Raw genomic sequence first — 60,948 nt, 5'->3', positions numbered from 1 at the left:
ATCAATCATAACAGGAACCATATGGGCCTGAGCAGATGCAACCGGCTGGGCTGGTAGTGCCCCTAGTGTCTAAAGTCCCTACATCACATGCTCTGGTGTATGGGTTGGGAGAGTTTGAGTACCCCCTTCCCCCGGCATGAGAAGTGGTTGTCGCAACCAGAACTGAGACCTCCTGAGCAAGACTGGTACACACGGTCAAAATCTGAGCCAAGGCCTCCTAAAGGCCTGGAATCACAATGGGCACAATTGGTGCCAGAGCTGGCCCTACTGGATCATCCATAATTAGAACCTGCTCTGGAACTGGGTAAATTGGAAGATCTGCAGGTGTTGTCCTAGCTGTTGTACGGGCAGCACCTCTACCCCTACCACGACCCATTTTGCGACCTTGGCCTCTCGTGGCCCTAGATGGTGGTACGAGTGGTTTTCCTCCTGACCAGTTGAACGTGTACTCACCATCTATAAGAGAATAAAATACCGAAGTTTAGTTACTGGAATCAAAAAATTCGCACGATAAGAATACAAGAATGTGAAGTTTCCTAAGGGTTCGACAACCTCTCAAAGATAGGTACATGCATCTCCATACCAATCCCCAAGACTCTACTAAACCTGCTCATGACTCGTGTGACCTATGTAACCTAGGCTCTGATACCAACTTGTCACGATCCAAATCCTAACCTATCGTGATGGCGCCTAACGTGGTACTAGGCAAGCCGATACTTACGAATTAACGCCTACACTTTTAAAAGAAAATGGATTTAAAGTAGTTTAAATAGTAAAACTTCACATAAACAGGATAGAAAATCCAAAACACAATGCAGAAACTCCCAACATCGAGGTGTCACTGAGTACATGAGCATCTAAATATCATAAGTCTTGAAAAATACTGTCTATCATAATCCAAAACTACATACAATAAGTGGAAGGATAGGGAAGGAGAAACAAGGTCTGCAAAAATACCGAGAAGCTACCTCAAAATCTCAAAAGGGTCAACTGCATAGTGAATCAATACCCACCGTATTCGGAAACACCTGGATCTGCAAATGAAGTGTAGGGTATAGCGTGAGTACAACCAACTCAGTAAGTAAAAAGACTAAATAAAGAACTGAAAGTAGTGACGAGCTTCACAGTTATAGTTCAATTACAATGATTTCAGCATAGGAAGGTTGGCATGCTTTAAAGTTCCATAAATTAGGTCAAACAGTTACTTCATGACAAGTTTAAGTGAAATAGAGTGTAATATCTTTCGAAAATTTCAAGACAGTGATATATGACAACTAACTACAACAATAATGAAATCAAATGCATCCTCCCAGTGCCATAGTCACTTAGCCCTCCCATTCACTCAGAACTCGGCACTCGGCACTTTATAGGTACCTGCGTTCACTAGGGATGTGTACAAACTCCGTAGGGGCTCCTTCAGCCCAAGCGCTATATCAAGCCAGTCATGGCATAATCAATGAAACATGTTATGACGTGCAGCCCGATCCCATAAACATATATAGCCATAACACTCGTTGAGGTGTGCAACCTGATCCACATACATACAGCTATAAGGCACGTTGTGGTGTGCTACCCGATCTACATATATACATGTATCACTCATAGCTCGACACTCAGGCCCCAACTCAGTCACTAACCTCTCCAGTATCTCGGGCTCTCAGAAATCATAAAAATTAGCCCAAACAAAAATGACGTAATGTATCAACAAGGAACAAAAGAGACTGAGATATGATATGCAAGTAAAACGGAGACTGAGTAGAACAACAATTTAGCAAACATATTAACATGTAACACGACCTATGTGGGTTCATACAGTACCAGCACATTGCCTCAACATTATTTCTAACATAACAAAATTTCGACTATACAGTTCAATAAAATTTGACCAAGTCACAATTCCTATCGTGCACGCCCACATGCCCGTCACCTAGCATGTGTGTCACTTCCAAACCAGTCACAAGACATATAATACAGGGTTTCATACCCTCAGATCCAGATTTAGAACTATTACTTACCTCAATCCGACCAAATCTCTACTCCAACACACATTTGCCTCATAAATCGGCCTCCAGATATCCCGAATCTAGCCACAAATAGTATAATATAATCAACATGGGCTAAAGGAAATGATTCCATAAGAAAATGCTAAGTTATAAATCAAAAGTCAAAAATCGACTCAAAGCTAGCCCCCGGCCCACGTCTCGAAATCCGACAAAAGTCCAAAACTCGAAAGTCCATTCGACCACGAGAACCATATCAAATTTATCAAAACCCAATACCAAATCATCACCCAAATCCCCAAATCAAACCCTCCAAATCACTAGCCTTAAACCTCATATTACACTTTAAATACACACCAACTAGGTGGAAAAATTAACGGGGAAACAAGATTATTGATAAAAAATGAGCAAAAGGGACTTACCTCAAGAATTCCCTCAAAAATCCTCTCAAAAATCGCCAAACTCGAGCTCAAAATGTTTGAAATGAAGCCAAAATAGCGAACATTTGTATTTAACTTTCTGTCCAGCACTTTCGCTTCTGCGGACACTTAACCGCATCTGCAGTGTCGCAGAAGCGACAAAAATTCCGCTTCTGCGGTGAACCACTGGAACTGAGCCTCCGCTTTTGCGTCCCTCTCCCCCGCATCTGCGCAACCGCAAGTGCTGAATTTATCCATCACACCTGCGCAAATACTTGCTTCTGCGCCTATCACTCTGCTCCTACGACCACTCAGGTACGGAAAAATCTCGCACATGTGACCACCTTCCTCCCCAAGCCTGGCCGCATCTGCGCTCCTCAGCTCGCACCTGTGAGCTCGCACCTGCGATCAAAGCTCCACATGTGTGATGATCGCTGCCAACTCCACACTACTAAAACGTAGGAAGAGAGGGTCGCAATAGCTTTTATCCGATATGAGGGTCAGGATCGATTTCCATAGGGAGTTAGGAATGGAGTCGAGTATCTATCTAGACTAAAGTTGTGTATTTGTTCCAAATGTCACTTTCATACATTTTTGGGTTTTTGATTATAAACTACTATTATCAAACTATTAATTGAAACTAGATTATGCTACGGGATAATTGCTAAGTTGTATCTAATAGGAAGAAGGGCACTAGGGTCGTGCCATTACCTAGGTGGATAATTGATAGGTAGATGTTACTAAGGTTCGATTGACATAATTGAGGCTTATGCTATAACCGTTGCACAATTTTACCCACTCTCACACCTCTCGGTAGAGAGTGATTTTGCCCAATTGTCTCTCTCGAGACCAAATGGGTAGGCAAATTAGCTCAAGCAACTAGGGTTCAAGTTGGATAATTACTCTCTCGAGGTTTAACCCTTTAATTTGGACTATCAATTCTCTTGAGTCCATCCCAATTCCTTGTTGGGTCAATTTTGGAGACTTAGGCTCTCTTTCTCAAGAAGAGCCAAGTCAACTTAGCATAAACCAGTGTTTGCAAGCACTAATTCATAAATTAAACCATAAAATTGACCCAAATAACAAACACCCATAGTCAATCTAACAATAGATGGCAACACCCATCAATTACCCACACTAGGGTTGAGCCACAACCCTAGCTAATGGGTTTAGCTACTCATGCTTGAAGGAGAAAATAGAGAAATAGATGAAGAACAAGGCATATTCATTAAATGCTAAATTAATATACAAGAATCTATCGTTAATTTGAAGCTAAGATGCCAAAAAAATGGCTATAAATGAAGTTCCCACGAGCGCAACTAAGTTCTGGATATAACTGATGACCTAAAAATGGTAAAATGTTCTATTTATACTAGGCTGAAAAAACTGGACAAAAAATACCCCTGCGGGGTCAGCGCAGGCCGCATAAAATGGATCGTGGCCGCGCTAGGCTCTTGGACTTCAATTCTGGGCTCTCTAACTTGGGCTCCGCGGACCACGTAGAATGGACCGCGACCGCGGAGGCAGCTGTCGCGGTCCGCACAACCATGACCGCGGACCGCATTGGCATTTTCCATCTCTCTGAATATCTCTTCCGCGGACCTCACAAAAAGGTAGTTCGGTCGCAGAACCTTCACCACGGACTGCACAATGTGTACGGCGGCCGCGTTGCCTGAAGCCTGGTTTTTGCCATCTCTCTGAATCTCTCTTTCGCGGACCACACAAAAAGGCAGTGCGGCCGCAAAACCTTCACCGCGGACCGCGCAATGTGGACTACGGCCGCGTTGCCTGAAGCCTGGTTTCGCCATCTCTCTGAATCACCTAGTGCGGCCGCATTCGACTTTGTGCGGTCCACACTAGGCTTGTTTTCCCTCTGTTTACTTTGTCTTTGATACTTGAGCAGGTTTCACTCCTTTTGAGCCGATCTTTGACATTTCGTCACTTTGTCGATCAAACATGCAATCAATCACAACTTATGAGCCTTTTGGGACTATTTTGTAACGATTTATAATCAAAGCATAGGCAAGAAGGAGCATGAAACTCGTTAAAATCCCTACTTATCATGCGATTACTAGTAGAGTTAACCTTTAGAAATCACTCAACTTCAGCTTTTGATCCGTTAACTATCCGTAATCAACCTGAGGCCCCCCCTATGCCTCAATCAAACATACCAACAAGTTTTAAAACCTCATACGAACTTAGTCGAGCCCTCAAATCACATCAAACAACATCAAAAACACGAATTACACCCCAATTCAAGCCTATTGAAAACTAAGGCATTCCAACTTCTACAAACGACACCGAAACCTATCAAATCACGGCCGATTGACCCCAAGTTTTGCACACAAATCACAAGTGACATTACAGACCTACTCCAACTTCCGGAATCGGAATCTGACCTCGATATCAAAAAGTCCACTCCCGGTCGAACTTTCCAAAAATCCAACTTTCGCTATTTCAAGCTTAATTCCACTAAGGACCTCCAATTCAAAATCCGGACACGCTCCTATGTCCGAAATCATTCAATGGAGCTAACGGAACCATTAAAACTCCAATCCGGAGTCATTTACACATAAATCAATATCCGGTCAACCTTTCAACTTAAGCTTCCAACTTTGAGACTAAGTGTCTCAATTCCTTCCGAAACCTCTCTGGACCCGAACCGACTAACCTGGCAAGTCACATAGTAGCTATAAAGTACAAAAGGAGCAGTAAATGGGGGAACAGGGTTACAACTCTCAAAACGACCGGCCGGGTCATTACAATAAAAAGGTAGGGTAAAGGATAAAATAGAATTATTTAATAATTAAAAAGGCCATGACGAGAGGAAAAAAAAAGAGAACGGCGCGACACACCAAATTGATTGTCCCATAAAGTGACACTTTTCGTCGTTACATAACGATGGATTTAACGATATAATACAATAAACGTTAAGTAACAATCAAAACAAATATTGAATTTAAAGTAACAATACGATACAATACAATATGTAACAAGCATCCAAACAAGCTGAAACACATTGGAAGAAAAAGATTATAGGAAATAACTGATTGAGAATATTTACAAATATCACCACATATCTATTCAGAGTTGATCTCCCTGCGGCAACATATCTATCCTTGCTTGCAAAGATGATCTTGTGCTTTGTAACTTAAAACATCTATCAAAGTACAAGCCAATATAAATAATGTCCTTAAATATTGGCAGCCTTTTAAACCTTTTCTCTTCAATGTTGTGAGCACGTGATTTTTGTTTCGCACGACAATCGCTCCAAAAAGAAATAAAAAAATAATAATTGGCCCTGCTGTACAATTTCCAGATTTCTGTGCGGCACTTTGTTGATTTATTTGTGACTTCGGCCCATTTTTATTTATTTACTTTATTAAAACAAAATTCAAAAAAAATGTGTACGTATCATGCATAATCTGAACCGTAACATGGTTTAAATGAAAAGCATAAACAGGCATCTTTGTCCGTGATTTTGTTTTGTTTAATTTTACTTGTTTTGAAATATTGTAGTGTGTGTGCAAATAATTGTATTGAGTGTGTATTTAATTTTAATTTGATTTTTTGTTTAGTTTTAAAATAAATAAGAAAAGAAATAAAAAAATATATATAAAGAAAGGACCCCTTCCCTTCCGGACTTGGGCCAATTTGTTAAAATTGGCCCAAAGCAAACAACGTCCAAACCAGGCCTGCCCGGTCCAAGTCCACCTGATGCCCAGGACGTCCAAACGACGACGTTTTAGTCCAGTGTGATCTGGGCCGTTGATCTCAGATTGATCAACGGCCAAGATCACTTCCCCACAACCCACTGAGGAACCCGACCCGTTTACACCCGGACCGAACCCAAACCCTCAACACTTGAAACGACACCGTTCCACTTAACCATCAGATCCAGACCGTAGATCTAAATCGATCTAACGGTCGAGATCCGTCCACCCACTAACTATATAAGCCCATAATCCTACCCTGCCCCCCTATCCGAACCCCAGCCTTCGTCTTCAACCTCATCCCCTTCAAACCCTAGAGCCGCCCCTGTATCCCCCACCATGAAAATCGGCGGCATGAACGCCGGTGACCTTCCCCTTAACACCCTAGAATCCCCTTGCCTTCCTGAACATGAATCTGTTAACCCTGTAGTTCGAATCCCTCCCCACCTTCTCGAATCTTCATTTGAAGATTCGAGTCAAAACTCGATCTACACAGTTTAACCCCAGCTTCACACCAGACACTCCCCAGACCCCCTCGTGACCAAACCATACTTGGTTTGGTCCGAATCTAACCAGGGAAGCATGAATCCCAGATCTGAGTTTTGGAACTTTGTAGTTCTTCATCACTGGCCCATGTCCGTCCGAGCCAAAGAGATTAAGGTCTAATGGACCTTAATCGATCTGAGAAACACTTCGATTAAAGTCCGTTCAGCCTTAAGAAAGTCTGTCCAAGTCCGAGTCAAAGTTTCTGATTTTTTCAAGATTTGAGGTGAGTCTGCTTTCTTCCCTTTATTTGTGTTGGTCCATGTGAGTGATTAAATGTCTGTTCATGTTTTGTTTCAATTTGTGCCTTTGAATTTTTACCAACTTCTGTTTGTCCACCTTGCCTGAACCACTATGTTTGTTTGAACCCCTCCTATTCTGATAAGACATGTGTATTGGTTGTATTCCAAATTTGTACTGACTAGTTGACTCCTCGAGGGCATTTCTGTTTAGTCAGTATAATTCGAACCATGTATCAATACTGTTTAAATGTCTGATTTTTGGCTACGATTGTGTATGTTAATGCTAATATAGTCGAGTCGACATGTGTCGTCAATTAGTTTCAGTTATCCGAGCAATAACAAGTCGACCTACTTCTGCTAAGCATTGTTTGGATCAATTAAGAACTCAGTTTGTTTACTTATAGTTGTCAATTTGAATCAGTAATGTAAAAGGAATGTTTTGTTTAAAGTTCTGAAATGGAGGGCATGTGCACTTAGCACAGCATGTGCATTGGTGCACCTCATGTGCCTTGTGCACAGCCTGTTTTCCTGCATAAAAGGGCTTTCAATTTTAAAATGGTTTGACAGCATATGCTGTCAGATATATTCTACTGCCCATACTTGCTTTTAGTTAATAAAATGGAAAAGTTGAATCTGCCAGGGAATGTGAATGGGGTCTAATACTTAATTAGCTAAAGTTGGGATGGAAAATGGGAGGCACATGGGAGGGGTATTGTGATATTCTGAAAACAGGCTGTTAAAAGAGATAGTTTTGAGGCTTATAAAGGATAGATATACAGAGACATAAGAGATAGACACTGAACTTTGAGAGCTATAAGGGAAAAATACACTGTGAGGAGTTTTGAAAGAGAAAGCTTGAAATACATACGTTGTGAGGATAGAAAATAAAAAGAAAGAGTTGGCAGGAATAGAAAGAGAGCAAGAAAGAGATAAAAAAAACAGATTAAGAAATCAGAAACTTGGTCTTGTTTGTCTGAAGTTCATCTATTGTCAATACGTTAGGCAGTGTTCCTTCTTCTAAATTTCAATCGAGATTATTGTTAGTGTTTTGTTACATTTGGTATATTCCGGAATTGGATTGTCTGGAGTATTGTTGCCATCACACTGTGTGCTGTTTCATTTGGCTGTTTCTTCTTCAACTCTAGTTCCATCTCGCAACAGAATCCTTTCTGTTGTGCTGTTCTGATTGCTGCTGCTATCTTTCTCACTATTGCTGCTGCATTTCTGTCCTGCTGCTACTGTTAATTCTGCTTTTTGCTGCTGCTGATTCCCCCATCTTCTTCTTCTTCTCCTTTGCATTTTCAGCATTTTCAGGTACACATTTCAAGTCCCATATTGATGTAATTGCAACAGTTTGAAAGCATGAAATGAAAAAGGTTGAAGAAGTTCAAGTATTTGTTGTAATACTCATAGTACATTAACAGGCCTGTGAAAATTGATTAGTTTATAATTCAACAGTTCGAAAGTATGTACTGATATTCGACTAAGTTTATCCTGTTGTGTTTTAGCTCGGTAGTTTGTTTGTTAATATGGGCATGTATACTTCGACCTTATACAAATACTGTTCCTGTTTCATTTAGTTTTTTTTTTAGTTAAGTTCAACTCAAGAAGTGTTCGGATTAAGTGTTGTATTTCGTTAGCTCGTACATGATTCTTTGTCAAATTAAAACATTTTACTTCGCCAGTTATCCTTTAATCTAGCCCAAATAAGTTTAGTTAAGTTCAACAAGAAATCTTTTCGTATGTAATGTTCGGATTAAGTATTGCATTTTATCAATCTCATATGTAATCTTTTGTCCGACCAAAGCATTTTCGTAAGGCATGATGTTTTTTTTACTTTATAAGTAATTAATCAGAAATTGATAGGAGTCTGATTTAGGCCAAAGCATATACTTCAATTAGCATACATTTTTCATTCTTCTATCTCTGGAGACAAAAATAATAGAAATATAGTCACTGTAGGATACCCTTCTAAAATAATGAGACGAGCCTCGCCAAATAAAAATGCAAATTGCGGGGCCCTCAATAATTGACCATGATAAATATTTAGAGTTTGGGACGGACTGTTTAGTGAATTCCACTGCCTTCCCCAAAGATAATAACGCGTTTAGATTCTTTAGGCGCGACTTTAAGCAAATTATATTCTTAAAATCGAGTGCACATTGATGTGACCCAAATCCAAGTCTCAACGGAGTCAAAATGTGTTAACAACTACGGGTGCATTGATTGTGACGTGGTTCGAGATGCATTTTCACGACGTTGCAATTCTACAAAAATAAATGATAATAATAAAAGCAGTTTAAACTTAATAAAAGCACATAAGTCACAACATGTATTTAAATCAGATATTTAGCCATTATAACAATTTAAGCGACCGTGCTAGAACCACGGGATTCGAGGGTGCCTAACACCTTCCCTCGGGTCAGCAGAATTCCTTACTTAGAATTTCTGGTTCGCAACTTCATTTGGAAAAGTCGAAAATTTCCTCGATTTGGGATTCAAGATAAACCGGTGACTTGGGACACCAAAAACCAAACCTTTCCCAAGTGGCGACTCTGAATTAAATAAATAATCCAGTTTCGATCGTCCTTTAATTGGAAAAACTCCCTTGTACCCTCACGGGTATGTAAAAAGGAGGTGTGACAGCTCTGGCGACTCCGCTGGGGAAAAAAGAACCCAGAACAACTGGTTCAGGGTTCAAGAATTCGAGCTTAGAATAATTGTTATACTTGGCTTTATTATCTGATCTTTATTACATGTTTTTGCATAACGTGCTAAATGTTGTCTTTTACCGCTTTGATATTATCTGAACTGTATATAAACTGTGCCGAAACCTTTCTCTTCTTACCTCCGGGGAGAAGCTCGCTGGTCGAGACTCCCTATTCTGTTAGTGTCAATACCTGAAATAAGAAAGAGGTCGGACAAGTTACAAAGCCGGACGATCTCGCGGGTCCCCGGTACGTAGCCCCCTCCTCGACTCGAGTTGTCCGCTCGGGTACACAGTCTAGAACAAATACCAAGGTTTAAACCTAGTATAACGAAACTTCATGCCGGATCCCTAGTAGGAACGTTTATTTGCATCATCTTGCATTTGACTTAGGGGACTCAACACAGGGGTTGGGTCCGTCTAGGACAGGCAACCTGAAATGAAAAAGACCATCATGCTGCATTCCTATCTGTGTTGTGCATTTATTTGCTTCGGTTCCGCATGTCGACCGGTTCCTAAAAAAAAGAAGGGAAAATAGTCGCGTGGGGGAGATAATTACTTATTTTTGGGAAATAAAACCAATGTCCAAGTAGTGTCAAAACCTCGCCGGAATTTTTTCTAAAAAAAGAATAAAAACAAAATTTGTCTTCTTAGTTTGAATTATTAAAAAAAAATAATGCAAATATTTTATAATAATGAAAAAAATAATAAAAAAAAATTTCTTTCATATCCAAAATCAAAAAAAAAAAGAAAGGTATTTATTTTAAAAGTAAAAAAAAAATCGAAAATTCATAATTCAAAAAAATGTGTTGTTTCTTTCGTAGTACCCCTTTTATGAATTCAGACTAATAGTCCAAATTTTTCCTAAAAAAAAATATAAAAAAAAAAATAGTTTCTTTAATCTTTATCTCTTTTCAAAAAATGTGAAAAAAAATACGCATTCCTGATTTCTAGGTTTATTCGATTTTTTTCCTATTTTACGATATGCCCGAACTACGCCGGTTTGATTCTCACCGGATGTGAGATACGTAGGCAACCCTCGTCGGGCTCAACCCCCATTTTTGCTAAAATAGCCAAAATTAATAAATAAATAAAAAAAAATGTGTCAAAAGTTTTTTTTTTTAAAAAAAGAGTCGTAAATAAATCGGGTGACGCTGTTTTGTCATAAATAGCCGAATGTTCCCGCAAGGGACGCCGGAAGGCTGACTTTGCATAAATAGCCACTTTTGGGTCTTGTTTAGCATTTTGTCCAGTAGACCCACACAGCCTTAAAATCTTCATCCCCGAAGTGTTTAAAGGCCGTGTTCAAAACTTGATCCCCTCTGTAAAATATTTTGAGTCAAAATCATTTTTGTTGAAATCACCTTAATAAATGTGCAGGACGAGCACGATGCAAAATGAACATTTTTCAATAATAACCAAAATCCCTGTCAAGTTACGGCTATGGTGGAATGATCTAGGCGTTGAAGGACAAAATGAGGTTAAGAAATATCTGAAAGGTCTTGTGGGTTTGTTGGAAATCCAGCCTCGGGGAGATATCATAAGAGCTTTGGTTACCTATTGGGACCCGGCGCACAATGTTTTCCATTTCTCTGATTTTGAACTCACCCCGACTTTGGAAGAAATGGCCGGATACATCGGGAATACTGAACTTCCCTTGAGGGAAAAATACTTGGTCGCCCCAAGAGTCGTCACGGTACATCGGTTCCTAGATTCATTGAAGATACCTAGAACAGTCCACAACCCGGATCTGGCAGCCGGATTTTGTACTCCATGCTTCATATATGATAGGTACGGTCATGAGGGGGATTCAATAATCCAATCAACAAACTGTGCAGCAAAGGAGTTCGTCAGAAGTGGGACGAGCATAGACGGGTAGCGTTCATGATAATGTTCTTGGGTCTTCTGGTATTTCCAAGGAAAGATGGAAACGTTGATTTAAAGATATCTGGGGTCGTCAGCACTTTACTCACGCAAAGTGACAGTACTCTCGCGCCAATGGTGGTATCCGACATCTTTCGAGCTCTCACAGCTTGTAAAGCTGGAGGAAATTTCTTCGAAGGTTGTAACTTGCTCCTACAGATATGGATGACCGAGCACCTCTGCCATCATTCCGAGATTTTTAGCCATGGTTCCTCGGAAAAGATATGCATAGAAGAATCTTACACGAGAACCAAAGAGATCAGTTGGCCCAAGGGAGTCCTGGCATGGACCTCGTTCTTTCAAGCTCTTACCGCCAGCCAAATACAATGGACGTTGGGGTGGTTGCCTGTTGATGAGATCCTATATATGTCTGCAGCTAAAACTCATTTCTTATTGATGGGGCTTAAGAGCATTCAACCTTACGCACCCTGCCGAGTCTTGAGACAGTTCGGAAGATGTCAGACAGTACATCATGAGGAAGATCTTAGCGTTCAAGCAGTTGAGATAAGTCCTAACGGACAGTTCCCAGAAGCAAAGATTCGCCAAATCTGGAATGAGGGTCAATATTTGAAATCAGATACTTGCGTGCGGGATCGAGCCAAAGGAGAAACGGCGCCAGGTTACCTTGCATGGTACAGAAGGGAACTTGAGCATGAAAGGCCAGCTAAGAGACCCCACATCCGGAATTTCACCGAGTCATCGCAAAGGCATTGGGATTGGTTAGCAAAGGAAAGAGGCTATTGTGCCGAAATCAGCAGGTTAAAGCAACAAGTAGAAGGCATGAAATACGAGCACAACGTGCAAATTGCTACCGATCTGGGAGAGCGGAACAGGTTAATTCAAGAAAATGAAATGCTCAGAGCCCAGATCAAACAGATAAGGTTGGATGCAGATAAACAGCCAAGGCGTCGATCAGACGAGCACCTGATAAAAAGGCTAAAAAGCGAGATCAGAGAATGGCAAGATGGTTTGGAGAAATCTGAAAACGTCATAGCAGAGCTCAAAGCACAGTGGGATACAAAAGCAGATAAGCATCGTCGATACCTGAATCAATTGGAAGACGACCACGAGAAAACTGTTGCTAAAACAAAGAGAGAGATGGCTGCACTTGAGATCAAAGCAGCTAATCAGGCCAAGGATTTCCAAATTGAGAGCAGATACTGGTATGACTCAATAGCCCAGATGAAGTTGGAAGTACAGCGACTGAAGCATCAGCATGTACAAGATGTTCAAGTTTTCAAGATATGCAGCGATCAGATAAAACGCCTGCTCATAGAGAAGAAGCGAACCAGAGATAGGATCAAGGCCATTGCCCATGCCATCACCAGACGATGCCTACGATGTGAGAACATGTCCAGCGTTACCGTCCTCTCGGCAGTAATGGGTTATGTCAAGCAGACTATGCACGAGCTGGAGCAACTTGAGAGGGATCTCACGCCTAGGACCGCGGTGAGGCCGAACGATGCCCCGCGGATACCAATTTTCAAAACCATAATGCGTTCATAGGTCAAATCTGTATTTTTGCATCTTCTGTTTGTTTTCCCATCAGGGTGATTTTTAGCCTATTTCGAATCTAGTTTTGTTTTCAAAGTTCGCTTTTTCTTTTGCAAATGTAGCTTGTAATAGAACATTTCAACAATAAAGAGGTTGTTTCTTTTACACTCATTTGTGTTATTCGAACTACGTAATGATCTGATTCACGTAGGCATCGTGATACGTAGGCAATCCTCATCGGATCCGGTCGCATTTCTTTTACTGCAAAATAAATAAAAGAAAAACAAAAGAGAAAAAGAAAAAAAAAGGGAAGAAACTAATAAGAATGCCGGAATGACGCATGCTCTCGTAGCAAACATATAGTAATCCACTTAACTGTATAGGTGCATCATGCCCAACGTGAGATTAACTATCTGTTATTTGCTACAAATTAACCGTGCGTTTGTCATTGAGCATTTCTTCAGGGTTTTTGAAAGGACGGTTGGTTTGGTGAAAGTCTGGCCTCACACTCATATTTCACGAGGTCAAGGAGAAGTGTTCAACTACCTGTTGTTAGGGCCAGAAGCAGTACTCACACTTACTTCACCAGGTCAAAAGGAAGTGTGGAAATGTCTTCAGAAATTCCATTGCAAACGATCCCTGTTTCTGAGGAGAGCTCAATCTCAGCCGTCCTCACACCTGAATCCGCAACTGCGGAGGAAAATAGAATCCTACGGCTCCGCATGTTGGAAATGCTGGACGACTGGAACAATGGTAAAGAGCCGCCAAGTGTCGTCCCCGGATTCCCGGAATTATTCTCCAGGTCAAGTGGAACGTCTAATGTCCCCATAAATTATCCTGCTACCCCATTTGGGTACCCAGCCACCTCAGCCTTCTCCGCTGGATCGCCTTCTGAGCCTCATCCCCGAATGTCATCCACTGATGCAAGCATGAACATCTTTACTGCATCGCCTTGTCCGGTTACGGCACAGCCTACCACGTACAAGCCAAGCTTTGACTCATCCTCTTTTACATTCCAAGCCCCATCGTTCTCAATGGAACCAACTAGGTTCGCTACCAGTACTAATCCTCTACCGCCTCAGTGCGAGCTTGCACCCGGGCAGGATCAGAACCCCAGAATTGCAGAACAAAATGAGATTGCCAAGAGAATGAGAAGCCTTGAACAAAGTTTGAAGAATATGCAAGGATTGAGCGGACAAAAGAGCGTCTCTTACGCCGACCTGTGCATGTTCCCTCACGTGCACCTGCCAACGGGTTTCAAGACCCCCAAGTTTGAGAAATACGATGGGCACGGTGACCCCATTGCACATCTTAAGAAATACTGCAACCAATTGCGGGGAGCCGGCGGAAAAGAAGAACTGCTAATGGCATATTTTGGGGAAAGTCTAGTAGGGATAGCTTCGGAATGGTATATGGATCAGGAAATGTCCCGATGGCATATATGGGATGATCTCGCCAGAGATTTTGTAAAACAATTCCAGTATAACATCGACATTGCGCCAGACCGAAACTCTCTGTCGAATTTGAAGAAGAAGCCTTCGGAAAGCTTTAGAGAGTATGCTATTAAGTGGCGTGAACAGGCGTCGAGAGTGAAGCCTCCCATGGATGAAGTGGAAATGGTCACTACCTTTCTCCAGGCTCAAGAGTCTGACTATTTCCAAAACATGATGTCGGCCATGGGTAAGCCATTCGCGGAAGCGATCAAGATTGGAGAGATGGTGGAAAATGGGTTGAAAACGGGAAGGATTTTGAGTCAAGCAGCCATAAGGGCAACCTCTCAGGCCGTCCAAAGCGGGTCTGGAGGAACGACAAGGGGGAAGAAGAAGGAAGAAGCGACTATGGCAGCCTCTGAAACAAGGGAGTATCGTCACCCCAGGCCCCATTTTCCGGAAAGAGCCCCACAACACTACTACCCCCACTCAAATGTGGCATATGCTCATCAACCTTATATGATCATAAATACCCAACCTTATAACCATCCACCACAACAAACCAACCGAGGCCCAGCTCCACCTCCCAGAAATCAGCCTCCTTACCGCAACCACTATAACCCACAACCCCCGTAGAATAACTTCCGCCCCCAGGAGCCACCTCGACGGCGGACTTTCACGCCCATCGGTGAACAATACTCTACTTTGTTCCCTAAGCTAGTCCAGTTGGGTTTCTTGCAACCAATTCCCCAAACGAGGCAAAACCCAACATCGCCTTCTTACAAAGCCGGAGTCAGATGCGCCTATCATTCAGGAGCCGAGGGACATGATACAAACGACTGCTGGTCATTGAAAAGAGTGGTCGAAAATTTGATAGAGCAGGGGAAAATAGTGCTAAGGGACGAAGAGATCCCAAATGTGACTAACAATCCATTGCCCGCTCACAATAATGGGCCGCTGATCGGCATGATTTGTGAAGACAAAGAGTTCGACCCTGCTTTGAAAGCCATAATTGCCATTGTCGACACAGGGAAGAGGCCTGAAATAGACCAGAAATCAGAAAAGGGGGAGGAGGCCAAGGCTGTAAAGAGCAAGCCTGAAAAGAAGGTGGAGAAGAAAGTGGTACCAGCAAAGGGGGGAGTTCTTTACATACCACGAAGTCAAGCTGAGAAGACGCAGAAATCCGGGATCAAAAAGACAAAACCTATGTACGTGCCAAAAGGGGCCTATGTGGTCCTGGGGACGATTCAACCACCTCGGCTGAATGAGCCAGTGGTTATCGGACGCGTGCCGCAAAAGCCAATGACCAGCCCGTCCACAGTGCCGTGGAATTATCAAAAGACTTTGGTGATGTACAAAGGTAAAGAGGTCATGGGAGAACTTCCAGAAAATACTTTCGTTGGAGGGTATTCAAATACCCAAGAACTGAACAACGCCACACAAAGGCGCTTCCAGCCAAAGAAGCCCGTGAGTGTTGAGGAAGCGGAATTGTTCTTCCAACAAATGAAAATGCCGGATTACGAAGTGATAGATCAGCTGCGCAAGTACCCCGAGCAAGTATCCATGCTGTTATTATTGATGAGGTCAATCGAGCATCAAAAGATCCTACTGAAAACCCTGAATGAAGCATATGTGCCAGTTGAAACCTCGGTGGAGCAACTAGAGCGGATGACAGAAAGACTCTTCGCCGTCGACCAAATCTCTTTCAGCAAGAATGATTTACCCCCGGAAGGAGCGGCACACAACAAGGCCTTGCACTTAACAGTTAAATGCGAGGACTACTATGTCAAGCGGGTAATGTTGGATGGGGGATCAGGTGTTGACATTTGCCCACTCTCCACACTACAAAGGATGGAAATTGAGACCGGAAGGATCCGACCCAACAATGTCTGCGTAAGAGCTTTCGACGGCATCAAGAGAGATACCATGGGAGAAATAGACTTGTTGTTGGTCATAGGACCAGTCGAGTTTCGAGTAACCTTCCAGGTGATCGACATGGACACATCCTACAATTTTCTCCTTGGCAGACCTTGGATCTATGCGGCAGGAGCCATTCCTTCCACTCTTCACCAGATGGTGAAGTTCGAGCACGAAGACCGAGAGATCGTGGTCCATGGGGAAGATGAGCATGCCATTTATCGAGACCCATCCATACCGTACCTTGAACCGAGAGAAGGAAGCGAATATACGGTCTATCAAGCTTTCGAAGTTGTAGTGGCAGAGCAACACGAAGAGGGAACACCCTGCCCCCAGCCCTTCTTGTCTAACGCCTCGTTTATGGTGGCCAAAGAGATGATCCGGCACGGATTTAGGCCAGGGAAGGGACTTGGACGAACACTTCAGGGAATAACAGAACCCATTACTTTGCCAATCATCAAGAAACCTTTTGGACTAGGTTTCAAACCTACTCCAGCAGACGAAGAGTGGGCAAAGAAAAGGAAAAATGAGGGTTGGAAGTTACCACAACCACTGCCAGATGTATATGCAACTTTCATCAGTCCGAGGTACATTGAAGAAGGAGATGATGAGGTCTTCACAGCTGAGGAAATCAAGGAGATATGTGGGGCAATGAGGGAAATGCTCTACGAGATCCACATGGTTCAGCCAGGTGAAGGAACAAGCACTGCTGAGATGCTATACATGGGGCCGAGCGCCCAACTCCAAAACTGGGAGGCTACGCCATTCCCGACTAGACGGAAGTCCGGGTAGACCTGTCCTGTCACCTTTCCTGTGTCACAAGTTATCTCCAGGACATAACTTGAACGTTTTCTTCTTTTCAATTGTTGCTTTGAATTCCCAGTTGTAAACATTGTTGTCTTCCAACTTTCCAAAGAAAATATATCAAAAAAAATCATCATTGCTTTTCTATTCTTTCTTTTGTTCTAATTTTTATCATTTTTCCTTTTATCTTCCTTTTCAGTCCTAATAATGCGGCTTTAAATATGACATGCTTGCGGACTTCACGCCCGGATCACAATGAGTTATTTAACTGCGAATTAATGAACCCAAAACCAGAATATGATGCGGAAGAGGCTTTTAGGGAGATAAACTGAGAGTTGGAATATTTCGAGAATAAACCTAAGCCAAATCTGAATGACACTGAACCGGTAAATTTAGGAACCCCGGAAGAAATCCGGGAGACCAAGATAAGCATTCACACGGACAAGAAAACGCGAGAGGCGATAATTCAACTTCTTTTTGAATTCAAAGACGTGTTTGCTTGGTCATATGATGACATGCCGGGACTAGGTGTTGATCTAGTGGTTCATAAATTGCCGATTCATCTTGATTGTCCTCCAGTTCAACAAAAGCAACGAAAGTTCAAAACGGAGGTCAGTGACAAGATTAAAGAGGAGATCACCAAACAACTGAAAACGGGAGTGATTCGGGTAGTCCAATATACAACATGGTTGGCGAATGTGGTTCCAGTACCAAAAAAGGACGGGAAAACTCGGGTATGTGTAGATTACCGAGATCTGAACAGAGCAAGTCCTAAAGATAATTTCCCGCTGCCCAACATCCACATCCTCGTTGATAATTGTGCCAAACACGAGATACAGTCTTTTGTAGATTGTTATGCTGGGTATCATCAGGTACTGATGGATGAAGAGGACGCCGAGAAAACTGCCTTCACCACGCCTTGGGGCACCTACTGTTACCGGGTCATGCCATTTGGTCTGAAGAATGCTGGGGCTACTTACATGAGGGCCATGACTGCCATTTTCCATGACATGATACATCAGGAAATAGAGGTGTACGTGGACGACGCGATAGTCAAGTCCAGGACGCAAGACAATCACATCCAAGACTTGAGGAAGTTCTTCGAGAGATTAAGGAAGTATGACTTGAAGCTAAACCCAGCCAAATGCGCTTTCGGAGTTCCGTCGGGCAAACTTTTGGGCTTCATCGTAAGCAGGAGAGGAATCGAGCTAGATCCAACTAAGATAAAATCCATCAGAGATTTACCTCCCCCAAGAACAAAGAAGGACGTGATGAGTTTGTTGGGCAGGTTGAATTACATCAGTCGGTTCATTGCCCAGCTGACGAGCACGTGCGAGCCCATTTTCAAGCTGTTAAGGAAAGACGCGGTGATCAAATGGACAGTCGAATGTCAAGAAGCCTTTGATAAAGTCAAAGAGTACCTTTCGAATCCCCCGGTCTTGGTCCCTCCAGAACCGGGAAGGCCACTTTTCTTGTATCTAACAGTCTTGGAGAACTCTTTCGGTTGCATCCTCGGGCAACACGACGTAACCGGAAAGAAGGAGCAAGCAATCTACTACTTGAGCAAGAAATTCACCGGCTACGAGGCCAAATACACTCTGCTGGAAAGGACATGCTGCGCTCTCACATGGGTTGCTCAAAAGCTGAGACATTATCTCCAAGCCCACACTACATTCCTCATAAGCAGGTTGGATCCCTTGAAGTATATATTTCAGAAACCAATGCCTACTGGGAGACTGGCTAAATGGAAAATCTTGCTTACGGAATTCGACATAGTTTATGTCACTCGCACGGCCATGAAAGCCCAGGCATTAGCTGATCATTTGGCCGAAAATCCGGTCGATGAGGAATACCAGCCATTGGATACTTACTTTCCAGATGAAGAGGTAAACACCGTAGAAGTGATCTCGGAGGGAGCTCATGTTTGGAAGATGTTCTTTGACGGAGCCGTGAACGCCAAGGGTGTAGGGATTGGGGCAATTTTGATCTCGCCTTCCGGTCAGCATTATCCCGCCACAGCTAGACTGCGTTTCTTTTGCACAAACAATACAGCTGAGTATGAAGCCTGCATTATGGGCATGCATATGGCAATCGATCAGGATGTCGAAGACTTGCTGATTATGGGAGATTCTGACCTGATCATCCGGCAGGCTCAAGGCGAATGGGAAACTCGGGATGTCAAACTTATCCCGTACCGACAACATGTGGAGGACCTCAGCAAGCGCTTTACATCAATAGAATTCAGGTACATTCCGAGGTGTCACAATGAACTGGCAGATGCACTTGCTACTTTGGCTTCAATGCTGCCCTACCCGGGCAACGCCCACGTCGATCCTTTGGAAATCCAAATCAAGGAAAGACACGGTTACTGCAGTGTAATCGAGGCAGGATCAAGTACGCAGCCTTGGTACCATGACATCAGGAAATTCCTGAAGACGCAAGAATACCCAGAGCATGCTACTGGAGATCAGAAGAGGACCATTAGGCGACATGCAAGTGGTTTCTTTCTAAGCGGTGAATTGTTATATAAGAGGACCCCGGACCTCAATCTCCTAAGATGTGTCGATATCGAGGAATCGAGAAAGATCATGCACGAAGTACACGCAGGTGTGTGCGGACCTCACATGAACGGGTATGTCTTAGCGAAGAAAATCCTTCGAGCAGGTTATTACTGGATGACCATGGAAAAGGATTGCTTTAGCTTCGTTCGGAAATGTCATCAGTGTCAGGTGCACGGTGATTTGATTCACGCACCTCCCACAGAACTGCATCCCATGTCTGCACCTTGGCCATTTGTCGCCTGGGGCATGGACGTCATTGGACCAATTGAACCAAAGGCTTCGAATGGACACAGGTTTATACTGGTTGCCATCGATTACTTCACAAAATGGGTAGAGGCTGTCACTCTCAAGTCGGTCACCAAGAAAGCTGTAGTGGATTTTGTACACTCAAATCTTATCTGTCGCTTCGGTATTCCTGCGACTATCATTACAGATAATGCAGCAAACTTGAACAGTCACTTGATGGGAGATGTGTGCGAGCAATTCAAGATAACACACAGGAATTCCACTCCTTATCGGCCAAAAGCCAATGGTGCTGTGGAAGCTGCAAATAAAAACATCAAGAAGATTTTGAGGAAAACAATACAAAGTTCCCGACAGTGGCATGAGCAGTTACCTTTTGCATTATTGGGGTACCGCACTACGGTACGCACATCGGTGGGAGCGACTCCTTATCTTTTGGTTTATGGGACCGAGGCCGTAATACCGGCAGAGGTAGAGATTCCTTCACTTCGAATCATTGTCGAAGCAGAAATCGAGGACAGCGAGTGGGTTAAGACTCGGTTAGAGCAATTGACGTTGATTGATGAAAAGCGGATGGCTGCAGTTTGTCACGGACAGTTATACCAACGAAGGATGGCCCGTGCTTACAACAAGAAAGTCCGACCCCGGAATTTCGAAGTAGGTCAGCTGGTACTGAGGCGTATTCTGCCGCATCATGAAGAAGCAAAAGGAAAGTTTGCCCCAAATTGGAAAGGCCCATACATCGTAAGGAAAATATTGCCAAGAGGAGCATTGTATTTAGGTGATATCGAAGGAAATGACCCCGACACAGCAGTAAATGCAGATGCAGTCAAGAGGTACTACGTCTAAATCATACTCCAGTGGTCTTGACACGTTCGAAAATGGCGAAGGTTTTATTCCCCACTACTTCCCAAACACTACCCAATTCTCTCTGCCAACTTTCAAGCCGTTTACAAAAAAAAAAAAAAAAGAAAACAAAAACAAAACAAAACATTGATTGAGGCCTGAACTACGTTTGACTTGATTCCGAAAGGATACGTAGGCAGCCTCTCCCTGAGGTTCAGTCACACCAACAATAAAATCCCATCCACCCTGAAATTGAAAACCGGGGCATGTCGGACACTTGAGAAGTTTAGTATCAGCTACCTCTCTTTACCAAGTACAAGCCTTCAAATCAATTACCAAAGATAGTGGGAAACCAATAAGCATCACAAATGGAAACCGGCACACCCTGAGTTGAGAGAAATAAAATGAGAGAGTCTCGGCGGTGAAAACCTTCGGGCACCACGAGGCGACGGGAGTAGAGAAACCAAAATGAGAGAGCTTGTTTAGTAAAAACTCGCAAAGAGTGCTATCAAGCGATGACAGGAAGAGAAATGAGAGAGGTCAGCCAGCGAAAACCCGCAAAGGGCGCTGTTGGCCGAAAAAGAATGACGCTACCCCAAGAAAGTTTCGGCAGAGTGCCACCAGTTTGGAATCACAGATCCGTTCTTTCAGCCAGCATTAGGGTTTTAAACCCTAAACTGAGCTTTTCCATGCAATCAGCATTAGGATTTTAAACCCTAAACTGAATTTTCCTTTTAGTCAGCATTAGGGTTTTAAACCCTAAACTGAACTTTTTCCTTTCAGCCAGCATTAGAGTTTTAAACTCTAAACTGAGCTTTTTCATGCAATCAGCATTAGGGTTTTAAACCCTAAAACTGAATTTTCCTTTTAATCAGCATTAGGGTTTTAAACTCTAAACTGAATTTTTCCTTTCAGCCAGCATTAGAGTTTTAAACTCTAAACTGAGCTTTTTCATGCAATCAGCATTAGGGTTTTAAACCCTAAACTGAATTTTCCTTTTAGTCAGCATTAGGGTTTTAAACCCTAAACTGAACTTTTTCCTTTCAGCCAGCATTAGAGTTTTAAACTCTAAACTGAGCTTTTTCATGCAATCAGCATTAGGGTTTTAAACCCTAAACTGAATTTTCCTTTTAGTCAGCATTAGGGTTTTAAACCCTAAACTGAACTTTTTCCTTTCAGCCAGCATTAGAGTTTTAAACTCTAAACTGAGCTTTTTCATGCAATCAGCATTAGGGTTTTAAACCCTAAACTGAATTTTCCTTTTAGTCAACATTAGGGTTTTAAACCCTAAACTGAACTTTTTCCTTTCAGCCAGCATTAGAGTTTTAAACTCTAAACTGAGCTTTTTCATGCAATCAGCATTAGGGTTTTAAACCCTAAACTGAATTTTCCTTTTAGTCAGCATTAGGGTTTTAAACCCTAAACTGAACTTTTTCCTTTCAGCCAGCATTAGAGTTTTAAACTCTAAACTGAGCTTTTTCATGCAATCAGCATTAGGGTTTTAAACCCTAAACTGAATTTTCCTTTTAGTCAGCATTAGGGTTTTAAACCCTAAACTGAACTTTTTCCTTTCAGCCAGCATTAGAGTTTTAAACTCTAAACTGAGCTTTTTCATGCAATCAGCATTAGGGTTTTAAACCCTAAACTGAATTTTCCTTTTTAGTCAGCATTAGGGTTTTAAACCCTAAACTGAACTTTTTCCTTTCAGCCAGCATTAGAGTTTTAAACTCTAAACTGAGCTTTTCATGCAATCAGCATTAGGGTTTTAAACCCTAAACTGAATTTTCCTTTTTAGTCAGCATTAGGGTTTTAAACCCTAAACTGAACTTTTCCTTCCAGCCAGTATTAGAGTTTTAAACTCTAAACTGAGCTTTTTCGTGCAATCAGCATTATGGTTTTAAACCCTAAACTGAATTTTCCTTTTAGTCAGCATTAGGGTTTTAAACCCTAAACTGAACTTTTTCCTTTCAGCAAGCATTAGAGTTTTAAACTCTAAACTGAGCTTTTCATGCAATAAGCATTAGGGTTTTAAACCCTAAACTGAATTTTCCTTTTAGTCAGCATTAGGGTTTTGAACCCTAAACTGAATTCTTCCTTTGTTCGGCATTAGGGTTTTAAACCCTGAACTGAACCTTTCCCCAGCTAGTCGGTAGTAGGGCTCCAACCCTGAACTAAGCATGCATATCCTCTTAGAAGGTCAGACGTCCAGTCCAAAGAGCATGTCATGTCATTTAAAGCCAGCGTTATCCTCCTCAGATAAGTCTTTCTCATCCCGAAAAGGGTATTCCTTTTCTGATTTGTTTTCCCCTTTCTTTGTTTCTTTTCGAATCCCTTTTGCATTTTAACCCCAAGTTCAGGACACACCGGAAAGGACAGGTAGCATGGTTTGTTTGCACGGAATCTCGTCTCATAAAGGAAAGCGCCTCGTCTCGTTGGTATGATTGCCCAAGCCTGATGAATCATGACGTTTGATGGCGTTTCAGAGTAAAGAGGAAAGAGAGAAATCTTGAAATCTTCCCCAGCAAGTCCGCCTTCGGACAAACCCCCACAGAGTCTCCCTCTGTACAAATCCCCACAGAGTCTCCCCTTTTGAAAAATCCCCCGCAGGGTCTCCCCCAATAATTAAAAAAAAAAAAAAATCCCCAGCACATCCCCAGCGAGTCCTTGTGTAAATATTCCCCAACAAGCTTACTCCAACGAACCCTAGAAAGCCCGCTTTGAAACAAATCCCCAGCACGTCCCCAGCAAGTCCATTTGTAAATATTCCCCCCACAGAGCTTCCTTTTATACAAATCCCCACAGAACACCTCCAATAAAATCCCCCTTGAGAACCTTCAATCAAAACGGGACAAAAGAAAAAAGAGGCCTTACGAAGCAAATCATCACAGAATCCGGAAATACAAGCCTGAGCAGTCTAATGGTTTCGCCATTCGAATCAAATCAATGGCGGGACTTCGCAACAGAAATAGAGACGTAACAAAGCAATTGGGAACGATCAAGGTCACCGAACCAACCGTCGTTTCCGAACTAACAATTGTTCTTTGTCTGAAAAGTTGAAACAGGAATAATCCAAGACAGCCATGCAAGAAGCGGGTGTCGCCCAAAGAAGAAGGTACACGGGTACAAGAAATATTTTGGCAATAAGGAATTCACTCAAAAGGTAAGTTCCCGCAAAACTCCCTTTTATCTTCTATTAAAACAAGAAAACTCAAAAAATAGATCGTGTAGCATTCTCGAGCTTTATCCCCAGCCAATCAGCATTAGGGATTTAAACCCTAAACTGAATTTTCCTTTTAATCAGCATTAGGGTTTTAAACCCTAAACTGAATTTTCCTTTTAGTCAGCATTAGGGTTTTAAACCCTAAACTGAACTTTTTCCTTTCAGCCAGCATTAGAGTTTTAAACTCTAAACTGAGCTTTTTCATGCAATCAGCATTAGGGTTTTAAACCCTAAACTGAATTTTCCTTTTAGTCAGCATTAGGGTTTTAAACCCTAAACTGAACTTTTTCCTTTCAGCCAGCATTAGAGTTTTAAACTCTAAACTGAGCTTTTCCATGCAATCAGCATTAGGGTTTTAAACCCTAAACTGAATTTTCCTTTTAGTCAGCATTAGGGTTTTAAACCCTAAACTGAACTTTTTCCTTTCAGCCAGCATTAGAGTTTTAAACTCTAAACTGAGCTTTTCCATGCAATCAGCATTAGGGTTTTAAACCCTAAACTGAATTTTCTTTTTAGTCAGCATTAGGGTTTTAAACCCTAAACTGAATTTTCCTTCCAGCCAGCATTAGAGTTTTAAACTCTAAACTGAGCTTTTTCATGCAATCAGCATTAGGGTTTTAAACCCTAAACTGAATTTTCCTTTTTAGTCAGCATTAGGGTTTTAAACCCTAAACTGAACTTTTCCTTTCAGCCAGCATTAGGGTTTTAAAACCCTAAACTGAGTTTTTTTTCCATGCAATCAGCATTAGGGTTTTAAACCCTAAACTGAATTTTCCTTTTAATCAGCATTAGGGTTTTAAACCCTAAACTGAATTTTTCCTTTCAGCCAGCATTAGAGTTTTAAACTCTAAACTGAGCTTTTTCATGCAATCAGCATTAGGGTTTTAAACCCTAAACTGAATTTTCCTTTTAGTCAGCATTAGGGTTTTAAACCCTAAACTGAACTTTTTCCTTTCAGCCAGCATTAGAGTTTTAAACTCTAAACTGAGCTTTTTCATGCAATCAGCATTAGGGTTTTAAACCCTAAACTGAATTTTCCTTTTAGTCAGCATTAGGGTTTTAAACCCTAAACTGAACTTTTTCCTTTCAGCCAGCATTAGAGTTTTAAACTCTAAACTGAGCTTTTTCATGCAATCAGCATTAGGGTTTTAAACCCTAAACTGAATTTTCCTTTTAGTCAGCATTAGGGTTTTAAACCCTAAACTGAACTTTTTCCTTTCAGCCAGCATTAGAGTTTTAAACTCTAAACTGAGCTTTTTCATGCAATCAGCATTAGGGTTTTAAACCCTAAAACTGAATTTTCCTTTTAATCAGCATTAGGGTTTTAAACTCTAAACTGAATTTTTCCTTTCAGCCAGCATTAGAGTTTTAAACTCTAAACTGAGCTTTTTCATGCAATCAGCATTAGGGTTTTAAACCCTAAACTGAATTTTCCTTTTAGTCAGCATTAGGGTTTTAAACCCTAAACTGAACTTTTTCCTTTCAGCCAGCATTAGAGTTTTAAACAATAAACTGAGCTTTTTCATGCAATCAGCATTAGGGTTTTAAACCCTAAACTGAATTTTCCTTTTAGTCAGCATTAGGGTTTTAAACCCTAAACTGAACTTTTTCCTTTCAGCCAGCATTAGAGTTTTAAACTCTAAACTGAGCTTTTTCATGCAATCAGCATTAGGGTTTTAAACCCTAAACTGAATTTTCCTTTTAGTCAGCATTAGGGTTTTAAACCCTAAACTGAACTTTTTCCTTTCAGCCAGCATTAGAGTTTTAAACTCTAAACTGAGCTTTTTCATGCAATCAGCATTAGGGTTTTAAACCCTAAACTGAATTTTCCTTTTAGTCAGCATTAGGGTTTTAAACCCTAAACTGAACTTTTTCCTTTCAGCCAGCATTAGAGTTTTAAACTCTAAACTGAGCTTTTTCATGCAATCAGCATTAGGGTTTTAAACCCTAAACTGAATTTTTCTTTTAGTCAGCATTAGGGTTTTAAACCCTAAACTGAACTTTTTCCTTTCAGCCAGCATTAGAGTTTTAAACTCTAAACTGAGCTTTTTCATGCAATCAGCATTAGGGTTTTAAACCCTAAACTGAATTTTCCTTTTTAGTCAGCATTAGGGTTTTAAATCCTAAACTGAACTTTTTCCTTTCAGCCAGCATTAGAGTTTTAAATCTAAACTGAGCTTTTCATGCAATCAGCATTAGGGTTTTAAACCCTAAATTGAATTTTCCTTTTTAGTCAGCATTAGGGTTTTAAACCCTAAACTGAACTTTTCCTTCCAGCCAGCATTAGAGTTTTAAACTCTAAACTGAGCTTTTTCGTGCAATCAGCATTATGGTTTTAAACCCTAAACTGAATTTTCCTTTTAGTCAGCATTAGGGTTTTAAACCCTAAACTGAACTTTTTCCTTTCAGCAAGCATTCGAGTTTTAAACTCTAAACTGAGCTTTTCATGCAATAAGCATTAGGGTTTTAAACCCTAAACTGAATTTTCCTTTTAGTCAGCATTAGGGTTTTGAACCCTAAACTGAATTCTTCCTTTGTTCGGCATTAGGGTTTTAAACCCTGAACTGAACCTTTCCCCAGCTAGTCGGTAGTAGGGCTCCAACCCTGAACTAAGCATGCATATCCTCTTAGAAGGTCAGACGTCCAGTCCAAAGAGCATGTCATGTCATTTAAAGCCAGCGTTATCCTCCTCAGATAAGTCTTTCTCATCCCGAAAAGGGTATTCCTTTTCTGATTTGTTTTCCCCTTTCTTTGTTTCTTTTCGAATCCCTTTTGCATTTTAACCCCAAGTTCAGGACACACCGGAAAGGACAGGTAGCATGGTTTGTTTGCACGGAATCCCGTCTCATAAAGGAAAGCGCCTCGTCTCGTTGGTATGATTGCCCAAGCCTGATGAATCATGACGTTTGATGGCGTTTCAGAGTAAAGAGGAAAGAGAGAAATCTTGAAATCTTCCCCAGCAAGTCCGCCTTCGGACAAACCCCCACAGAGTCTCCCTCTGTACAAATCCCCACAGAGTCTCCCCTTTTGAACAATCCCCCGCAGGGTCTACCACAATAATTAAAAAAAAAAAAAAAATCCCCAGCACATCCCCAGCGAGTCCTTGTGTAAATATTCCCCAACAAGCTTACTCCAACGAACCCTAGAAAGCCCGCTTTGAAACAAATCCCCAGCACGTCCCCAGCGAGTCCCTTTGTAAATATTCCCCCCACAGAGCTTCCTTTTATACAAATCCCCACAGAACACCTCCAATAAAATCCCCGTTGAGAACCTTCAATCAAAACGGGACAAAAGAAAAAAGAGGCCTTACGAAGCAAATCATCACAGAATCCGGAAATACAAGCCTGAGCAGTCTAATGGTTTCGCCATTCGAATCAAATCAATGGCGGGACTTCGCAACAGAAATAGAGACGTAACAAAGCAATTGGGAACGATCAAGGTCACCGAACCAACCGTCGTTTCCGAACTAACAATTGTTCTTTGTCTGAAAAGTTGAAACAGGAATAATCCAAGACAGCCATGCAAGAAGCGGGTGTCGCCCAAAGAAGAAGGTACACGGGTACAAGAAATATTTTGGCAATAAGGAATTCACTCAAAAGGTAAGTTCCCGCAAAACTCCCTTTTATCTTCTATTAAAACAAGAAAACTCAAAAAATAGATCGTGTAGCATTCTCGAGCTTTATCCCCAGCCAATCAGCATTAGGGATTTAAACCCTAAACTGAATTTTCCTTTTAATCAGCATTAGGGTTTTAAACCCTAAACTGAATTTTCCTTTTAGTCAGCATTAGAGTTTTAAACCCTAAACTGAACTTTTTCCTTTCAGCCAGCATTAGAGTTTTAAACTCTAAACTGAGCTTTTTCATGCAATCAGCATTAGGGTTTTAAACCCTAAACTGAATTTTCCTTTTTAGTCAGCATTAGGGTTTTAAACCCTAAACTGAACTTTTCCTTTCAGCCAACATTAGGGTTTTAAACCCTAAACTGAGCTTTTTCCATGCAATCAGCATTAGGGTTTAAACCCTAAACTGAATTTTCTTTTTAGTCAACATTAGGGTTTTAAACCCTAAACTGAATTTTCCTTTCAGCCAGCATTAGGGTTTTAAACCCTAAAGTGAGCTTTTTCCATGCAATCAGCATTAGGGTTTTAAACCCTAAACTGAATTTTCTTTTTAGTCAGCATTAGGGTTTTAAACCCTAAACTGAATTTTCCTTCCAGCCAGCATTAGAGTTTTAAACTCTAAACTGAGCTTTTTCATGCAATCAGCATTAGGGTTTTAAACCCTAAACTGAATTTTCCTTTTTAGTCAGCATTAGGGTTTTAAACCCTAAACTGAACTTTTCCTTTCAGCCAACATTAGGGTTTTAAAACCCTAAATTGAGTTTTTTTTCCATGCAATCAGCATTAGGGTTTTAAACCCTAAACTGAATTTTCCTTTTAATCAGCATTAGGGTTTTAAACCCTAAACTGAATTTTTCCTTTCAGCCAGCATTAGAGTTTTAAACTCTAAACTGAGCTTTTTCATGCAATCAGCATTAGGGTTTTAAACCCTAAACTGAATTTTCCTTTTAGTCAGCATTAGGGTTTTAAACCCTAAACTGAACTTTTTCCTTTCAGCCAGCATTAGAGTTTTAAACTCTAAACTGAGCTTTTTCATGCAATCAGCATTAGGGTTTTAAACCCTAAACTGAATTTTCCTTTTAGTCAGCATTAGGGTTTTAAACCCTAAACTGAACTTTTTCCTTTCAGCCAGCATTAGAGTTTTAAACTCTAAACTGAGCTTTTTCATGCAATCAGCATTAGGGTTTTAAACCCTAAACTGAATTTTCCTTTTAGTCAGCATTAGGGTTTTAAACCCTAAACTGAACTTTTTCCTTTCAGCCAGCATTAGAGTTTTAAACTCTAAACTGAGCTTTTTCATGCAATCAGCATTAGGGTTTTAAACCCTAAACTGAATTTTCCTTTTAGTCAGCATTAGGGTTTTAAACCCTAAACTGAACTTTTTCCTTTCAGCCAGCATTAGAGTTTTAAACTCTAAACTGAGCTTTTTCATGCAATCAGCATTAGGGTTTTAAACCCTAAACTGAATTTTCCTTTTAGTCAGCATTAGGGTTTTAAACCCTAAACTGAACTTTTTCCTTTCAGCCAGCATTAGAGTTTTAAACTCTAAACTGAGCTTTTTCATGCAATCAGCATTAGGGTTTTAAACCCTAAACTGAATTTTCCTTTTAGTCAGCATTAGGGTTTTAAACCCTAAACTGAACTTTTTCCTTTCAGCCAGCATTAGAGTTTTAAACTCTAAACTGAGCTTTTTCATGCAATCAGCATTAGGGTTTTAAACCCTAAACTGAATTTTCCTTTTAGTCAGCATTAGGGTTTTAAACCCTAAACTGAACTTTTTCCTTTCAGCCAGCATTAGAGTTTTAAACTCTAAACTGAGCTTTTTCATGCAATCAGCATTAGGGTTTTAAACCCTAAACTGAATTTTCCTTTTTAGTCAGCATTAGGGTTTTAAACCCTAAACTGAACTTTTTCCTTTCAGCCAGCATTAGAGTTTTAAACTCTAAACTGAGCTTTTCATGCAATCAGCATTAGGGTTTTAAACCCTAAACTGAATTTTCCTTTTAGTCAGCATTAGGGTTTTAAACCCTAAACTGAACTTTTCCTTCCAGCCAGCATTAGAGTTTTAAACTCTAAACTGAGCTTTTTCATGCAATCAGCATTAGGGTTTTAAACCCTAAACTGAATTTTCCTTTTAGTCAGCATTAGAGTTTTAAACCCTAAACTGAACTTTTTCCTTTCAGCAAGCATTAGAGTTTTAAACTCTAAACTGAGCTTTTCATGCAATCAGCATTAGGGTTTTAAACCCTAAACTGAATTTTCCTTTTAGTCAGCATTAGGGTTTTGAACCCTAAACTGAATTCTTCCTTTGTTCGGCATTAGGGTTTTAAACCCTGAACTGAACCTTTCCCCAGCTAGTCGGTAGTAGGGCTCCAACCCTGAACTAAGCATGCATATCCTCTTTCATCAATTTTATGAACTTCCTGGTGAATAATTAACGAAATTTTCCTAGTGAAACTGGGGCAGAAAATTTTGTTCGTTTGTTTGTTTTTTCCCGCAGGTTTAACCTCGAGCCACACGGATCGAAATGACTCACGAGATGAGTCTCAACTCAGAATCAAAGAAGAAAAAAAAAACAAAAGAAGACATCCCGAAATATCAGAGTGAATGGAGAGCAGATCGACTCCAACATTTGACTAAGGTCTTAAACCCTGCAAATTGCGTCTCACTCAGTATCCCAGAGATTAAACAGGTCACCACAACTCGCAAGCATCAAGATTCAGATCGGAGTCTACAAGCAGAATCAGCTAAGACCCAAGATCAAGTCGTAAAAGAATCATAGATAGGAATCTTGTAACTAGCAGTTGACATGCATATAAGTAGTTAGTTCATTTTCCAATTTTCGTTTGGTTGTAATAAGGCGGTCAGTGACGTAGCAGTGACAACATCAGCAGCAGTAGCAGCAAGCATTGCAGTCCCATGGTAGTCCCAACTACCAAAACTTCTCGAACTACATTGACCTGATTCCTGTTTAGCCCAGGATATGTAGGAAATCTTTGAAGCAAGATTCGGTCAGGTCTTTCAAAAAAAAATGCTTCATACGGAGTGGTCCATAGGCAAAAATCGCTCATACACGCTCACTTTATCTTTGCACGAAAACTCTTCGAGTTTCCGAACAAAGAGGGGCAGCTGTGAGCACGTGATTTTTGTTTCGCACGACAATCGCTCCAAAAAGAAATAAAAAAATAATAATTGGCCCTGCTGTACAATTTCCAGATTTCTGTGCGGCACTTTGTTGATTTATTTGTGACTTCGGCCCATTTTTATTTATTTACTTTATTAAAACAAAATTCAAAAAAAATGTGTACGTATCATGCATAATCTGAACCGTAACATGGTTTAAATGAAAAGCATAAACAGACATCTTTGTCCGTGATTTTGTTTTGTTTAATTTTACTTGTTTTGAAATATTGTAGTGTGTGTGCAAATAATTGTATTGAGTGTGTATTTAATTTTAATTTGATTTTTTGTTTAGTTTTAAAATAAATAAGAAAAGAAATAAAAATAAAAAAAATATATAAAGAAAGGACCCCTTCCCTTCCGGACTTGGGCCAATTTGTTAAAATTGGCCCAAAGCAAACAACGTCCAAACCAGGCCTGCCCGGTCCAAGTCCACCTGATGCCCAGGACGTCCAAACGACGACGTTTTAGTCCAGTGTGATCTGGGCCGTTGATCTCAGATTGATCAACGGCCAAGATCACTTCCCCACAACCCACTGAGGAACCCGACCCGTTTACACCCGGACCGAACCCAAACCCTCAACACTTGAAACGACACCGTTCCACTTAACCATCAGATCCAGACCGTAGATCTAAATTGATCTAACGGTCGAGATCCGTCCACCCACTAACTATATAAGCCCATAATCCTACCCTGCCCCCCTATCCGAACCCCAGCCTTCGTCTTCAACCTCATCCCCTTCAAACCCTAGAGCCGCCCCTGTATCCCCCACCATGAAAACCGGCGGCATGAACGCCGGTGACCTTCCCCTTAACACCCTAGAATCCCCTTGCCTTCCTGAACATGAATCTGTTAACCTTGTAGTTCGAATCCCTCCCCACCTTCTCGAATCTTCATTTGAAGATTCGAGTCAAAACTCGATCTACACAGTTTAACCCCAGCTTCACACCAGACACTCCCCAGACCCCCTCGTGACCAAACCATACTTGGTTTGGTCCGAATCTAACCAGGGAAGCATGAATCCCGGATCTGAGTTTTGGAACTTTGTAGTTCTTCATCACTGGCCCATGTCCGTCCGAGCCAAGGAGATTAAGGTCTAATGGACCTTAATCGAAGGGTTTCTCATCTGAGAAACACTTCGATTAAAGTCCGTTCAGCCTTAAGAAAGTTTGTCCAAGTCCGAGTCAAAATTTCTGATTTTTTCAAGATTTGAGGTGAGTCTGCTTTCTTCCCTTTATTTGTGTTGGTCCATGTGAGTGATTAAATGTCTGTTCATGTTTTGTTTCAATTTGTGCCTTTGAATTTTTACCAACTTCTGTTTGTCCACCTTTCCTGAACCACTATGTTTGTTTGAACCCCTCCTATTCTGATAAGACATGTGTATTGGTTGTATTCCAAATTTGTACTGACTAGTTGACTCCTCGAGGGCATTTCTGTTTAGTCAGTATAATTCGAACCATGTATCAATACTGTTTAAATGTCTGATTTTTGGCTACGATTGTGTATGTTAATGCTAATATAGTCGAGTCGACATGTGTCGTCAATTAGTTTCAGTTATCCGAGCAATAACAAGTCGACCTACTTCTGCTAAGCATTGTTTGGATCAATTAAGAACTCAGTTTGTTTACTTATAGTTGTCAATTTGAATCAGTAATGTAAAAGGAATGTTTTGTTTAAAGTTCTGAAATGGAGGGCATGTGCACTTAGCACAGCATGTGCATTGGTGCACCTCATGTGCCTTGTGCACAACCTGTTTTCCTGCATAAAAGGGCTTTCAATTTTAAAAAGGTTTGACAGCATATGCTGTCAGATATATTCTACTGCCCATACTTGCTTTTAATTAATAAAATGGAAAAGTTGAATCTGCCAGGGGATGTGAATGAGGTTTAATACTTAATTAGCTAAAGTTGGAATTGAAAATGGAAGGCACATGGGAGGGGTACTGTGATATTCTGAAAACAGGCTGTTAAAAGAGATAGTTTTGAGGCTTATAAAGGATAGATATACAGAGACAGAAGAGATAGACACTGAACTTTGAGAGTTGTAAGGGAAAAATACACTGTGAGGAGTTTTGAAAGAGAAAGCTTGAAATACATACGTTGTGAGGATAGAAAAGAAAAAGAAAGAGTTGGCAGGAATAGAAAGAGAGCAAGAAAGAGATAAAAAAACAGATTAAGAAATCAGAAACTTGGTCTTGTTTGTGTGAAGTTCATCTATTGTCAATACGTTAGGCAGTGTTCCTTCTTCTAAATTTCAATCGAGATTATTGTTAGTGTTTTGTTACATTTGGTATATTCCGGAATTGGATTGTCTGGAGTATTGTTGCCATCACACTGTGTGTTGTTTCATTTGGCTGTTTCTTCTTCAACTCTAGTTCCATCTCGCAACAGAATCCTTTCTGTTGTGCTGTTCTGATTGCTGCTGCTATCTTACTCACTATTGCTGCTGCATTTCTGTCCTGCTGCTACTGTTAATTCTGCTTTTTGCTGCTGCTGATTCCCCATCTTCTTCTTCTTCTCCTTTGCATTTTCAGCATTTTCAGGTACACATTTCAAGTCCCATATTGATGTAATTGAAACAGTTTGAAAGCATGAAATAAAAAAGGTTGAAGAAGTTCAAGTATTTGTTGTAATACTCATAGTACATTAACATGCCTGTGAAAATTGATTAGTTTATAATTCAACAGTTCGAAAGTATGTACTGATATTCGACTAAGTTTATCCTGTTGTGTTTTAGCTCGGTAGTTTGTTTGTTAATATGGGCATGTATACTTCGACCTTATACAAATACTGTTCCTGTTTCATTTAGGTTTTTTTTTAGTTAAGATTAGTCCACATAAGTTTAGTTAAGTTCAACTCGAGAAGTGTTCGGATTAAGTGTTGTATTTCGTTAGCTCGTACATGATTCTTTGTCAAATTAAAACATTTTACTTCGCCAGTTATCCTTTAATCTAGCCCAAATAAGTTTAGTTAAGTTCAACAAGAAATCTTTTCGTATGTAATGTTCGGATTAAGTATTGCATTTTATCAATCTCATATGTAATCTTTTGTCCGACCAAAGCATTTTCGTAAGGCATGATGTTTTTTTTACTTTATAAGTAATTAATCAGAAATTGATAGGAGTCTGATTTAGGCCAAAGCATATACTTCAATTAGCATACATTTTTCATTCTTCTATCTCTGGAGACAAAAATAATAGAAATATAGTCACTGTAGGATACCCTTCTAAAATAATGAGACGAGCCTCGCCAAATAAAAATGCAAATTGCGGGGCCCTCAATAATTGACCATGATAAATATTTAGAGTTTGGGACGGACTGTTTAGTGAATTCCACTGCCTTCCCCAAAGATAATAACGCGTTTAGATTCTTTAGGCGCGACTTTAAGCAAATTATATTCTTAAAATCGGGTGCACATTGATGTGACCCAAATCCAAGTCTCAACGGAGTCAAAATGTGTTAACAACTACGGGTGCATTGATTGTGACGTGGTTCGAGATGCATTTTCACGACGTTGCAATTCTATAAAAATAAATGATAATAATAAAAGCGGTTTAAACTTAATAAAAGCACATAAGTCACAACATGTATTTAAATCAGATATTTAGCCATTATAACAATTTAAGCGACCGTGCTAGAACCACGGGATTCGAGGGTGCCTAACACCTTCCCTCGGGTCAACAGAATTTCTTACTTAGAATTTCTGGTTCGCAGATTTCATTTGGAAAAGTCGAAAATTTCCTCGATTTGGGATTCAAGATAAACCGGTGACTTGGGACACCAAAAACCAAACCTTTCCCAAGTGGCGACTCTGAATTAAATAAATAATCCCGTTTCGATCGTTCTTTAATTGGAAAAACTCCCTTGTACCCTCACGGGTATGTAAAAAGGAGGTGTGACAAATGTTGTAGAGGAGAGACAACTTACAGCCGCCGTCAAGAATAATGTCACCTTGTAATGGTACATACCCCATAATTTTGAACCAATTCCCCATACCTGATAAATTGATAGTGTGTTCCTTGACCCATTCTTGCTTCTTATGATCCTTGAGAAAGTATAGTTCCATCCTTGACAATTCTTCTGAGTAGTAAGCTAAACATAATTTCCCATTCAAATCTGCTAATTGGGTATTCTCAGACAGTGATAGCTGTTCATCATATAGCTCTTTGGGGCAACTAATGGTACTCAAGAATTCTTCATTTTCAGTTTCCATTGATATAATATCTTGCATTATATCTCCTCTTCGAACCAACCAATAAATTACATTATTTACACATGTTGAATCTACCTTACGAGAAAACCATTCTTGATGTGGCAGGGGTTGCCAATAGTTAGGAATTGGTCCACAGTCTCTTAATGTGAGAATCTCGAATCTGAACTCCAATAACTCACCACCATAGTTAAAGTTGTATTTACGACTAATCTTGGTACCATATAGATGGACAATCTTGTATGTATTGTTGGAAGGGATACAGGCAACATCAAAACTAACTGAGGGATAACTTGAAATTGGTAAGTTTATGATTTCTTTAGTTGTAGGATAGCATACCTTGTGATTGGAAATGATAAGGTTGGAGGAGATGAAGGAGGAGTTTACAGGGGCAATAATATCCTCAAAACTGAACTCTTTCTGGATCTCGCTGTCGTCCACAGCGAGATCCATGGTCGAAATATCAATAGTTCGACTAATCATTTTCCTCCTGCCTGGTGAATACTTGGCATTAGGTACTTGAACTACTAGTGTTCGAGGACGATTCAACGATTTAATGTTGTAGAGTCTTCTGAAATGTGGACTGGAGATGGTTCTGAACCACTGCTTTGAAACTGTTTGGAGTTGGTGGACATGTTTGAGTGAAAGCCGAGAGAGTATATCGACCAGGACTTCACAAGGCAGAGCCATGATGTTGGAGCTCAATTCCATTGTATTGTCCATTCTTCAACTGCTTAATTTGTGATAGAGAACAGAGAGGGAGAAAGACCTAAATTGTAACTATAGCCTTCATTGACTTTCTTAAAGACATGCCAAGCACCTTCCTTCATTGACTTAATTAAAATAAATATATGAAAGCTGAGTAGGTTAGAAGACATATATTTTACTAATTTATTACTAGTTAATTAGGGTTTTGAGTCTTTTCATCAAACAACTTTTTAAATGCTTTGGGAAGTATTTCGTGTAATTGTCCTAAAAGTCAGTGAAAATATATTATATTGAATAGCACTTTCGGTGCATTTGCTCTAAATTATAAAGGCTGTAAGCTGTAGCATATTGCAAAACCCAATATGTTGGATCGAAATAACATGGTGGATAAAAAAGTTAACAATATAAAGTTTGGTGGATGATAAATCACACAAGAAAATTATATTAAAGACGAGGATATTATAATGAAGTTTGGTCAATTGACCTACATATAAAAACTAGTAGAAAAATATAAAAACTATTGGAAGAATTTTTTCTTGAAATAAGACTCTTTAATGACTACATTGAGATGATATTGTTATTATTTTAAGAAATAGAGATCCTCAATTTATAAATGTCGAAGACTTTTCCACCAAGAAAAGGATAAGGCATATGAAGGAGATTTATTCCTTTTAGGGGAAAAAGAGAAAGAGGGTCATAATAGATTATAAAATTTAGAGCAAAACCCTAACAATTCTTCCCTTGGCCTGAATTTTCTGGCAACACTTGATCCGCCTTCTTCACATGCACAATCTTTATTATTGCTGCTTGTCATGATTAAAAATAGATATAGGTTGAAAAATCTTAGTATTGGTTAAAAGAAACACAATAATGGGTTAAAAGGAGCCCACACATTAAGAATAAACATGGGTTAAACCAATGAAGCTCATGCATTAAAAAGAAGCATGTGTTAAAACAAGCATTGGAGCCCATAAACATGGGTTAAAAATGAGCTTTGTTTTTTAAGATGCAACAACAGGAATATTAAAAGTATTGTTGAAACTTGAAAGTTTGTCTCCACACACGTAGTATTCTGGCCATGTTTTTAAGTCTTTATTATCGTCAAATTGGTTGCGACTTAATTCAGACCTTACCGAATCTGTCTTCGATCTCGCTTTGAACCACTGGATCTGATACTATTTGTTGGGTTAGAAATAATACGATATGTGCGGAAGCTAACAATACAAAGCTTGATGGACGATAAATTAGACAAGAGAATTATACTAAAGATGAGGAAATTATAATGGGGTTTAGTCAATTGACCTATATATAAAACTAGAATAAGTATATAAAAATTATTGAGAGAAAAATTCCCCTAGACAAAAATCTGTAATAACTACATTGGGGCGGCTCAACCACACTATGGGCCTAAAGCAAAAATTGAATGGAGGCCTTAAACTTAAACTATGTGTTCATGTCAAATATAATCGACCATTGAATGACATAAGAAACTCTTTTTTTCTTTTCATTCAATTGACCTGGCCCACGTCTTAATTTGATCATTTATAATTCATGACAACATGGAGCTTAAAATCATTACCAAAAGTCGATGTGTGTTCCATCTTGATCAATCACTAATACTACAAGTATTGAATCGTACCCAATATCCTTTCAACTATCGCTCTAGGATCGTAGGTGTCTAGTATCAAAGTTGTGATGACCCGATAAGTTATTTTCAGTTTTAGCCTTCATTTCTATATTTTGAGATCTCAAATATCTCTGTTCATTTCTATATTTCAAGATCTCGAATATCTCCGTTTAATCTTCATCAATTTGCGTGCACAGTCCGTGTCTTTTTCAAAAAAGTTATATGTGAAAAATTAAAGAAAATGTGAAAATTTAGCCTTAAAAGGATTTGAGTTGATTATGGTCAACATTTTGTGTAAACAAATCCGGATTAGTATTTTGACGGTCTCGGTAGGTCTGCATCGTGACTTGGGACTTGGGCGTATGCCCGAAATCGAATTCGGAAGTCCCTAACTTGATTTAACATGATTTGTTAAAAACTAGTAATTTGAAGGTTTAAAGAATTTCTAAGTTTGACCGTAAGTTAACTTTGTTGCTACCAGGTTCGAATTTCGGCTCCAGAACTTGGTATTGGTTCATTTCACTATTTATGACTTGCTTGCAAATTTTGGTGAAAAATAGAGTTTATTTGACATGATTCGGACGGCTGGTTGTAAATTTGCATGTTCTTGAGTTTCTTTGAAAATATCATTCATTTTGATGTCTGATTCGTAGTTCTAGGTGTTATTTTGCTGTTTTGATCACGCGATCAAGTTCGTATGATATTATTACACTTGTGTGCATGTTTGGTTTGGAGTATGAGGTGCTTGGGTGAGTTTTAGATAGGTTACAGAGTTCTTTTTGGACTTAGGCAATTGCTGGATCTGAGTTTTCTGATATCTGGTGCATCCTTCTTCACGATCGCGAAGCTACTCTCGCGATCACGAAGAGTAACCCGGGTTCGCGATCGCGAAGAGTAACCTGGGATGGGGTAGAATTTCCTCTACGCGAATGCGAGGCTGAGGTCGCAAACGCGAAACAATGGTGGGATCACCCTTCTCGAACGAGACCAAAGCTAAGCGAACACGATGGGTATGGGCCTGGAAGGGGGATCAATTGTGTGTTCTATGCGAACGTGATCAGAGTGTCGCAAATGCCAAGGCCATGGGGCAGAGCCATCATGAATGTGTAGGGCATCTTGCGAACGCGAATGCTAATAGGGCTATTGTGATTTGCGATCGCGTTAGGTCCTTTGCGAACGCGATGAAGACCTAATGCCAGTGTTTTAAAACATCCCAAAGACGGGATTGTCCTCATTTTTCACCATCTTCACATTAGAGCTCGACCTAGAGGTGATTTTGAAGAAGCATTTCATCCACATTTCATAGGTTAGTATATTTTAACTCGTTTTCTTCCATTTCCATCAACACCCATTGATTTCTAACCTTAATTTATGCTCATGTTAGTAAATTAGGGATTTACGTAGAATTGAGGGTTTTTGTAAAATTGAGATTTAGACCTCAAATTGAGGCCGGATTTCGAAACTATTCATATAATCGGGCTCGGGGGTGAATGGGTAATTGAGTTTTGGTCATAATCTCATATTTTGGCCAAGCAAGTTCGGGGTTGACTTTTGTTGACTTTTTGGGAAAAGTGTAAAGATCTTTTCTTTGTCTATTGTAATTAATTTTCTAGCATTTGTTTTGAAAATATTAAGTCTCTTTTGGTTAGATTCGATTGGTTTGGAGGCAGATTTTAGAGGAAAGGCCCCAATTGAGTTGTGATTTGATTGCGGAGTGAGGTAAGGGTTGTGTCTAACCTTGATTTGAGGGAATTAGGAACACTTGAACTATATGTTATGTTAACAACGTATATGCGAGGTGACGAGTGTATATACACCGTCAAAATAACTGTTTCCATACTTTCTCGTATTTCATGAACTATCTTATTACATGTCTTAACTGTTAGATGCTTTAATTGCTTTCTATGCCATAACTTGTTGCTTGTCATTAATTATTCTTGTATTGAAACGTTAGTTTCTTCCAAAACTCCTTAATTAATTGCCACTTGCCTTAATTGTCTTACTTGTGAACTTTAACTGTCACATACTTGGCTTGTTTTGTTGCTCTTGTATTATTTGTAGCCTTTACGTGGTTCCTTTATTGCTTTGATTGCATATCCTTTAATCATAGAGATTCTTGTGAACTGAGTTGTTGGATTGATTATATTTATTGAATTTATTTGTGGATCGGGCTGCACGCTGCAATGGTTGTAATATGATGGAATAGGGGAGGATTTTGATATTGATATGGTGGGATCGGGTTGCACACTGCAACGGTTGTGTACATAATACTTGATATTGATAAATTATGGCATGGTAAAATATAGGAGGATTATGATATTGATTTTGATTATATGGTGGGATCGGGTTGCACGCTGCAATGGATTTTATATGCGATTCTTGATAATGATACGGTGAAATAAGGGAGGATTGTGTGTGCACGGTAGGATCGGGTTGCGGGCCGCAACAGATTGTGTGTGTTGTATTCATTGTTGTTATTGTGTTGATGTCCAGTGTTTTACATGAAATTATGAGATCGATTATTCCGGGTTCTCTTATTACAAGAATTGAGTTCTTTTTCATAAGTTAACGGCCTTACCTTTCTTGTTTTCCTTTCCTATTATTATTATACTACGTACAAGTTATTGCAAGTGACCCGCCTTAGCCTCGTCATTACTTCGTCGAGGTTAGGCTCGACACTTACAGAGTACATGGGGTCAGTGATACTCATACTACACTTTGCACTTCTTGTGCAGATTTTAGAGTCGGTCCTAGCAGTGGTCAGTAGATTGCTTGGATCCGATGCTTGACGGAGACTTGAGGTACAGTTGTATAGCGTTCGCAGCCCTGAAGTCCCCTTCTACATTAATCTAGCTGTTACTTCGATTAAGATAGTTATGCTTTCATTCATACTATTATTTGTAGTACTCTATTCGATAGTTATGCTTTCATTCATACTATTATTTGTAGTACTCTAGACGCTCGTATATTCGTGACACCAATTCTGAGATTTGTATTTCGTTATCGCCGTATATCAGATTTATCTACTTTATTTCAGTTTATTTAACTTATTGGTTTTCATTTGGTTTGTATTATTAAAAATGGTTAGTAACTACATCTAACGTTGACTTGCTTAGTAAGTGAAATATTAGGCTCCATCAGGGTTCCGAGGGTGGAAATTCTGGGTCGTAACAAAAGCACAATAAATAACTTGTTAATTACTATGTTGATCTCAAGTCAAAAAAAGCTCTTACATCACAATCTTCAAAAGAATATTCTATTGACAGTTTATGGCAATTCTAACCATTAGGAATTATCCAATGAGTCGGTTCAATAATCATATCTCTATATGCATCATCCATCTATGTGATTTAGTTAATAAAATCAACTAATATTTATTCCATAAAGACGATCACATAAATATTAATCTAACCGAATTACTAATGTCCAAATCAATAATACTATGATCAAGAACAAATTTAGATTAAATTATAAGAAAACTTACTCTCATCATCATGATGGAGGACAAGTCTCAAAATTTAATCAAGGACCTTATCAAGTTAATTAAACAATTAATAATAACTATGATAAAAGAATATCATATGCCATATATATATATATATATATATATATATATATATATAAAATAACATTCATAAAATATGTTCAAATTATAAAATATGAAATTGGATCTAGGCATATCTACTATATCCCTAACAGATATACCCAACATCGAAATTGTATGAGGGTAGACTTAAATCAGGAAAATATTTGGTTTCTCCAGTTGTGGGAATACATACCATTCTATTCTTGTCCTCTCACAGATGGAGAGAACACACACCGCATCTACAGTTGGACAGGAGTTAGAGCCCCCTGTGACAGCTACTACCATGGGCAGAGGTAGAGGCAGAGCTCGAGCAGCAACACCTACAGTGGAGCCTCAGATTGATCATGAGGAGGAGGTCCCAGCTCAGACCATGCCCGTTGAACCAGCTCAGGTCCCGGGGGGGGGGGGGTTCACAGCCAGTCTAGTTCTTCAAGACGCTCTAGTCCACTTGGTGGGCCTTATGGAAAGTGTGGCCCAGACCGGTGCTTTTTCAGTGGCACCAACCATCTCTCGGGCTGGGGGAAGATCACAGACTCCCTCTACCCACACCTCAGAGTAGGAGACCCCTTATATTAGACTCCAGCAGCCCAACCAGTAGGGGTGGTTCAGCCAGTTGTTGCGGTGCAGGTCAATGATAGGCACACTATGTCTTTTGAGGCCTTTTTGAGGTTGGATACGTTTACCAAACTCTTTCCTGTTCATTTTAGCAGTGCATCTTCTGAGGACCCACAAGATTACCTGGACTGTTGCCATGAGGTGTTGCATAACATGGGTATGATTGAGACCAACGGGGTCGACTTTGCAGTGTTTCAAATAACTTGTTCTACCAAGAGATGGTGGAGAGATTATACGTTAACTAGACCAGCTGGTTCGCCTGCACTACCTGGGATTATTTTTCACAGCTATTCCTAGAGAAGTTAATTCTGGTCACTTTGAGAGAGGACTACCGCAGGTAGTTTGAGCGTCTTCAGCAGGGTACTATGACTATTACCCTGTATGAGACTCCATTTTTGGACCTAGCTCACCATGCTCTTGTTTTACTCCCTACTGAGAGGGAGAGAGTGAGGAGATTCATTGATGGGAACACTTTCACTATCAAGCTACAAATGGCCAAGGATATAGGAGATGATATTTCTTTCCAGAGCGCCGTAGATATTGCTAGACGGATCGAGATGGTTCGTGGTTAGGAGAGGGAGCCGGTGTCTAATAAGAGGCCTCTCCATTCCGGTAGTTTCAGTGGTGCCTCATCTGGAGGCAGGGTTACTCTTGGTAGAGGCCATCCTCCCAGGCTATTTCAGTCAGCGCTTCAGGTATCTCATAGTGCTTTGGGGAGTCGAGGTCCTTATGTATCTCATTCTAGGCAGCCAACCTACAGTGCACCATCAGCTCCTATTAGTGCACCTCTGATTCAGAGTTATCAACATGGTTATCCGGCTTGTTCGGGTCATGGTTAGCTTCAGCTTCAGTAGCCACAACAACAGGATAGATGTTTTGAGTGTGGAGGTACCGGTCACATTAAGAGGTTCTTCCGAGATTGTTGAGCAGCATGACACAACAGAGTTCTCATTCCATGGTCTCGACACCGATTTCTCCACCGCCTGCTCAGCCAGCTAGAGGTAGGGGTCAGGCAGCCAGAGGTGGAGGTCAGGCCGTTAGAGGTGGAGGATATGCCGTTAGAGGTAGAGGCCAACTTGCTAGAGGCCATTCGAGAGACGGAGGTCAGAGTGGTGGGGCCCAACCCCGATTTTATGCATTCCTATCTAGACCCGAGGCTGAGTCATCTGACACTTTATTATAGGTATCTTTCCAGTTTGCCATAGAGATGCTTCGGTTCTATTTGATCTGGGCTCTACTTATTCCTACTTGTCATCTTATTTTGCTTCATATCTAGTTGTGCCTTGTGATTCTTTGAGTGCTCCTGTGTATGTGTCCACACTTGATGGAGATTCTAATATTGTAGATCGTGTCTATTGCTAGTGTGTGATTACTATCTGTAATCTTGAGACTAGCGTAGATCTTCTACTTATTGATATGGTAGACTTTGATGTTATTTTGGACATGGATTGGCTGTCACGTTATCATGTTGTATTGGATTGGCATGCCAAGACGGTGACCTTAGCCATGCCGGCGTTGCCTCGATTAGAGTGGAGAGGGTCTCCTGGCCATTCTATCAGCAAGGTTATTTCTTATGTCAATGCTCAACGCATGGTCAAGAAGGGATGTCTAGCTACCGAGGATGCGCAGGATTTTTTAGAGAAATTCCACCGTATTCTCCGCACCATGGGTATTGTGGAGATGAATGGAGTTGCATTTACTAAGTTTCAGTTATGTGGAGCAGCATATCAATGGTGGCAGGCTTATAAGGAGGGTAGACTAGCGGATGCAGCGCCACCTACTTGGACTCAGTTTTCAGAGATGTTTTGTTCCCTAGACCCTTCGAGATGCATGGCGCACAGAGTTCGAGCAACTACGTCAGGGCACTATGACAGTATCTAATTATTCCATTAGATTTAGTAAGTTGTCCCGCCATGTACCTGATTTGGTTTCTGTAGCTAGAGAGTGGGTCCGTAGGTTCATTGAGGGGCTCAGTTATGGTATCCCATTCAGCATGGCTCAGGAGTTGGATATGGATGTTTTGTTTTAGCAGGTGGTAGAGATCACTCATATATTAGAGGGTATGCAGGGCCAAGAGAGAGAGAGGACAGGGAGGCTAAGAGGCCTCGTGGACAGGAAGGGTCTACTGATCCCTATTTTGGAGGCATGGTACATCATGGTAAAGATTTTGTGGGTCAGCCACTTTAGTTTGCACTTCAGGATTCACGTGGTGTTTCAGATATACATGGGCCCCAGAGTACCCTTACCGGATAGCTTCCACAACCACGTCGGCGGAGAGGTTGCTTCGATTGTGGAGATTCCAGCCATATGGTGAGAGATTGCCCAAGACTTTAGACAGGTGTGTCATAGCGAGGTATTCAGGCTATGAGTTCTGCTCCAGTTGTTGTTATACCTGCATTGCTAGCTAGGGGTGGAAGTCAGGTGGGTGGAGGTCCGGCGGGTGGAGGCCGCCGTAGAGGGGGATCTATGCCCATTGTTATGATCTTCCTGGTTGGGCGGAGGCTAACCAGATGATATCATTACAAGTATGGTTTTGGTTGATTATAGAGATGCATTTGTGTTATTTCAATCATTTCCCATTTACTAGTAAGATTCATCTACCTTGATTCAGATATGGTTGTGTTTTGTGATTCTTGTACTCTGTTCATGTGTTCACGCCATTTAGGGAACTATATTGTGATAACCTGTGTCTATTGTTCTGGTTTAGTTGCTAATGTGGGTCATGAGACTTAGGTGGATTTTCTGTTAGCTAATACCGTGAGTTTTGATGCAATTTCTGGGTGATTTGGCCACGACCTGTGTTTCAGGTGTTCTACAGGCATGAGAGTCTGTTACGTGTTGTGGTTTTGGGTTCTACGAGGTTGAGTTAGTAGAATGGTTTAGTGGCTACGATGTTATCTTACTCGTGATTCCAAGTGGAGGATGGGGACCTGGTGTTCTTTGTGAATAGGTGTGTTTGTGTCGGGCTATGCGCCGCGGTGAGGTCATATTAAGGTAAGATTTGTTGTGGTTATTGCATGTGTCTTGCTTCTTCCTTATGGATTTGATCCGCAGTATGGTATCGGTGGTGAGTTATGCTTGTTTGGCTTGTTTGACAGTTCTCTCATGTGTTCCTCTTTTTATATTCAGTCGTATTCGAATTATGCTTGTTGGGTTTGGATTGCAATGTATGTGCCCAGGTGGCATTCGGTATTGCTTGTTGATCGGATGAGTAGTTAGAAGTTTCGCGTTTTTCTTGCATTATTGTCAGTATTTTAAAGGTTTGGAACAAGGTTCTAGTCGATATGAGACTATTTGCTGGTGCCGGACTTGATAATGGGCAGCTATTATGGTCAGAGTTGTTGTTATGGACATATAGATGATGTGTTATGTCGTGTGGTTATGCCTTGGGGGTGTATCCATGAGCTATTGTAGCTAGTTGAAGACTCTACAGTGTGTTTGTGTGATAATAGGCCACTTAGTGAATCTCTGATCATTTTTCGACGATTCTGATAGTTAGAAAATAGCGGTTTTCTGGTAGTGATAATTGCTCATTATGATTAGAACTTAACTACAGTGATTTCTATATAAATTTCTCCTTGTTGAGGAGTCAGTTGAGCATAGGAAATAGTTCAATAGCAAATTAATTCTTAAAATTAATAACGGGAGTCCAAAAACTAATGTTTTCCTTTTAGAACTCTACATAGTATTGAAAAGGAGATCCAATGTCTGCTGAAAATATACACCAAGTTTTCAAGATAAATGTTAAATATATTTTACTTGTTTTTGATTTTCAACTATCAGCTCAAACTAAGGCAAAGAAATTGATGACGGTTAAAGCTGTCTATGCTGAATTAGCAACTTTTAGGGTTCTACTCATATGCAGCTTTAGTTAGATTTATTATAGAAGAGGAAGAGTGGCAAGAGAAGCCGGTAGGTACTGCTGATTGAATGTCTACTATGGATATTATTTTCTTTTATATGTAACTTTTTGGATTATATTACAAAGGGAACTTTTATTGAGTTCATTCTTTTTTTCCTATTGATTTTAGAGAGGAAAAAGGATACTCAAGGGACACAACTCTTTCATTGATAGAAAGCTGATGGAGAAGCGAAATAATTGATGAATGAAAATGATGATAGTTTTCATATTTTGATTTGGAAACCGCTTTGATAGCTACTGACAAATTCTCAAATGCAAATAAGCTTGGAAAATGAGGATTTGGTCCTGTTTACAACATGATAATTTCATTCTTACATCTCTATGACTGGGATATGTCAATTAAGATTATCTCTAATATTTGTCGATACCTTATTACCTTTTTATTTGAGATATAAGGACAAGTTATGGGTACAATGGCTGCATTTCTATTATGGGAAGAGCCAAAATTCATGAGGTACTATCCTAAAACAGGCTTCTTAGATGGTTCAGAAGATTATAAAGGCAAAAGGCATATTGAAGATTATTGATTGCGATGCTGTAGTGAGATCACTTCTCTATCAAGAAGTTGTATGCACAGATGAGAGGTGAATTCCAAAAAATAACATGGAAGAGACTGAAGAAATGACTTCAGAGTTTCACATTAAAATTTATAGTATGTTACTAAGGTGTATCAAGGATCGCCAAGAACTAAGAATTTGTCTACCATCTGTTAGTGTGAGGGTTCAAAATTCAAACTCCAACACCATCTAGGACTATCTTTGGTACCAAATATATGGACAATTTTGTATGAATTGGTGGAAAAGATGTAGCCCACGTCAAAACTACATGATGGATAACTTAAACATGGTAAATCTCTGATTTCTCTTGTTGTGGAATTGCATACCTTTTCTTGAAAAATGACTAAGTTGAACGAGATGAAGAGGGAGCAAGATCCATGGTGGATTGATTTTGGATTTCGTAGTCACGAGCAAGATCCATGGTGGATATAGTGATAGTTCGTTTAAGGTCTCCGATCATATTCGTGAAATTATAAATGAAAGAACTGTTAATTTGAGTGCCTTCCTAAATTACTAAAGAACTTGGTTGTTTTCCTTACTCCTTACGCGTAAACAAAATAAACAGTAAAAACAAAGACAATAATTTTTATGTGGAAAATCACCCGGCTCAAAGGTGCAAAACCACGACCTACCACATAGGATTTTAACTTCAACTTTACTAAAATAAATGAGCCAAATGTATCGATTACAAGACCTGTAAATCAATACCTACCCAGTTCTCCTACTTCAACTAGTTGACTTACAAGTTACTCTAACTTGCAAATTCGAACAATTACTTCAACTCACATATTATGTATGACACCTTGATTACAACTCAATTTGCTAGTGCACATTTGCTAAATGAATCAAGAAGAGCACTAAGACTAGTAGTCGACTTGAGTGTTGAAAATGAAGTTCCACAGTTGACGTACTAAAGGATGATTTTCTCAATCCAAAAGGATAGTATTTAAGTTTGCTGGGCTCAGAGATCTTTTAGGAGTCCTACGCATAGTCAACTTCTCTTTTGATAGGACTCCTATAGTTTCAAGGACTTGACAAATCTTATGACTCTTGTCTATCACTTTTGCAAGCATATCTACTTGGACAATGGCCCTTATCATGTTAATAGCCTTCTTCCAACAAACTCAGACTCGAGTAACTTTGTGAAAAAGTTACTGCCTTTGTAAGAATCTTAAACAACAACCTTGAGTACCTGGTTATTAGAGTACTTCATCATCTACCTTAAGGACTTGGTTCTTAGCGCACATTCTCTAGAAAATCTTTGTTAATCATCAAAATCCCAATACTTAACAAATTCTTTCCTTTTAATTATGACAAACTTTGTGCGCAAAAAACCGGGTAATAATCTCATCACAATAGCAGTAGCACACACCAACACACTATGACATCAGAGCAAGTACATCAGGCATACATCAAGCATCCCCAACTCTATCTTCCCCCTTTTGGCACATAAAAAAACAAAAAGTTGTTAGACACTCCAAGCGCAGTTAATGCAAGATTCATGTCCATCGAGGCTACAACACTAGCACAGAAAAAATCAAGACAAATAAACTATGTTGATGATAAAACTATGTGAGAAGCATGCATTTAAACAACATAAGAGAGTTCATTACGTCGTGCCAAATTAAGCCCAAGGCCTTGAACTACTCAGAATTACAATAACAAAAGAATGCACCATTGGGTTAACAAAACAGATTGGAAACAAGGGGTAAAGGACCAAGATCATGGGTGAGAAGAAGAGGGGGTCAACACTTTAAAATGGGTGGCAATCTGTTGGGCATGGACCTCTCTGTCTTTTCTGAGCTCCTCCCTAAGTTGTTAATTTCCTTTCTCAGCTCATCATTGTCTTCTATAAGATTAGCATTCTCCCCTAGAGCCAATTCCAACCTTTTAGAGAGCTCAGCTACTCTGCTGCTACCAGGTAAAATAGCAGAACCCATTGGCCCTCTAGCCTTGATCACCTCATAACCACACTGCTTGGGAGCAACAACATCCATAATGTCATAGTGATTTCAAAACTTCAGATCCGGTAGGGAAATGTTTATCTTGTCAAACATCTCAGTTAGCATGAATCCATAACACATGGAAAGTTTAGGCTTGGAGGTGTCTGCAGCACTTGCTATGTGCTAAATTATCAGATTAGGGAGATTTATGGCTCTACTTGTATCCAGTAGTTCCATAACAACCATGTAAAGTAGGGTGGCCACATGCCTCCTCTCATATCTCTGCAAAATGAAGGGATTCAAAAAGTGAAATGGTAGTTTGTGAAAAGGAGTCATGTAAATTTGGTACACCTTCTGTGGAGCATCCAACTCAAACTTTTGGTAACATTTCCCGGTAACTACAATGCATGTGTTCACATCATTATCTATAGCTGGCCACTTTTTCTTCATATAGTTGTCAAATCCTAGGGAAGGAATGTTTAGTAGCAACCCAAGCTCTTCAACATCAAACTCTATATCAAATTCTCCTACATGACTTTTTACCACCTTGCCATCAAATTAGAAGTTTGCATAAAACCCCACTACTGTTGACACACACATAGGGGAAAGGGCTTAATAAACATATGTCTTTATCCCTATAGTTCAAGCTTTTAAACCAACTGGGCCATACCCTTCTCATTTTTATTTGCAAGTATCTTCCCATTCAACAGTTTTCTATTCTTGAATTCAATCAGCATTTCAGTCACATCAGGTATAACTCTCTTCTTGTTTCCCTTACTGGCCTTCTTAGAGGTGGCAGCTTCCCTGGTGAATTTAATAGCGGTCTTTTTCATTAGATTAATGTGTGCTCGTATGAGAGTAGAAGCCACTACTTCCTTTTTCCCTCGAGATGAAGGTCTCTCGAGCCTTGCCTTTTTCCATGTCTCCTGAAAAAGATTAAGAGCTGAAAGCGAATTCCAAATTATCTGACACTGGATTAGTAGAAAAACCATTGTCATTACAATAGCTCTACCAGTCTCTCCTTTTTTTATTCCATCAAGAGATCAGCTACGGAAGTACTGCACTTCTCATGTCCCTCTGCGTTAGAGTGACCCCGCCAGGGCGATCCACTTACTCGAAGTTCAAGTTCGATCTATTAGGTTCTTTTTTTTTCCAGAAAAGAAACGAGAGACAAAAAAACATCTTTGATTATGATTAAAAGGAACAATCTCAAATAGACCAATACAACCTCATCTATCCTTCGAAACTCTCTTCTCATACTCCTTCCCACGTAGTGCTAAGAAGCAGTTCCGACAGCCTGTGATGAAATAGCACCAAAAAAGGGCTACACGAATCCGGCGGCTGACTCAAATGCCCCCCAAAATAGGGGGTCGCCCTTTTTATGGTTGAAGTAGCCACGACTTTAGTCATAGTCAGTGGTGATTTCTTGGCCTGCAAAAATGGACTAGCTTCATCTTTTTTATCTAGGTCCACTACAAGTTCAATAACATAATTTTGCATTCTTGTTTTCTTGGCACCGCTGGATTCCTTGATCATCTATTCATCAACAATTTTTCTTTTGCTTCTGGTGAGAGGAGTCCTAGCACGAGGAGAAACTTCTTTTTTGCCTGGGGAGCTGGTTTTGTAGATCTCACATAGGGCCTTCCCGACTTTTTTCCCTACTTCAGATAAGGGCAGATCATCCAATAATTGTCAATCTCCCATTCTCTAGCAAAAGGAGTTAACGAAGGCCTAGGTTCTTTAGTCATTTCCTCTCCAAGAACTTCTTCTAAAGGCGCATGACTGTATTTCCAATAGCCATAGAGCCTTCAGATTCCCCAATAGTATTTTCCTCCCCACTCTCAGGTTCATTGCCTCACTTTCACTTTCTTTTTCATCTTTATAACCTTCACTCTCAGAGTCACCTTCTCCCTCACTTTCTTTTTCTTCTTCTTTAGAGTCTCCCACTTGTTTACCTATTTGTTCTTATATCTCACTCTCTTTTCCCTCACTTGATTCCCCCTCATTCTCACTCTTCTTCTCTTCAATACTATGAGCCATTTCCTGAACCTAGTGCTCCTCATGACTTGCTCCTCCTCCTTCCTCTCCATCAACTTCCTCATCACCCTCACCCTCAGTCCATTTGTAAGAAGTACCATCAGAAGCCTTTATATTAACTGGTTCTTTCTCACATTCCCCCTCAACTATAAGTATATTATCAATGGTGTCCATATTTTTCTCCTAAGTTATAACCTTCATTACTATAATAGTATTTTTTATATGTGATTTTTCAATCATGGTGCAATAATTTCTAACAGGGAAAACTCAATAGCAAAAACTAGAACATCATGCTTTGATGGAGATGATTTTACCTGATCAACCTTGATAGATGTAGATTCCTCCTGAGCCATAGCTTCCTTAACTACTGGTTCCCCCTCAACATTAGCACGAATCACCACCTTGCCACTCTTAACTGATTTCCTTGAAGTAGCCTTGATCTTAGTGCGTTTGGAGGTGATTTGGGTGACAGATACAAGTGCATGGGTGGTTGGTTTTGGGGATGAGAGTCCAATAGAGATAGGAATTACAAGTACAACAATAGTAGAGGATGATGGTGTAGGTACAGTAGAGGGTATGTATGGAGATGCAACAGGTGCAGGTGCAGATCCACTAGTTGATTTCACACATTTCTTAGGCTTGGGCTTCATGATTTTGGGTTTTGCTTCAGTCTTAGTTGAAGAATTTGCCATCGAGGAATTTGGCTTGACTTTGTCATGGTGATGAGAAAATGAGGGATTTTTCTTTGGTTCTTGCATAGGGTTTGAGAGGAACAGTGAGTCTGAGAGATGTATCACAAGAGGATTTTTAAAGAGGGTAGTCTTGATTTGACTAGAAGAGAGAAGGTAATTGATCTTGGGTTCTAACAGGACTCTAATAACGGTTACTTTAAACTGCTGGACTTTGAGAAGTAATTAGACTCTAATTGCTCTAGGATCTTCCTTGATCTTTGACTTTGATAACAAACAGGAGTGATGCTAACATGATTAGAGTATTTGAGTGTAGTAGTAATTTCACTTGTTAAGTTCCAATAATTTAAGACAAGATGGCGTGTACTTGAATCAAACAACCAACTCCTTAGTCATTTCTTAAGTAAAGCTTCAGCACAGTAAGTTAGTATTATAAGACATACTTCTCAGCTAGATTTTCTAGGCAAGTGTGAATGCTTAAGACAAGCACGAGACTGAATCAAGCATATTATACTCAATCATATACATCTAATTATAACTTATCTAGCCAGTCATTGGAGTTCAGCCTAGTTGGAAGTATTGATTAATCCTAGTTCCAGTCTATTTCTTTCAAAGTGGACCATACTCGGTGCCTTAGTGAAAATATCAACAATTTGATCTTTAGTTTTATAGAAATTGATTGAGATATTTCCTTTTTTAACATTATCTCTGAGGAAGTGATGTCTGATATCATTGAGCTTGGTTATCTTGTGCTGATAAGGCGTTTTAGCAATATTTTTGGCACTGGTATTGTCACAAAAAATCGGAACACAATTAACAAAAATGTCATAGTCCCTTAGCTGCTATCTTATCCATAGCAATTGAGCACAACAAGATGTTGCTGCCACATATTCTTCTTCAGCTGTAGATAAAGCCACTGAGTTCTGCTCTTTGTTCCCCAAGACACCAGGCAAGAACTAGAAAGTGTGTTGTTCCTACAGTGCTTTTCCTGTCAACATGAAACCATGTATAGTCTGCATCAGCACAACTAACTGGATCAAAGATGTAGCCTCAAGGATACTATAGACATAAATCAGGAGTCCCATTAAGATATATGAGTATTCTTTTGACAGTCTTTAGATGAGACACTTTGGGATTTGCCTGAAATATTGCATATAGGCCCACACCGAATACAATATCAGGCCTACTTGTTGTGAGATACAATAGCGATCCAATCATTCCTCTATAAAACTTTAGTTCCACACTTTTCCCTTATTCATTAAGATCCAGCTTGGTTGTAGTGGCAATAGGAGTATTAATTGACATAAAAGAGTCTATGTTGAATGTTTTCAACAAATCTTTGATGTATTTTTGCTGATGGAGGTGTTTTCTTGATCTGCAACCCTAAAAAGAAGTTCAATTCACCCATCATGCTCATTTCAAACTCATTTCCTATCATTTCAGCAAATTCCTTACACATTGCTTCATTAGTATCCCCAAAGATAATATCATCCACATATACCTGCACAATCAGAAGATTTTTTCCACAGAAATAATGTGTTGTCCACCTTTCCTCTTACAATGTTATTGGTTAAGAGGAGTTTTGAAAGCTTGAACATATACTAGGCTCTTGGAGCCTATTTTAGTCCATACAGTGCCTTGCCTAGCTTGAACACTTAGTTACGGAACTCTTCGCTCTCAAAGCCAGGAGGCTATTTAACAAACACCTATTCCTTCAGGTAACCATTCAAAAATGCACTCTTCACATCTATCTAATTCAGAGTGAATTCCACGTGCGCAACAAAAGCAATTACCATTCTTATCTTCTATTCTGGCTACAGGAGCAAATATCTCATCATAGTCAATGCCTTATTCTTGATTATACCCTTGAACTACCAGTTTGGCCTTGTTACTTGTGATATTTCCTTTGTGGCTACAGGAGCAAATGTCTCATCATAGTCAATGCCTTATTCTTGATTATACCTTAAACTACCAGTTTGGCCTTGTTACTTGTGATATTTCCTTTCTCATCCAGTTTATTTCTATATACTCATCCGTTGCCTATGACGGTTCTGTTCTTGGATCTTTACACCAGGTTCCAGACCTTGCTTCTCTCAAACTGGTTTAGCTCCTCTTGCATGTCTATAACCTAATTCGGGTCCTCTAGGGATTCCTTTATGCTTTTAGGCTCAAACTGTGAGAAGAATGTTGTAAGTGGACATAGGTTTCTCAGAGATGACCTGGTTTGCACTCTAGCATTAGAATAAGAGATGATCTCAAGGGGGTGTGAGCTTTATGTTTCCATGATATAACTTGTATACCTAGAGATGGTTCAAGAAGGGAGTGACCCAAAGGACCAGTGCCAGTAGTTACAACTTCTTCTTTCTGAGTATCAGTCAGTGTAGTTTTTTCTTCTTCTTGTTCTTCCTGATCACTCTCAATTTCCTTAGGATTTCCTAATCTTCCTTCAGATTGTTGTTCAGATTCTCTATAGGTACCTTCATCAATGATCCCTATGTCATAGTCTTCATCTTGCAGTCCTTTTTCAGCCATGTTGTTAGATTCATCAAAAATAACATGCACATTTTCTTCTACACACAAGTTCTTTTATTAAATACTTTGTAAGCTTTATTATGTGGTGAATAACCAAAGAAAACTTCTTCGTCACTTTTTTCATCAAACTTACCTAGAGCTTCTTTACCATTGTTGTACAGAAAATATTTGCACCCAAAAGCTCTTAGGTGAGTGATGTTGGGCTTTCTTCCTCAAAATAACTCATAGGGAGTCTTTTAAAGAACGGGTATTACCATGCATCTATTTAAAAAGTAACAGACTGTATTGACTGCCTCAGCTCAAAAGCTCTTAGGCAGTCCATTGGCAATTAGCATGGTCCTGCCTATGTCTTCTAGGGATCTGTTCTTTCTTTCCACAACATCATTTTACTATGGAGTCCTGGGTGCAGAGAAGTTATAATCAATGCCATGAGTGCTACAAAACTCAAGAAATTCAGAGTTTTCAAACTCAGTCCCGCTATCTATTCTTATACATGAAACAACACTTCCCAGTTTCTATTGACTCATTCTGACAAACACACAGAAAACATCAAAAGTTTCAACCTTAGATGCTAGAGACAAGGTCCATGTGTACCTAGAGAAGTCATCAACAATGACAAATACATACTTCTTTCCTTCCTTGATCTTCACTCTCATTATTTCACATAGGTCTATGTGAAAGAGTTCCAGGGGTATGGATGTCACGCCCCGAGCCCGGGGGCGAGACCGGCACCTAGTGCCTTATCTATCCTTGCGTACCACTTGAGACTAAAAGACTCTGAACATGTAATACCATACTTTGGCAATGGGCCACATTACAAGATAATGTGCGATGCAAAATATAAAACTAAATGGAGACTCACATTAACTAATGTCAACATAAAGCTGGTCCGGCAAGGCCATCATAATTACTACAACTGACAGGCCAACAAAATATACGTACAAGGCCTACAAGCCCAACATACTGCTCTAACTGACAGGATATGTCTACAAGCCTCTACTGATAGATATACTGTGATCGGAATAGGGCCCCGACCTACCCATAACCTATCTACATAAATACACAAGATATACACCACACCGCTAGACTCGACAACTCAGAAAGAAGCGAAGCTTACCGATAAAGCTGAACTCGGACAACACCTACTGAGGAGGTCTATCCATCTGTCTGTCTGAACCTGCACGCATGAAATGCAGCGCCCCCAAAAAGGGATGTCAGTACGAAATAATGTACCGAGTATGTAAGGCAATATACTGAAGCTGAAACTGAACTGATAATATAATAACTGAAAACAACTAGGAGTCAAAAAAATCTGAAGATATGCTCATCTGCTGATACTGACTCAACTCTCTCAATATAGTGAGTAAAATAGTTGTCCGACCCTATAAGTCTCAGTGTATATATATAACTGCTCTGTCGTAGTAGGCTCACTCATAGACGCTCGGCCATAATAGGCTCTGTATCTCGACCAACTAGGCACGCTCATAGGCGCTCGACCACAGTAAGCTCGGTATATATATCTTACCATCTGATCAGAGGTTGCCCAATGGAGGCATGCCCATCGATTATAGCTCGATGGCAATGAAAATACTTTTAATACTGTATATATATATGTGTGTGTGTGTAAACTCTCTACTCTTTTGAACGGAAAAAGGAAATACTCAACTGAATATGCAGTCCTAATAAGAAGAATATGGTAACTTACAAAACTAGGAAAATATATGTAATTTGCGAGACTAGAAAAATATACATAAATTTTGGGATACGAAGTTTTCTCTGTGCCTCGTTATCAAACTTGTGTAATTACGATATCATGATAAAATGAAGGAAAAGCTTAGCCTTAACATACCTGTCCCTGAAATTATTTGAAAGAATCTGCTTCTGCGAAATTTGAACGAAATTGCACCTTAATTCCTTGACCAATTTGTTCTGCCTTGAACGATTTTGAACCAAAGAATAGATTTAAATTTTTAAGCTTGTTCCAACGTTCCGAAGCTTATATTTTCCTAGTGCTTGATTTCAAAACCAAAGTAATGAAATGAAGCTAAAGACTTTTAAATGAAGCTAAGGCACATTCTTGGATAAGACTTTTCGAAGTCTTTCTAAGACTTTATCCTTAAGTTATTGTCAAGTGATTTACATGTAGCCACCTAGAATAATGACTACTTAGTCATTGTCTAGGATTTGTGGCTCCTTGCCATGTAGGGAGGGGGTAATTATTATTAATTATTTATCCACTTATCAGTTAACCGAGTAATGTTATGTTATCCGGTAATTAATTAATTACTCACATAATTTAAAAATTACCACAAATTATTTAAAATTCTATTTATTTTTAAAATACTACATATATACTATATATTATACTACCATAGTCAAATGGTACCTTGTATGGTACGAGTTTATAATTATCAGGTATTATCGCTCGACCCGTATTTTATTTCAATTTGGTCACTTTCAGCGAAACTCGTTTTCTTTAATCCGTGTACTCCTTTATCCTTCATAACACTTGTTTATTGCTTGTTATAAATAGTGTAAGTACGTTAACGTCAAGATGATCTCATCCCCGAGTCTACGTCGGTTAACTGAAAACGAAATTTTAATGTACGAAAACACGAGATGTAACATCCTTCCCCCCTTAGAAACATTCGTCCTCGAATGTTTAACTCCCCGTGATCTATATAACTTGGCAGGGTCGCCTTTGTAACAACATTACTATCAACTCTCCCTGTAGAAGCTTAATAATCCAACGCCACACCTTACAATAATTATCAATAACGACAATGGCCCCACATAACCAACAACAATAACCAACACAAGAATTTATATACATACCTTATGATTATGACGTCTCAGTCAGACCCTTTTTTGGAGGAGGAAATAGGTAGGGATATCTAGACTTCATGTTTTCCTCTGCCTCCCAAGTCATTTATTCTACATTATTGTTCCTCCAAATTACTTTTACGGAGGCTACCTCCTTATTCCGAAGCTTGCGGGTTTGTCGGTCTAGGATGGCAACCGGAATTTCCTCGTATGACAAGTCCTCTATATTCTATACATCATCCGTGGGAACCACTCAGGTAGGATCGCCAATTTACTTCCGTAACATAGATACGTGGAAAACCAGATGGACAGACCCTAATTCCGAGAGCAATTGTAACTCACAAGCTACTCGACCCACTCTCCCAATAATCCTATAAGGCCCAATATACAGTGGGCTAAGTTTTCCTTTCTTGCCAAACCTCATCACAGCTTTCATAGGTCACACCTTTAAGAATACCTAGGCATCAACCCTAAACTCTAAATCTCGTCGCCGCACGTCAGAATATGACTTCTGACAACTCTGAGCTGTTAACAGTCGCTCCCGGATAAACTTTACTTTTTCTATGGCCTGCTGAACTAGGTCTGGCCCATGTAACCCAGATTCTCTAACATCAAACCACCCTATGGAAGATCTGCACCTGCACCCATAGAAAGCCTCGTACGGAGCCATCTGGATACTGGAGTGGTAACTGTTATTATATGAAAACTCGATAAGAGGTAGATGTTCCTCCTAGCTTCTTTTAAAATCCAGCACACATGCTCGTAACATATCCTCGAGCGTCTGAATTGTGCACTCGGCTTGTCCATCAGTTTGTGGATGAAAAGTTCTGCTGAGATTCACCTGAGTCCCTAGACCTTTCTGAAAAGACCTCTAAAAATGTGTTGTAAACTAGGCACCGCGGTCAGATATAATAGATATTGGCACTCCGTGTAGTCGCACTATCTCTTTAATATATAACTTTGCATAATCTTCTGCTGTATATGTAGATCTGACCGGTAGGAAATGAGCTAATTTCATGAGTCTATCAACTATCACCCATATGTAATAGAATTTACGATAAGAACGAGGTAAACCTACGATAAAGTCCATGTTTATCACCTCCCATTTCCATGTCGGGATCTCTATAGTCTGCATTAGCCCTTCGGGCTTCTTGTGCTCTATTTTCACCTGCTGGAAACTAGGGCATTGAGCGACATAGTCAGCAATGTTCTTCTTCATATCGTTCCACCAATACACATCCTTAATGTCATGATACATCTTTGTCGACCCAGGGTGAATTGAGTACCATAAATAATGTGCCTCTGATATAATCCTGTCTCGTAGCCCTGCTACATCTGGAACACATAGACGACCCCTGTATCTGAGAACCCCATCTCCTTTGAGTTCTAACAATAGCTTCTTCTATTGGGGAACCCGCTCTCTCAACTTGACTAAATCTGGATCCTCGTACTGCCTCTCCTTTACTTCAGTTGTGAGAGATGATTATGCAGTATTTTGGAGTATAACTTCTCCATTGCTAGAGTCTACTAACCGAACCACCAAATAAGCTAATTGATGAATCTCTCTGGTTAATTGTCTTCTCTCGGCCTCTACATGTGTTAAGCTACCCATAGATCGACGACTTAAGGCATCTGCTACAACATTAGCTTTCCCTGGATGGTAGAGAATGCTAACATCGTAATCTTTCAATAACTCAATCATCGCCTTTGTCGCAAATTCAACTCTTTTTGTTTGAAGATATATTGCATGTTTTTATGATCTGTGAACACATCAACATGAACACCATACAAATAATGCCGCTTTATCTTAAGTGCATGGACATCCGCAGCTAATTTGAGGTCGTGGGTGCTAATTTGAGGTCGTGGGTGCTAATTTGAGGTCGTGGGTGCTAACTGTTGTGAAGCATATGCAATTACTTTCCCATGTTGCATCAAGACACATCCTAACCCGACACCTGAGGTATCACAATACATGGCACAACCATCTAGACCTTATGGAAGTGCTAGAACTGGTGTTGAGGTCAACCTATTCTTAAGCTCTTGGAAACTCTGCTCAAAGGCCTCTATCCACTGAAACTTAGTCACTTTCTATGTCAGCTTCGTTAATGGTGCTGAAAGAGAAGAAAAACCCTTTACGAACCTCTTGTAATATCCTGCTAAGCCTAGAAAGCTACTAATCTCTGTCGGAGTGGTAGGTCTAGGCCAGGATTTCATAGCCTCAATCTTCTGAGTGTCTACCTTTATACCTCCATCGGATACAATGTGCCCTAAGAATGCTACAGACTTCAACCAGAACTCACATTTATAAAACTTAGCATACAATTTATTATCACGAAGGGTTTGGAGTACCGCTCGTAGGTGATCCACATGCTCATTCTTTGAATGTGAATAAAATAGAATACCATCAATAAAGACTATCACGAATAGATCCAAATATGGCCGGAATAAGCTATTCATCAAGTCCATAAATATGGCAGGTGCATTCGTCAACACGAAGGACATAACAACGAACTCAAAGTGGCCATATCGGGTCCTAAAGGCTGTCTTGGGAATATCTTTCTCCCGAACTCTGACCTGGTGGTACCCTGACCTCAAATCTATTTTTGAAAAGCATATAACTCCCTGCAACTGATCAAGCAAGGCGTCTATCCTTGGAAAGGGATACTTATTCTTAATAGTTACCTTGTTCAGTTGCGTATAATTGATACACATCCTTAGCGAACAATATTTTTTCCGCACAAACAGTACCGGTGCACCCCAAGGTGAAGTACTGGGCCTAATGAAACCTTTCTCCAACAAATCTTTTAACTGCTCCTTCAACTCCTTTAATTTGGCAGGTGCCATTCTATACGGAGGGATGGATATTGGTTGCGTTCCTGGAAGCAAATCGATGCCAAAATCAATCTCTCGCTCTGGAGGAATACCTGGAAGTTCATCTGGAAATACATCCGCGTACTCCTTTACTACTGGAATAGACTGAATGTAGGTATCCCAGTGTTTATCGTGAAAGTTGTAACAACAATTAAATTTGTAAATATGATTCTAAAAATATGTGGTCTATTTTTATGCTAGTTGTTAGAGCAGATGATGCCAAGAATATGAAGTTTAATGATGAAATGCAATCTAAAACAAGGCAATAATCAGACCGAGGGGCTTACTGCACTGGCTTCGGACTGGTCGATGGAGGACCTCGGGGTCGATACTTGGGCTCGATCTCGAGCTATTAGGTGTAGTCAGGAATGGGATAATAGAATGACTTCATTTCAAACTTTCCGGTTTCATCAGGGGAACTGCGGGATGCCCACAGGATGATTGGCTCCACAGCTGGGACTCCTCCCAAGGGGGGAGACTTTATTGCCAACATTTTCGATGGCGTTATCGATAGAGCTGATCTCAATATTCCTGGCGCCGTTAAAGCGGCGGAAAAGTCCATGCAATAGGTGATAGTCATTCCTTGCGCATTTCTTTCATACTTAGGCGTCATTCATCGTCTCTTTAACTTTTTTGTTGTGCCGCAGTGTAAGGATAAGTATGACCATGCCATCCTCCGGCTTCATGAGGAGCTTTCTTATCACGAAAAGGAGTGTAAGAAAGTTATTTTAAAGCTGCAGGATTCGGAGGCTCGCTCTGCCCAGGGAGATAAAGAGCTAGGAGAGCTTCAGGCCACTTTGGAGACGGTGCTCCGGGAGAAGGCCAATTTTGTTGTTCAGGTATTTTCCCTTCCTCGTACCCGACTTTTTACCCCGTATTCACACACGTTCCGTATTTGTATTTTCATTGACTTGCTCTTCTCCCATAGGCCAAGAAGAGTGGCTCGCAGATCAATCAGTTGAATGTGGAGATATTCTGGCTGAGAGAGTGAAACAAAATAGTGGTCGGGGAATTGGTGATATCCCGGGATCTTCTCACGGATACTCATAAGGAGATTGCTGCTTTGGCCGCGGCTAAGTCTGAGGCTGAACAAGATGCCGCTACTTATCGAGAGGATGCGACCACAATGCATTTAATGGCTCGAGACATATCCATGGCAGTTGAGCAGAAACTAATCCTGAGCTATCGAGCATGCCAAAGCGGAGGCGAAGAGATAGACCCTAGAGTAACTCGGGGCTAGAGGCATCGACCTATCAGCTGATCTTAAGGAGGCCCGTGCAGTGGAGGAAAGATTGGCTCTTTTGATTGCCCCTGATAAAGGCAAAGATAATAGTGATGAGGAGTAGTCTCCGAGTCCCCTTTTGCTTTGTATGCTACCCCCCCCCCCACGAGAAATGGACAGTGTAAAGATGTTTTTCTTTTTGTCAATGTATATAAAAGGAGCATTCATTCTGTCAGTCCTTCTCCTTGCCTTTTGGCTTTTGCGTCCCGGCATCAGCTCTTCGGGGCCTTCTATCTAGACAAACCGGGGCCCTAAAATTGGCCATGTCTCGTGGTTGAGTTGACATCTCCTCTTGAACCGATGTTTATGACATCGGGGGTCTCCCGAGGTCCCGTAGTTTTCTGAGACATGTGGGAGCCGGAGTGATTCCGCCAGTACAGTCCCCTAGGAGAGGGTGACGTTAACGCGACCAGAATTAATTGACCCTCTTGGGTAAGCGGGCAATTGTCTTTTTGCCTCTATATATTTGCTTATCTGTCTCTTAAGCGGCAATTTTGTAGTTCTTGATAAGCCTATCTCCTCTGTAGAGCCTGGCACTTTGTGCTAGTCTTGCCGCTTCCCTATTTTAGAGAATTTTTACTTGGATCCTCATCGTCTCCTCCTATTCTGCCGTAGTCATAGCCGCTGCTTCGACGCTTGATCATCGGTCAGAGGGGAGTCTCTCATATGCTCCATATTCAGACGG

At 40.3% G+C, this 60,948-nt stretch overlaps 1 protein-coding gene across 1 annotated transcript; it reads right to left on the bottom strand.

Annotated features, from left to right (window-relative positions):
* Positions 1-217: 217 nt before the first annotated feature.
* On the bottom strand, positions 218-35,782 carry LOC104246359 (putative F-box protein At5g50220). Its single transcript, XM_070161115.1, has 2 exons — positions 34,789-35,782; positions 218-456 (listed from the first exon to the last, which is right to left on the bottom strand). The coding sequence occupies exons 1-2, from the start codon at positions 35,780-35,782 to the stop codon at positions 218-220; spliced, it is 1,233 nt and encodes a 410-aa protein (XP_070017216.1).
* Positions 35,783-60,948: the final 25,166 nt, after the last annotated feature.

This window comes from Nicotiana sylvestris, chromosome 11 (genome assembly GCF_000393655.2).
Source record: "Nicotiana sylvestris chromosome 11, ASM39365v2, whole genome shotgun sequence".
NCBI lineage: Eukaryota > Viridiplantae > Streptophyta > Magnoliopsida > Solanales > Solanaceae > Nicotiana > Nicotiana sylvestris.
Note: the sequence above shows the minus strand (reverse complement) of the source record. Positions and strands in the feature narration are given on the sequence as shown.

Coding starts and splice junctions, on each gene's coding strand:
- LOC104246359 (XM_070161115.1), bottom strand. CDS start 35,782: ATGGAATTGAGCTCCAACATCATGGCTCTGCCTTGTGAAGTCCTGGTC. Junction 457..34,788: donor CATTATTCTTGACGGCGGCT/GTAAGTTGTCTC, acceptor ATTCTCTTATAG/ATGGTGAGTACACGTTCAAC.